The sequence below is a fragment of the Capra hircus genome, chromosome 10, assembly GCF_001704415.2.
Source record: "Capra hircus breed San Clemente chromosome 10, ASM170441v1, whole genome shotgun sequence".
In the NCBI taxonomy this organism is placed as follows: Eukaryota; Metazoa; Chordata; class Mammalia; order Artiodactyla; family Bovidae; genus Capra; species Capra hircus.
This window is the reverse complement of record NC_030817.1, coordinates 75118548-75190636: the sequence shown is the minus strand read 5'-3', so window position 1 is coordinate 75190636 and position 72089 is coordinate 75118548. Positions and strand designations below refer to the sequence as shown.

The window sequence follows — 72089 nt, the reverse complement described above, 5'->3', positions numbered from 1 at the left end:
ATTTATTTTAATTGGAGGCTAATTACTTTACAATATTGTATTGGTTCCACCACACATCAACACAAATCCGCCATGGGCACACCCGTGTTCTCCATCCTGAACCCCCCTCCCACCTCCCTTCCCGCACCATCCGGGTCATCCCAGTGCACCAGCCCCAAGCATCCTGTATCAAACCTGGACTGGCGATTCGTTTCCCATATGACACCACACATGTTTCAATGCCATTCCCCCAAATCATCCCACCCTCTCCCCCTCCCACAGAGTCCAAAAGACTGTTCTATACATCTGTGTCTCCCCTGCTGTCTCACATACAGGGTTATTGTTACCATCTTTCTAAATTCCGTATATATGCATTAGTATACTCTATTGGTGTTTTTCTTTCTAGCTTACATCACTCTGTATAATAGGCTCCAGTTTCATCCACCTCATTAGAACTGATTCAAATGTATTCTTTTTAATGGCTGAGTAATTTCATTTCATTTTAAACTTCATTTTCCATTGTGCAAAACAGACTTCTGGACTCACATATTCCTGAGGACCAAATTCTGTTTTAAAACAAAAGGAAATCTCAATCCTCAGCCTCCAGGATTCTAGTGTGATTCCCTCTCCTTCACTATTACTTTCCTCTGAATTTGAAGGCTCCAGCCAATGCCTAGACTGAGAGCATATCCTCAGATTCAAAGAAGATTCTGGTGTTGTGCCAGAGGATGGTACAGAGGAGATGCTGGCTGAAAATTCTGAAAGAGAACTGTTCGAGCACTGACCAGGTTGTTTGAAGAAATAGGAGAGGGGGTGAGGATGAGCAATACCCAATGGGGGAAAACAAGTAGTCTTTCAGAAAGGAACGGCTCATTTTATTTTAAAAGGAAAGAGAACTCAGGGATGACTAGGACTCTTCCAATTTGGTGTGATACTATCAAATATAAACAGTCTAGCTCTTTAATGACTTTTTCTACAAGCAGGTGTAGATCTTAAGTGAGGAAGGTCATTGGACTGAGTTAGGCTGACTTCTAGTGCTGGCTCTGTGAATGTAACGCTGCAAATACACTGGGCATTTAACCTCACTGGGTTGTTTTCCGTCTGTAGAATGAAATAACTGGGCAAGGTAATCTCAAAGTTCTATATTGCTAATAATAGCCAGGACATGGAAGCAACCTAGATGTCCATTAGCAGATGAATGGATAAGAAAGCTGTGGTACGTATACACAATGGAGTATTACTCAGCCATTAAAAAGAATACATTTAAATCAGTTCTAATGAGGTGGATGAAACTGGAGCCGATTATACAGAGTGAAGTAAGCCAGAAAGAAAAACACCAGTACAGTATACTAACACATCTGTATGGAATTTAGAAAGATGGTAACAATAACGCTGTATGCAAGACAGCAAAAGAGACACAGATGTATAGAACAGTCTTTTGGACTCTGTGGGAGAGGGCGAGGGTGGGATGGTTTGGGAGAATGGCATTGAAACATGTATAATATCATATAAGAAATGAATCACCAGTCTAGGTTCAATGCAGGGTGCAGGATGCTTGGGGCTGGTGCACTGGGATGATCCGGAGGGATGGTGTGGGCGGGGGGGGGGGGAGGTGGGAGGGGGGTTTGGGATTGGGAACATGTGTACACCTGTGGTGGATTCATGTTGATGTGTGTCAAAACCAATGCAATATTGTAAAGCAAAAAAATAATAATAAAATTTTTTTAAATGAACTTTTAAAAAATATTATGAAGATATCAATCTTTTGTCTGTCTATGGTACTTCAAATTAATGTAAGATTTTTAAAGTAGATTGTTTTTAAGTACATGTAGGAAATAGCCTTCAGAGGTATCTTAACAGTTATTATGCATGTCTATGCTCATTTCTAATATGTGTGGTGTATCAGATGGTAAAGAATCTGCCTGCAATACAGGAGATCCAGGTCCAATCCCTGGATCAGGAAGATCCCCTGGAGAAGGAAATGTCAACCCACTCCAGTATTCTTGCCTAGGGAATTTCATGCACAGAGGAGCCTGGTGGGCTACAAAGGTCGCCAAGAGTTGAACATAACTGAGTGACTAATACTTTTCATATTCATTTCTAACTTCTATTTAACTTTATTATGATTATTTTTTAAAAGTTATCTATTTTTTAATCAGTTTATGTGCTTTTATACCCTCTTCCAATTTTCTGGGATTCAGTATTTTTGTTTTTAACTTGTATTATTTTACTTCATCTGTATTCCTTGAGTTTATGTTATACATTCTTTCCTAACACCATAAATTGTCTGATTGCTCACATATTTAAATAAATAGGATCATTTAAAGTGAAAGATTGTCTCTGAGTGAAGCTTTGTTGTATTCAATATTTTATACCCTGGTTCCCATTATTTTGTAAGTTGTCTATAATCAATTAAGTTAAAGGACCAACTTTAAATTATCAACATTTAACACAACTGTTAAGTTGTATTAAGTTGATCCCTCCTTTCTTTTGTTGCAGGTCACTTGACAGTCTTGTCTTCTTTATGATTCAATGGACCAAGTAAATGGCTCTGTGGTAACTGAATTTGTGTTACTGGGACTTACACAATCCTCAGGGATGCAGTTTTTACTTTTTCTCTTCTTCTCTGTATTGTATTTGGGGATTATCCTGGGAAACCTCTTCATTGTGGTCACAGTGATTTTCGATTCCCACTTACATACCCCCATGTATGTTCTATTGGCCAACCTATCACTAATTGACCTAGCCCTTTCATCCACCACAGTTCCCAGGATGATCTCTGATCTTTTCAGTGACTGTCAAATCATTTCTTTCCACAATTGCATGCTACAAATGTTCTTTATCCATGTCACAGGAGGAGTGGAGATGATGCTGCTCATAGCCATGGCATATGACAGGTACACAGCAATCTGCAAGCCTCTCCATTATCTAACTATCATGAATCCCAAAATGTGTATGTTTTTAGTAGTTGCTGCTTGGATAATTGGAGTGACTCATGCTGTGTCTCAGTTTGTCTTTGTCATAAATTTACCCTTCTGTGGACCCAATAATGTGGGGAGCTTTTATTGTGATTTTCCTCGGGTTATTAAACTTGCATGCATAGATACTTACAAACTAGAATTTGTAGTCACTGTCAACAGTGGTTTCATATCTATGGGCACCTTCTTTCTCTTAATTATATCATACATCTTTATTCTGATCACTGTCCGACGACATTCTTCAAAACATTTATCCAAAGCGTTCTTCACTCTATCAGCTCACATCACTGTAGTGCTTTTGTTTTTCCTTCCATGCATGTTTCTCTATGTATGGCCTTTCCCTACGAAGTCACTGGATATATTTTTTGCCATTGTGGACTTTGTTGTCACCCCCATCCTAAATCCTGCCATATATACTTTAAGGAACAGAGATATGAAGGTGGCAATGACAAGGCTAAGTCACCAGCTTGTAAATTCTAGGGAAGTGACATGAGAGATTTCATTGATGAGAGCACAAGATGAATGTCATGAATCATCAAGACCCTCGTGGTCACCATGAACACTATAGAATGTGTTCATTTTCATTATTGCTTTTAAAAACTGAGAAATTGCCCATGTAAGAATTGAATCGCCAGTCCATGTCTGACGTAGGGTGCAGCTTGCTTGGGGCTGGTGCATGGGGATGACCCAGAGAGATGTTGTGGGGAGGGAGGTGGGAGGGGGGTTCATGTTTGGGAACACATGTAAGAATTAAAGATTTTAAAATTTAAAAAATAAAAAAAAATAAATAAAAATTTAAAAAAAAAACTGAGAAATTGGTGCTTCCCTAGTGGTTCAATGGTAAACAGTCCACCTGCCAATGCAGGGGACATGGGTTTGATTCCTGATCCTGGAGGATCCCACATGCCGCAGAGCAACTAAGCTCATTGACCACAACTGCTGAGGCTGTGCTCTAGAGCCCAGCCACTGAGCCCACCTGCTGCAACTACTGAAGCCTGCATGCCTTAGAGCCTATGCTCTGCAACAAGAGAAGCCACAGCAATGAGAAGCTCATGAACCACAACTAGAGAGTAGCCCTGGATTGCCTCAACTAGAGGAACGTCCACACAGCAACAAAGACCAAGCACAACCAAAAATAAATAAATAAAATTATAAAAGAACAACCGGAAAAAAAAAAAAAACTGAGAAGCCTACAAAAAAAAGGTATTGAGTCAAGGAATTTCATTTACATAGAGTTGCAGCTTATATTTCTATCTAACCTCCAAACCTAAACTGTAGTTACCACTAATGGCTGCATTCAATATTCATGTGGATATTTTACATCTACAGATAGATATGTACACATGTATATGTATGTGTGTGTATACACACACACACACACACACACACACACACACACACACATATGGAGAAGGCAATGGCAACCCACTCCAATACTCTTGCCTGACAAATCCCATGGAAGGAGGAGCCTGGTGGGCTGCAGTCCATGGGGTCGCTACACATCAGACACGACTGAGCAACTTCACTTTCACTTTTCACTTCCATGCATTGGAGAAGAAAACGGCAACTCACTCCAGTGTTCTTGCCTGGAGAATCCCAGAGATGGGGGAGCCTGGTGGGCTGCCATCTATGAGGTCACACAGAGTTGGACACAACTGAAGCAACTTAGCAGCAACACACATATACATGTAATTTAACTTCATCAGTATCTTCCATTTGATAACAAGCATCATTGGAAATCAATTAATATTTCTTATGGAAATTATGTAGATCCAAAGATAAAATATGGCTTTATGTAAACCAATAGACATTAAAATTGAGGAAGAAGCAATTCTAATTATATTTGTATTTTAATTAGATAAATAGGAAGGTCAACACTATGACACTATGTTAAGAATTAAAATTGCTTTTAGACTTTGATAATGTATTTTGTACAATATTGTTTTAAAAATAGACTCTAGTATTTTCTATTATGTACAAATTTTGCCTATTTTCCAATTTTTTTCAATATTTGTGTTCAAAGCATATCTTGATTCATTCTTTAAAAGTATCTACAATTCTATAAGTATTTGAAAGGACTTATTTACTAGAGGAGGATACTCCATTGAGATCTCAGCATCTTTAATGTGTTCATTTTTAAGTAAGGGCACTTAGAACAAAGAAGATGATTGGCCTGTTTCAGGTAAAATCTGGAAAGTCTGCTGGTCATGGAGCACAGCTGAGAGATTATTTGGGTTCTTTCTATGACTGATTTAAGGGACATTAACTGTGATAAGTCAGTTCAGTTTTAACCACTGTATGCTAATTAAAGCTACTCAATAAAAATGATAAATAATAAGAACTTAGACTTATTATTTGTCAAGGCATTTTTCCTATATTTTCTCCACAAATTCTAAGCTATCTGCTTCCTATAAAATCTAAAACATTATTATTTGCTTTCTTCTTAACACATCTGAATTTTAATTGCACAATTTTTTCAATTGTTTTACTATGATTCTTTAAAAATTTACCTTTAAATTCAGTGAAGGTCATAGAAGTACCTGAGTTAGCCAAGAAACTGTGACATTACCCTTAAATCAAGAAGATGTTGTGTATTTCCTCAGGGGAAAGCTTGTGAGACTATAAGAGTTAGTCTCAATACCCAAAGTTCAGGATGACTATTTTCAGATCTCTTCATCTGCCTCTGGTCATTTCCATAAATGGTTCTTAATTCTAATGAAGCCATTTGCTAAGGAGGATAGTTTATATCAATTTTCTTCTCTTGGAAATTGTATACTTCATGAGAAAGTGCAAATAAAAGAAAAGTCTACACACTATGCTCTGAAAATTGCTGTAGTGTCTTCCAGTTATGAAGGAGGTAGGTAGAATGTGAAAGTGAAATATATCAGCAGAACTAACCAAACTGTAGCATTTGTATTGATAATAAAATGCTTCTGTTAGTAATAACCCATTCTACAGAATTAAATTTTATGAGTATTTTTCAGGAAAAATAGAAGAATCCTGAGGTTGGTGAAAAAAAATTCATTTTGCTGAAGAATAGTATATTTGAATTCTTACTTGTTAACATAGAAAATCTTTTCACTGCAAATGAGAACACTTTGGTAAACCTATCCTGACATAACTATCAAGTTTGTCCTCTTCTCTCAGTGAAATGATTTCACATCAGTAAACATCCAAAGAAAATACTAAATCACATTCCTTGACTTTAAAGAAACATCCAAATCATCCAGTCATGTCAGAAATGATCTCACGATAGAATCCCATCCTCTTTATTGTCAATGACAAGTATCATTATATTTGTGCTAAGCAGAAGGGGACTAAAATGACTATTTATGACTTGTTTTACTACTAGACTTCACTTTATACTTGGAAATAAGTTAGAATTGCTAAGAGTCAGGCATGACTGAGTGACTTCACTTCAAATATTTATAGGATTTTAAAAACAGTAATATGGAGCTTTAGGATAGGGCTATGGAATGGATAATGAAGAAAAGTGTAATTTCCAAGGACCTTGGAATAACTGATTAAATAGAGAAAACATAATACTACTCCCCCAAGAAATTTGACGAGCCATAATCTATCCTTTCATGACTCCTTGAGACCAGTCAATTTCCTCTCCTCTCTTTCATAGCTTTCCCTTCAAGCTACCATTCCATTTTCTACTTCACTTACTGCAAAACTTCTGGACTCCCCAATACATATATGAAACGACTTTTGCAACTTACATCCAACGACCACTTTTCAGGCTGTTAACTTTCAGGTAGCAACTTACAAAGATATTCCAACAATACCTCTACATTTTATTATCATCATCCTTTACTTCCTTCCAAATGGATTGCTTCTTCTAAAAATGATCTTTATGTTATATATTGCTATGCTAACTCTTTTATAGTTATTTTCATAATTAAAGTTGTGACAGTGTTCACAATTACTCACAATAAAAAATTGGCATCATTTTTTTAATCTTATACATGTATTGACACATGTCCTGTTACTACTACCTTTTATAATTAGGTATTATAAAGCTATTAGTAACTGCTTGCCATTTGTTAGAAATTTATTAAACAATTGCTCATAATTCTACAACAGTTCATGTCAACATAATAAAACAAGAATCCTATAGTAGGCATTCTAGAATCCTTTTCCAATTTCATTTCCTATTAAAATTTCTTCACATTTTATCTCAGAAAGTATTTTCCTCACTTTTAAGTTTTTATTTTTTAGATTTTATTTTGTTTTTTAAACTTTTTTGACCACCCCACACAGCATGTGAAATGTTAATTTCCCCCATCAGGGATCAAACTCACATCCTCTGTAGTGGCATTCTCTTGCTTTTAACTTCTTTCTCTCATTTTTAAACCTTATTTTTGTGTTGTCATTCCTTTCTTCTATTTTTCACCTTTAATTTTATTTTGGCTTAACTCTTTCTTCTAAGCATTTTCATAGTACCAAATGTTAAGTATCAATTCTATCCTCCATAAATTCTTATAATTCCTAGTTTCTGTTTCAGAATTCTCATAAATGTAAAGTTCCCATAAGACTGAATCTCTACATCTGTCTTAGTTTTCATATTGCTATCCAAGCTCCTGAGAGATTATGAAAATTATTTTTAAATTATGTCCCTCCCTCAATCCTGATAGAGTATTGGATTAGTGAGGATTTAGAAAATTTTTGATCCAATGCAGTAATTTAAAAGATAGGGAAACTAAATCTTGCTATGATAATTATTTTTAGAATACAAGTATACTTTTAAACGATTATTGAGGAGCCAGGGTTTTTCTATGAATCAGAGGTGATAACTCTCACTACTAATAATCTTCTAAATCTATTGCGTAATTACCAAATACAAAAGTTGAAATTCATAATAACCATAAGAAGGAATATAATTAGTATTTGCATTTACAAAATGGCAAAAGAAGTCTTAAAGAGGATGAATTCAAGATCCACAGATGCACACAAAACCCACTATGATTGCTTCCCAATTAAATTTTGAATGAGAATTTGTTTTAGTTTAATAGAGAAGTTTCCAATAACTGTATACAAGATTGTTGTGATGAACTATTAGGCTATTAAAAATACCTTCTCAAAAATGCATGTCATGAAAACCCTTTTTAGATGTGACAATCATAGAGTTTTGTATGTATTTAAGAGATACAATATGGTCCACAGAATATGACCTGTTTTGGAGTTCAGCGAAAAAGGACATAAATGCAGGGTGAGGGTATAAATTTAATCTGGCAGAGAGGGTAACATGAAAAAAGCATTTTATTAGGAATAAGCCTAGCATACATGGAAACACTAAAGCTTGGACAACTGGACTATAAGCATATCCAGGCAAAGAGTGTGGGATAAAATTGAGTTTAGATTGTAGGCATTTTTAATTCCTTTATGTAACAAAGCACAGAATGTCATCATGAGTGTGAACATAATGACACAAAATGGGGCTCTGAATTTGAACATAATATTTCTGACTTTCTTCTCACTCCATTCAAGGTAACTACAGAGGATATTTCCTGGAATGAATCAATAAGTGAAACAAATCACTCCACGGTGACTGAGTTCATTTTTCTAGGACTCTCCAATTCTCAGGAACTCCAGATTTTCCTAGTTGTGTTCTTTTTTGTATTCTATGTAGGAATTGTGTTCGGGAACCTTCTTATTGTCATAACTGTGGCTTCTGACTCCCACCTTCACTCCCCCATGTACTTCCTGCTGGCCAACCTCTCACTCATTGACCTGTGTCTGTCTTCAGTCACAGCCCCCAAGATGATTGCTGATTTTTTCAGTAAATGTAAGGTCATCTCGTTCAAGGGCTGCCTTGCTCAGATATTTCTCCTTCATTTCTTTGGTGGGAGTGAGTTGGTGATCCTTATAGCCATGGCCTTTGACAGATATGTAGCAATCTGTAAACCCCTTCGCTACACTACAGTTATGCGTGGCAATGTATGCGCTGGCTTTGTGGCTGCTGCATGGGGAACTGGCTTCCTCCACTCAGTGAGCCAGTTGGCCTTTGCAGTGAACTTACCTTTCTGTGGTCCCAATGAGGTAGATAGCTTTTACTGTGACCTTCCTAGGGTCATCAAACTTGCCTGCACAGATACCTATAGGTTGGATATCATGGTCGTTGCTAACAGTGGTGTGCTCACTGTGTGTTCTTTTTTTCTGCTAATCATCTCATACACTGTCATCTTAGTGACCATCCAGCATCTCCCTTCAGAGAGGTCATCCAAGGCTCTGTCTACTTTAACGGCTCATATCACAGTAGTTCTTCTGTTCTTCGGACCATGTATCTTCATTTATGCCTGGCCATTCCCCATCAAGTCATTAGATAAATTCCTTGCTGTCTTTTATTCTGTAGTCACTCCTTTATTGAACCCAATGATATACACACTGAGGAACAAAGACATGAAGACTGCAATGAGACGGCTGAGAAAATGGAATATCAATTCTAGGATAAAGTCTTAGATCTCATAAAATTAATCCATAAGATTAATCTGAGATAATGACATATTATATAGCATCAGTAAGTTATTTAGAAAATCTAATGAAAAATGATATCTTCCATTTCATATTCTGTATCAACTGTCAAAGAATATTTACACACACAACCTCATTTTATTCTTTGACAATCTTGTTATATTTTTTAATACAGAGGCAAACTTAACATTTTACTTTGAAAATATGATCTCACTAATTCTCCTAACAATTAAAGGCATAAATATGTTAGCATCTGTACACTCTTGTGCCTTCTTGGATGGTCCTAAGGGTAAAACAGAGAAAGATAGAAACTAGGTTGACTTAAGATTTTTTTAAAATTTCTGTTTGGCTCATTTTACCTAAAAACATCAAGAAGCAAATGCTATACACCTAATTCAAAAAAAAATATATATATATATGCTTAGTGATAATAATATATATGTCAACTTTTAAGAGGTTTAAAAAAGAAACTCCTCCCATTATAACAGTTTAACTACTACCATTGTAACATCCCATAATCCATGAGTGTATTATTAAGAAAGGCAGGAAGAGGGGTTTCCTTAGTACATCAATGGTGAAGAGTCCATCTGTCAATGCAGAGGACATGGGTTCTATTCTTGATCCAGGAGGATCCTATATGCCATGGGACAGCTAAGCCCATGTGCCACAGCTACTGAGCCTGTGCTTTACAGCCCACTGACATGCAACTACTGAGCCCACGGGCTACAAGTACTGAAGCCTGTGCCTCAAGTCCATGCTCCACTACAAGAGAAACCATTGCAATGAGAAGCCTGCTCACAGCAGGGTCTGGAGAGTAGCCCCTGCTCACCACAACTAGAGAAAACCCAGATGCCACAACAAAGACCCAGCACAGTCATAAATGAATAAATAAATCTTATTAAAAAAAAAAAAAGAATGACAGCAAAGCGAGTCTGCCAATATAAAATTTGTCTTGTAGGCACATGACATCTTGTGGTATACAACAGCCCATAGAATAAAAGCATCTCTCAACATGTTGGCACACTGTGTATCATTTGGATTCATCCTTGTCACTTTTCATGGTTAGCTTTCACAAGCACAGGCTTTGAAGTCAAAAAGAGATGGGTTCGACTTTACCTACCCCATACTGATCATGACTTTAAGTATTAGCCCAATTGGTAAATAATCCACCTGCAATTCAGGAGACCCTGGTTCGATTCCTTGGTCAGGAAGATCTGCTGGAGAAGGGATAGGCTACCCACTCCAGTATTCTTGGGCTTCCCTTGTGGCTCAGATGGTAAACAATCGCCTGCAATGCAGGAGACCTGGGTTCAATCCCTGAATCAGGAAGATCCCCTGGAGAAGGGAATGGCTACCCACTCCAGTATTCTGGCCTAGAGAATCCCATGAACTATACCCATGGGATCACGAAAGAGTTGGACATGACTGAGTGACTTTCACTTTCAAGCTTGTTTCCCATGGATTAATATCCAGAAGAATTGCTGGGTCATATGTTAGCTAAATGTTTAATTTTGGAAAAACTCCATGCTATTTTCTATAATGTCTATGCCAACTTACATACCCATCAACAGTGTAACAGGATTTCCTTTTCTTCACAACTTCACACTTTCTTCACTAATCATACACCTGCTGGCTATTTGTAGATCTGCTTTGGAGAAATATCTATTCAGGTCTTTGCCTGATTTTAATCAGTTTGGTTTTTTTGTTTGTTTGTTTGTTTTGCTGTTTTATTTTTAGCTATTGAGTTGAATGATTTTAACTCCTTATCAGAAATATGCTATAAAAATATTTTCTCCCATCCTGTAGCTGCCTTTCACTCTTTGCCTGTTTTCCTTTTTATGCATAAGCTTTTTAGTTTTATGTGCTGTTGATTTCAGTTAGCTAATTTTTGCTGAGAATTTTTGCATTTATATGTCTTCAGTAATATTGTTCTGTGGTTTTAGTTTCTTGCAGTATCCTTATCCAGCTTTAGTATCAGGGTAATTCTGGATCTATAAGATTAGGAGCATTCATTCCCTCCTCTTCATTTTTTTGAAAGAGTTTAAGAAGATTGGCATTAACTCTAAATTTGGGTAGAATTTACCAATGAAAACAATCTAGCCCTGGAGTTTTTACAAAAATGCACTAAAACTGGAAGCTGGAAATAAAATTAAGAAATTAAGAAAAATTTGAAATTTAGAAACTTGCACTTAAAAAATACTAAATGAAAGTGGAAATACAGAGAAAAAAGCAAATTTTTTAAATAGTAATAATAAAACAGTATATACAAAGATAAATGGGACATAGTTAAAGCAGTGATAAGAGAAAACACATACATAGGCAAAAACTCATATGTACATGAGAAAAACTCATATACATGTATCATATATATGATGAGTCATATACACACACATTGATTAAAAATGAAAGAATTAAAGAAATGAGTTAAATTGCCACCTCAAATTTAAAAAAAAATCAAAAGGGAAACAAAAAGAAAATAAACAAAAGTAAAAATCAATAAAGAACTAAAAAAGGTATCGAATTTGTAAATCAAAAATCTTGTTTTAAACAAATATGCAAATTAGACTGTCCAGTCCATTAGATAGTTTCATAAAAGATAAGAAGAGATAAAGCACAAAAGTAGTTAATAAACAATAAGAGAAAATAATGATTAAAAATCAGCAAATAAAGGTCACTAAAAACAATGTTGTACACATCTATATATAAATTTGAACGTTTTATGAAATGGATAAATATTTCAGGATAATACATTTACTATTGACTGCAGTACAAATATAATATTTTAAAATGCTAATTTCCATAGAAATAATACAGAAATTTATCAGGGAATTATAACACACAAAAATCACATACATACACACACATACATACACACACACACACCAGGTTTAAATGGCTCCATAGATAATTCTACAAAACATTTAGATCAGATATGCTGTGTGTTATGCTTAGTCACTCAGTCGTGTCCAACTCTTTGTGATCCCATGGGCTGTAGCTTACCAGGCTTTTCTGTCCATGGGAATTCTCCAGGCAAGAATACTGGAGTGGGTTGCCATGCCCTCCTCCAGGGGATCTTCCCAACAAAGGGATCAAACCCACGTCTCCCACATTACAAGCAGATTCTTTACCATCTGAGCCACCAGGGAAGCCCATGAATTCTGGAACGGGTAGTCTATCCCTTCTCCAGGTGATGTTTCTAACCCAGGAATCAAACTAGGGTCTCCTGGGTTGCAGGCAGATTCAGACAGTCGCACTGAAAAAAAAATTGTTCCAAAGAATAGAAAAATGAAAACTGCTTCCAATTCTTTCATGAAACAGCAAACGTTATACCTAAATTAAATAAAAATAGTACAAGAGCAAACATTAGCAACCAGTTTCAGTTCAGTTCAGTCACTCAGTCGTGTCTGACTCTTTGCGACCCCATGAATCTCAGTACGCCAGGCCCCTCTGTCCATCACCAACTCCCAGAGTTCACTCAGACTCGTGTTCATCGAGTCAGTGATGCCATCCAGGCATCTCATCCTCCGTCGTCCTCTTCTCCTCCTGCTCCCAATCCCTCCCAGCATCAAAGTCTTTTCCAATGAGTCAACTCTTCGCATGCGGTGGCCAAAGTATTGGAGTTTCAGCTTTAGCATCATTCCTTCCAAAGAAATCCCAGGGCTGATCTCCTTCAGAATGGACTGGTTGGATCTCCTTGCAGTCCAAGGGACTCTCAAGAGTCTTCTCCAACACCACACTTCAAAAGCATCAATTCTTCAGCGCTCAGCCTTCTTCACAGTCCAACTCTCACATCCATACATGACCACTGGAAAAACCATAGCCTTGACTAGACAGACCTTAGTCGGCAAAGTAATGTCTCTGCTTTTGAATATGCTATCTAGGTTGGTCATAAATTTTCTTCCAAGGAGTAAGTGTCTTTTCATTTCATGGCTGCAATCACCATCTGCAGTGATTTTGGAGCCCCCCAAAATAAAGTCTGACACTGTTTCCACTGTTTCCCCATCTATTTCCCATGGAGTGATGGAAGCAGATGTCATGATCTTCGTTTTCTGAATGTTGAGTTTTAAGCCAACTTTTTCACTCTCCTCTTTCACTTTCATCAAGAGGCTTTTTAGTTCCTCTTCACTTTCTGCCATAAGGGTGGTGTCATCTGCATATCTGAGGTTATTGATATTTCTCCCAGAAATCATGATTCCAGCTTCTGTTTCTTCCAATCCAGCATTTCTCATGATGTACTCTGCATAGAAGATAAATAAGCAGGGTGACAATATACAGCCTTGATGTACTCCTTTTCCTATTTGGAACCAATCTGTTGTTCTATGTCCAGTTCTAACTGTTGCTTCTTGACCTGCATATAGATTTCTCAAGAGGCAGGTCAGGTGGTCTGGTATTCCCATCTCTTTCAGAATGTTCCACAGTTTATTGTGATCCACACAGTCAAAGGCTTTGGCATAGTCAATAAAGCAGAAATAGATGTTTTTCTGGAACTCTCTTGCTTTTTCGATGATCCAGCAGATGTTGGCAATTTGATCTCTGGTTCCTCTGCCTTTTCTAAAACTAGCTTGAACATCAGGAAGTTCATGGTTCACGTATTGCTGAAGCCTGGCTTGGAGAATTTTAAGCATTACTTTACTAGCATGTGAGATGAGTGCAATTGTGTGATGGTTTGAGCATTCTTTGGCATTGCCTTTCTTAGGGATTGGAATGAAAACTGACCTTTTCCAGTCCTGTGGCCACTGCTGAGTTTTCCACATTTGCTGACATATTGAGTGCAGCACTTTCACAGCATCATCTTTTAGGATTTGAAATAGCTCTACTGGAATTCCATCACCTCCACTAGCTTTGTTCACAGTGATGCTTTCTAAGGCCCACTTGACTTCACATTCCAGGATGTCTGGCTCTAGATGAGTGATCACACCATTGTGATTTTTCGGGTCGTAAAGATCTTTTTTGTACAATTCTTCTGTATATTCTTGCCACTTCTTCTTAGTATCTTCTGCTTCTGTTAGGTCCATACCATTTCTGTCCTTTATGGCCGCTATCCCATCTTTGCATGAAATGTTCCCTTGGTATCTCTAATTTTACTGAAGAGATCTCTAGTCTTTCCCATTCTGTTCTTTTCCTCTATTTCTTTGCATTGATCACTGAAGAAGGCTTTCTTTTCGCTTCTTGCTATTCTTTGGAACTCTGCATTCAGATGCTTATATCTTTCCTTTTCTCCTTGGCTTTTCGTTTCTCTTCTTTTCAAAGCTATTTGTAAGGCTTCCCCAGAAAGCCATTTTGCTTTTTTACATTTCTTTTCCATGGGGATGGTCTTGATCCCTGTCTCCTGTACAATGTCACGAACCGCCATCCATAGTTCATCAGGCACTCTATCTATCAGATCTAGGCCCTTAAACCTATTTCTCACTTTCACTGTATAATCATAAGGGATTTGATTTAGGTCATACTTGAATGGTATAACGGTTTTCCCTGCTTTCTTCAGTTTAAGTCTGAATTTGGTAATAAGGAGTTCATGATCTGAGCCACAGTCAGCTCCTGGTCTTGTTTTTGTTGACTCTATAGAGCTTCTCCATCTTTTGCTGCAGAGAATATAATCAATCTGATTTCGGTGTTGACCATCTGGTGATGTCGATGTGTAGAGTCTTCTCTTGTGTTGTTGGAAGAGGGTGTTTGCTATGACCAGTGCATTTTCTTGGCAAAACTCTATTAGTCTTTGCCCTGCTTCATTCCATATTCCAAGGCCAAATTTGCCTGTTACTCCAGGTGTTTCTTGACTTCCTACTTTTGCATTCCAGTCCCCTATAATGAAAAGGACATCTTCTTTGGGTGTTAGTTCTAAAAGGTCTTGTAGGTCTTCATAGAACCATTCAACTTCAGCTTCTTCAATGTTACTGGTTGGGGCATAGACTTGGATTACTGTGATATTGAATGGTTTGCCTTGGAAACGAACAGAGATCATTCTGTTGTTTTTGAGATTGCATCCAAGTACTGCATTTCGGACTCTTCTGTTGACCATGATGGCTACTCCATTTCTTCTGAGGGATTCCTGCCCGCAGTAGTAGATATAATGTTCATCTGAGTTAAATTCACCCATTCCAGTCCATTTTAGTTCGCTGATTCCTAGAATGTCGACGTTCACTCTTGCCATCTCCTGTTTGACCACTTCCAAATTACCTTGAGTGACTTCCCTTTCACTTTCACTTTCATGCATTGGAGAAGGAAATGGCAACCCACTCCAGTGTTCTTGCCTGGAGAATCCCAGGGACGGGGGAGCCTGGTGGGCTGCTGTCTATGGGGTCACACAGAGTTGGAGACGACTGAAGTGACAGCAGTAGCAGCAATATGCCTTGATTCATGGACTTGACATTCCAGGTTCCTATGCAATATTGCTCTTTACAGGTTGGGACCTTGCTTCTATCACCAGTCACATCCACAGCTGGGTACTGTTTTTGCTTTGGCTCTATCCCTTCCTTCTATCTGGAGTTATTTCTCCACTGACCTCCAGTAGCATACTGGGCACCTATTGACCTGGGGAGTGCCTCTTTCAGTATCCTATCATTTTGCCTTTTCATACTGTTCATGGGGTTCTCAAGGCAAGAATACTGAAGTGGTTTGCCATTCCCTTCTCCACTGGACCACATTCTGTCAGACCTCTCCACCACGACCCGCCCATCCTGGGTTGCCCCGCAGGCATGGCTTAGTTTCATTGAGTTAGACAAGGATGTGGTCCTAGTGTGATTAGATTGACTAGATTTCTGTGAATATGGTTTCAGTGTGTCTGCCCTCTGATGCCCTCTTGCAACACCTACCATCTTACTTGGTTTTCTCTTACCTTGTGTGTGGTGTATCTCTTCATGGCTGCTCCAGCAAAGCACAGCCGCTGCTCCCTGCCTTGGATGAGGGGTATCTCTCCCACCGCCCTTCCTGACCTTCAACGTGGGATGGTTCCTCTAGGCCCTCCTGTGCCTGCACAGCCACCACTCCTTGGGCGTGCAGTTGCTCCTCTCAGCCGTCGCCCTTGACCTTGGACACAGGGTGGCTCCTCCTGGCCTCCATCCCTGGCCTCGGACGTGGGGTATCTCCTCCCAGCCGTCGCCCCTGGCCTCGGACATGGGGTAGCTCCTCTCAGCTGTTCCTGTGCCATCGCAGCCTGGCAATGTAGGCTGCTGCCCCTGACCTCGGACGTGGGGTAGCTCTCGGCCATGCTTAGTGCACTGGCTGCCGTCACCACCGCCTGCACTTAGTGCGCAAAGATCATCAACCAGTTTAGTCATGAATATTGCAGTCAAAATTCTATATATAATAGTACAGTAGATTTCCTTTCTCATACCATTCACAAGAGATAGCTCCAGGAACCTATTACTCTATAGAAACACTGAAATTTTAAGCAAAAATCATTAGAATCAAATTTAATAAAAACAATACAAGAGCAAACATTATCAACCAGTTTAGTCATGAATATTGCAGTCAAAATTCTATATATAATATTAGTACAGTAGACTTCCTTTCTCATACCATTCACAAAAATAAACTGTTAATAGATCTGAGATACAAATGCAAAACATGAAGATATACAAACACAAGTACAAAATATGAGTAAATTCCTCAAAATCCTAAATATAATGGAAATCTTTCTATGACACTAAATACAGATGTGACTTTTAATGATAAATTATAATAACAAAGTCTGCAACCCAAATTTTTTTTAAAAACAAATGCAAATTCAGAATACGGAAGACAAACTGGGAGTAAACATTACAACATATATCACAGATAATATACTAATATTACTAAATACAGAAAGAACTCTTAAAATTGAAAGAGGAAGACCAGACATCTGATAGATTTAAAAAAGTGTGTGTGTGCGGGGTGGGGTGGGGGGTGGGAGGGGGTGGGGGAGGTGAGTTCAGAATTAATGGCAGAAGAGATAGCTCCAGGGACCTATTACTTTATAGAAACACTGAAATTTTAAGCAAAAATTATTAGAATCAACATTTTCAGAATTCTGGAAAGTAATCAGAAGCTCACAGCCAATAAGCAAACATTGAATAAAGAAAATGGCAACTTAAAAATGATGGAATAAATTTGTGGCATTTTTATTTGCCCTTTCATCATACCCTTTCCTAGCTTAGCATTTTTTGTGAAGATAATGGCCCATAGCTGAATGAGATTACAGTCTTTGACTCCAGAGGGAGCAGAGCAGACCTTAATTTCAAAGAACTGTGTTTCTTTTTTCTGACCTGTCTGAAAGCCACCTAAAAAAAATATGTAAACCTTTTACATTTGTTTCACCTAGTTCATCAGTCACTCAAGGTGGAAGAAGGGCAAGAATTCTTCAAAAACATTGTAAGGCAAATGAAAATCCCATAGCCATCTGGGACAATTGAGCCCATTCCTAAAAAGCTGGAAGAAAAAAGTAGGAGCTGGGTTTTTTGGAAATGAAGGTAGTCCAAACAACACCTTTATATTGGAGAATTCATAAAGCCTGATGGCTCAGATGGTTAAGAATCCGCCTGCAACGCAGGAGACCTAGGTTTGATCCTGGGTTGGGAAGATCCCCTGGAGAAGGGAAGTCTACCCACCCAAGTATTTTTGCCTGGAGAATTCCATGGATATAGGAGCCTGGTGGGATACAACCTATAGAGCCACAAAGAGTCAGACATGACTGAATGACTAACACTTTATACATGTTGGAGCGAAATACATATTCAGAAAATACCTGAGAAGATTCTCAAGTTTTAGCTCTGGCTATTTTCTAATGCAAACAGAAAACGAAGGGTAAGGGAGAGTTTTATATAACCCAAATATTGACGGACTGTCTCAGCAAACAATCAACCTGGAAAGACTGAAAGTGTTTTCATTTTTCTTACTTTTCTTATTTTCTGTTGCTTTTTCTTATTTTTTTCTTGGCTCTTGGTGTTCAAAATATCATTAGCTGAACACACGCTAAAGACACTTCAGAGAACAAACCTAACAAAGAATACAGAAGGTACAAAAATAGTCTAGTAGTCACTAAACAACAAACAAATAAACCCAGCTGAATCCTACAGAAATTAACAAAAATAAACCTTGAAGAGGGGAAAAAATCTGATTTCCAAGTTACTGAATTATAATATCCAGAAGACCTAGTTTAAAAAATAAGAAGCCTACAAATAAAAAAAAACTATGTTCCATGCATGATAAAATAAACAGATATTGTCAGTGAGAAAGCAAAACGTTTGACTTACCAGATTAATAATTTAAACAAATGGTTTTAAATGAAAACTGGGGTTTCCCTGGTGGCTCAGAGGATAAAGCATCTGCCTGCAATGCAGGAAAACCGGGTTCAATCCCTGGGTTGGGAAGATCCCCTGGAGAAGGAAATGGCAACCCACTCCAGTATTCTTGCCTGGAGAATCCCATGGACAGAGGAGCCTGGCAGGCTACAGTCCATGGGGTCGCAAAGAGTCAGACATGACTGAGCAACTTCACTTTCACTTTCACTTTCAAGAGAATAATAGATCACATCAAGATTATCAGTAAAGGTATAGAAATTATAAAAGGGAGCCAAAAAGTATAATGGAGCTTCCCAGGTGGCACTAGTGGTAAAGAATCTGCCTGCCAATGCAGGAGATGCAAGAGACACAAGTTTGATCCTTGGGTTGGGAAGATTCTCTAGAGTAGGGAACGGCTGTCCATTCCAGTATCCTTGCCTGGAGAATTTCATGGACAGAGGAGCCTGGCGGGCTACAGTCCATGGAGCCACAAAAAGTCGGACATGACTGAGCACACACACAGAAAGTACAATACCTGAAACAAAAGGTGCTGGGACAACTGATATTCAATTGCCAAGAAAAATGAGGTTGAATGCCTACCTCACACCATATACAAAACTTAATTCAAATTGTATCAGTGGCTTAAATATAAGACTAAAATCATACAACTCCTAGAAGAGAATATAGGAATAAATCATGGTCTTGTACAGGCAATGACTCCCTAGATATGAAAAGAAAAGCAAAAGATAAAAAAAGGAAAGCAAAGAAAAAAGAGATTTGACTTCAAAATTATAAACTTTTTATAACAAGAACGTTATCAAATAAATCAACAACCTAGAGAAAAGGAAAAGTCCTTATCTCTGATAAAGCTCTGGTATCCAAAATATATAAAAGAACTTACAATGCAGCAACAGAAAGACAAAAACTAGAATATTGACCAAGAACTTGAATAGGCATTTCTCCAGAGGAGATAAACAATGGCCAAGAAACACATGAAAAGATGTTCAACATCAATAGTTATCAGGAAAATTCACATTAAAACCACAGATGTTGCTTTACACCCACAATGAGTCCATAATCCAAAAAAAGGAGAGGTAAGAACAGCCAGAAAATATGAAGTAACTGGAAGCTTCATACACTACTTGTGAAGATGTAAAGTGGTGAAGCCACTTTGAAAAGTATTTTGCAGTTTCTCAAATGTTAAGAATAGAGTTAGCATATGACCCAGTAATTCCACTCAAAGTTATATACCCATAAGAAATGAAAACAGATACTCAAACAAAAATTCACACACAAACACACACATACTCATAGCAGCACTATTAGCAATAGCCAAAAGATAGAAATTATCTAAACATCCCTTAGCAGATGAATAGATAAATAGTGATATACCCATACAACAGAATATTACTCAACCATAAAAAGGAATAAAGTAGTGATAAGTGCTACATGTGAATGAACCTCAAATATATGTTGAGTGAAAGAAGCCATATATGAAAGATTACATACTGAAGGAAGATGGCCAAGATGGCAGAATAGGAAGACCCTGAGCTTACCCTGTCCTAGGAGCACACCAAAAGTACAACTATTTACAGGATACCTATTGATGAGAATGATCTGAAGACTAGCAGAAAATATTTTTTCCACATCTAAATAAAGATTAAACCACAATGAGACAGGATGGGCAGAGATATGGTAGAATTAAGACCCACACATCCAGGTAGGCAGCCTATAAATGAAAGGGTAACCATAACTACAGAGGTTCTCCCAAATAATGAGATATCTGAGCCTCATATCAAACTCCCTATTCAGGGGGTACTACATCACAAAGATGAGCTACCAGAAGGTAGGCAGGGTTTACACATGGGAAAGCCAAAGGGCTGTGGGAAACTGAGATCCAGTTCTTTAAGGACACATGCAAAATATCACATGCTCTGAGCAGAAGCAATGATTGAAAAGCAGCCTGAGTCAGATTCCACTGACTGATCTTGTAGAAGTCTCCCAGAGGGGCAGAAAACTGATGGGACTCCCCATAGATGCACAGATGCTGGTGACAGCCATTTCTGGGAGCTTGTTTTATCACAAGGACACTGGTGCTGGGAAGCACTATCTTGGAGCCCTCCATCTAGACTACCGGCCCACCAGCACATTAGCACACCAGCACCAGCCCCAGGACACTCCAGGTAGTAAATTGTGCCAGGAAGCCACCTTTTCCCCCAAGTCCCTGCACAAGGCAGAATCAAGTAACCATCCCAGGGGCAAGTCCTGCCCACCAGTGCACCCACCATACCAGCCCCACAACAGTAAGGCCTGCTTACTCAGCACACATAGTTGAGATTATATGACTCTGGTGACCAGAAGGGTACTATGAGCACCATAGGATATCTCCTACACAGGGCCACTTCTCCAAGATGCTACCCAATATATACAAATAAGCACAGAGGATTAGGTAAAATGAGGTGACAAAAAATATGTCCCAAATGAAAGAACAAGATAAAACTACAGAGGAAAACTAATTGAAGTAGAGATAAGCAATCTCTCAATAAAGATTACAAGGTAAAGACCAAAAGATATTCAACAAAAATGGTTGAAGAATGCATAAACACAGGGAAAAGGTTAACAAAGAATTAGAATATATAAAGAATCCAAAAGAGCTAAAGAATAGAATAACCCAAGTTAAAAACAAAACAGAACAGACACACACTAGAAGGAATAAACTGTGGATTAGGTAATACAGGGGAACAGAACTGAAAGACAGAATAGTGAAAAAAACTCAGCCTAAAGAGGGAAAACCAGTCCATTCTGAAGGAGATCAGCCCTGGGATTTCTTTGGAAGGAATGATGCTAAAGCTGAAACTCCAATACTTTGGCCACCTCATGAGAAGAGTTGACTCATTGGAAAAGACTCTGATGCTGGGAGGGATTGGGGGCAGGAGGAGAAGGGGACGACCGAGGATGAGATGGCTGGAGGGCATCACGGACTTGATGGACATGAGTCTGGGTGAACTCTGGGAGTTGGTGATGGACAGGGAGGCCTGGCATGCTGCGATTCATGGGGTCGCAAAGACTTGGACACGACTGAGCAACTGAACTGAACTGAACTGAAACAGGGAAAAAACCTTTTTTAAAATTGGAGACAGTTTAAGACACTTCTGGGACAACATCAGGAATACTAACATTTGCATTAAAGAGGTCCTAAAAGGAGAAGAGAAAGAGAAAGAAAGGGACAGGGAACTTATTTGATACCTGAAAACTTCCCTAACATGAGAAATGAAGAAGTCATCCAAATTCAGAGAGTCCCAAGCAAGAACAACCCAAAATGAACCAAATCAATACACGTTGTAATTTAAATGGTAAATTATAAAGTTGAAGGAAGAATAGTAAAAACAGTAAGGAAAATACAACTCTTTATATATTCAATACAACAGAACTCTCGTAAGACTGTCAGCTGACTTTTCAGCAGAAACTTTGCAGTTCAGGAGGAAATGTAGAATACATTTGAAGTGATAAAAGGAAATAATCTGCAATCTATAGTCTACATAGCAAGGCTATCATTTGGATTTGAAGGATAGTTTTACAGACAGGCAGAAGCCAAAAGAGGTAACTATCACTAAACCAACTTCACAAGGTTAAAGGGACTTCTTTAAGTGGAAGATAACACAACTAGAAATATGAAAATTTAGAAAGGAAAAAGCTCATTGGTAAAAGCAAATATACAGAAAAAGTAGTAGATCAAACACTTATAAAGTAGTATGAAAGTTAAAAAATAAGTAGAAAAAGCACTTTCATCCACAACAAGAAGTTAGAGAACACACCAAACAAAAAGATGTAAAATACAGTATCAAAAACATTAAATGTCAGAGTTAGAATGCTTTTGAACTTCAGTGGTCAGGAACTTTACTATATAAAGTTTTATATAAAATATGCATATTTATATATATATAAACATATAACTACTTAAAGTTATATATACTTTCTGGTAACAATTAGCCAAAAATCTGTAATACATATACAGGTAAAAAAGCAGAAGGGAATCCAAATATATTAAAGATAGTAATCAAAGCACAAGAGGAAAAAGCAAAAGAAGAAAAGAACATAAAAGAAGTTAAAATCAACCCCAAAAGAATTAACAAAATGGCAGTAAATACATACCTAACAGTAATTCTATAAATGTATACAGACTAGATGCGCCAATCAAAAGATAGTGGCTGAATGGATAAAAAAAATCAAGACACATACGTAATGCCCACAAGGGGTTCATTTCAAATCTCAAGACACACACAACCTGAAAGTGAGGTGACGGAAAAAGGTATTCCATGCAAATGGAAATGAAAAAAAACCTGGGATAGCAACACTTAATCAGATAAAATACACTTTAAAACAGGAAACAAAGAAAGACATTATATAATGATGGGGGTCAATCTAACTAGTTAAAAAACAAAGGGACTTCCTTGGCAATCCAGTGGTTAAGACTTTGCCTCACAATGCAGGGGGGGCCTGTTCAATCTCTGGTCAAGGAGGTAAGATCCCACATGCCTCTCAGCCAAAAACCAAAACATAAAACAGAAGCAATATTGTAACAAACTCAATAAAGACTTCTAAAATAGTCCATATCAAAAAAACCTTAAATTAAAAAAATTAAGTTTAATAATAATAATAATCATAAATATATATGCACCCAACATAGGCACACCTAACTGCATAAAGCAAATGTTAAAAAACATGAAGATAGAAACTGATAGTAACAAAATAGTAAGAGACGTCAGTGTCCCATTCACATCATTGGACAGATCATCCAGACAGAAAATCAATAAGGAAACACTAATCCTAAAAGACAAATTTGATCAGTTGAATTTAACAGATATATAGAGAGCATCCCTATATACCAGTTCAGTCCAGTTCAGTCACTCAGTTGTGTCTGACTGTCTGTGACCCCATGACCCACAGCACGCCAGGCCTTCCTGTCCATCACCAACTCCCAGAGTCCACCCAAACCCATGTCCATTGAGTTGGTGATGCCATCCAACCATCTCATCCTCCATCGTCCCCTTCTCCTCCTGCCCTCAATCTTTCCCAGGGTCTTTTCAAATGAGTCAGCTCTTCACATCAGGTGGTGGTATTGGTGTTTCAGCATCTGTATCAGCCTTCCAATGAACAGCCAGGACTGATCTCCTTTAGGATGAACTGGTTGGATCTCCTTGCAGAAAAAGGGACTCTCAAGAGTCTTCTCCAACACCACTAATGTTATATATCAACTGAATATATATTATTTTCAAGGACATAGGGAACATTCTTCAGGACAGATCACATGCTAGGCCACAAAACAAGTTTCAGTAAATTTAAGAAGTTAAAATCATATCAAGCATCTTTTTCATCACATTGCCATAAGAATAGAAATCAACAAGAGAAAAACTTCAAAAAATATACAAACTCATGGAGGCTAAACAATATGCTACTAAACAACCAATAGGTCACTAAAGATATCAGAGATGAAATAAGAAAATATTTTGAGCAAATTAAAAATGGTTAAAACAATGATCCAAAATCTATGGGACACAGCAAAATCAGTTCAAAGAAGGAAGTTTATATTAATACAAACCTACTTCAGGAGACAAATAATAACAATAATAATAATAATCAGCCCAACTTTAAACCTAAAGGGCCTAAAAAAAGAAAACAAAGCAGAAAGTTGGTAGAAGAAAGAAAATAAAGATCAGAGTGGAAATAAACAGAGACTGAAAAAAAAAAACAATAAAAATATCAATGAAGTTAAGACCACGTTTCTTTTTAAAGACAGTAAAATTGATAAGCCTTTAGCTAGACTAATCCAGAAACAAAAGAGAGAAATAAAAGAGAAGTTACAATTGATACCACAAAATACAAAGTTTCATATGAAGTACTGTAAGCAACTATATTCCAATTAAATGGACAACCTAGAATAAACTGGCAAATTACTAGAAATGTACAATTTCACAGTACTGAATTCAGGAAGAAATACAAAATATGAATGTATCAGTTGCCAGTAATGAAATTGGTTCAGTTAAAAACAAAAAACCAAAACTAACAAAAGTCCATGATGAGATCTTCACAGGTAAATTCTACCTGACATTTAAAGAAGAAATAATACCTATCCTCCTTTAGCCATTCCAAAACATTGAATATGAAAGAATGTTTTGGAACTCAATCTAAGGGGTCAGCATCACTCTGATACCAAAACCAGGCAAAGATAATATATGAAAAGAAAATGCAACCAATATCTCTCATGAAAATAGATGCAAAAATCCTCAGCAAACTGAGAATATTAGCAAACTGAATTCTATATAAATTAAAAGGATCATATACCATAGCCATGTGGGTTTACTCCACAGATGCAAGAATGAATCATTACTTACAAATTAGTATGACACACCACTTTAAGAAACTGAAGAATAAAAATCATATGAATATCCCAATAGAGGCAGACAAAAAATTTTGACAAAATTCAACATCCATTATAATAAAAATCTCTCAATGAAGTGTGTAATGAGGCAACACATTTCAACATAATAAAGGCCACATATGACAAACCATGGGCTTCCCTGGTAGCTCAGCTAGTAAAGAATCCACTTGCAATGCAGGAGACACTGCTTCAATTCCTGGGTCAGGAATACACCCTGGAGAAGGTATAGACTACCCACTCCAGTATTCTTGGGCTTCCCTGGTGGCTCAGATGGTAAAGAATCTGCCTGCAATGTGGGAGACCTGCATTCTATCCCTCGGTTGGAAAGATCCCCTGGAGGAGGGCACCCACCCACTTCAATATTCTTGCCTGGAGAATCCCCATGGACAGAGAAGTCTGGCAGGCTACAGTCCATGGGGTCGCAATGAGTTGGACACAACTGAGCAACTATGCACAGTACAGCACATGACAAACCTACAGCCAACATCATACTCACTGATAAAAACCTGAAAGCATTTCCTCTAAGATCAGGATCTAGGCAAGAATACCAATTCTCACCACTTTTGTTCAATATAATATTGGAAGTCCTAGCCATGGCAATTAGAAAGCAAATAAGAGGTGTCCAAATTGGAAAGGGAGAAGTTAAACTGTCACTCTTTGCAGATAACATGATACTATATATATAAAACCCAAAGTCTCCACCAAAAACCTATTAGACCTAATAAATAAATTCAGAAAGTTTGCAGGATACAAGATTTATATACAGAAATCTGTTGCTTTCCTATATGCAAATAATGAACTAACAGAAAGAGAAAACAAAAATAATCCCATTTTATATTGCATCAAAAAGAACAACATACCTAGAAATAAACTTAACCAAGGCAGTGAAAGAACTATGCTCTGAAAACTATGAAACACTAGTGAAGGATATTGAAGATGATACCAAAAAACAAACAAAAAAGAAAAGATACCCCATGCTCTTGGACTGAAAGAATAAGATTGTTAAAAGTCCATACTATGAAAAGAAATACAGATTTAATGCAACCCCTATCAAAACACCCAAGACATTTTTCATAGAATTAGAAAAAATAATTCTTAAATTTATATGGAATCACAAAATATCCCAATTGCCAAAGCAATCTTGAGGGAAAAAGAAAAACTGGAGGTATCACACTTCTGACTTCAAGCTATGCTACAAATTTAGTAATCAAAATAGCATGGTTATCAGTACAAAAACAGACACATAAATCAATGAAATAGCATAGAGGGCTCAGAAATAAACCCATGTGCCTATGATCAACTAATTGATAACAAATGAGGCACAGAATGTAGTAAATTAAGTGTCGAAAGGTCAAGTATTTCATCAAATAAAACATAAAGAAGAGGAAAAGATTGGTGGGAAATCTCTCTAGTAGAAGATATTAGAAAGACATGTCAAGTGACATGTCAAGTGAAAACACCTAGGCAAAACAAATAGAATGTGAGCACATTTCAAAAATAAAGCTATAAAAAATGTAAGGGAGTCTAACAGAACCATGGTTACTTTTGAGGGGAAAGATGGTTGTAATTTTTATGAGTCATAGAGAAGATTTCTGAGATGGGATAGCTGGGAGTTCTATATTCTGACTTGAGTGGTAATTACTTTATAAAAGTTGATTAAGCAATAAACTTGTGCCATTTTGAAACTCAAAGATAGTAAATAAAATTAAAAAATGAAGCAAGGTGAATGAGTGATAGCACAAAACCTAACCAGCTTTGTCTGGAGACCTATCTTCAACTACCATTGACTCTAGTGAGTTCACGCATATTTTTAATACTGAAACACAATAAGCACAGGAAATTTTGTTCTGCTTTTGCAGCATAAAGCAACTTTATCTTCAGGGAGTCAGAACTACTCAGAAAGTTATTGCATAATTCTCCCTTGTGCAAAGAATGACAAAAATGCTACTATGATAAAGGCAGTTAATTAACAGCACTAATTGTGCTTGGGAAGTGACCAAGTAGAACTTCAGAGATTTGGTATTGCCATCCAGAAATCAGTCCATTATGAGAACTGTTTCCTAGAATCATTTTGGTTTTCCCAGGGTAATTAAGGAGAAACGTGGTTAATGGGTCACTTGGGATTGACATCTCTTTCTGTAAATTACTATTTCCTTCCCTTACTAGGATTTTTTTTTTTTTTCTGGTCATGGAGACAAAGACAGCCCTTGAACAGTAATTGAATAAAAACAACAGGGAAGGAAAATTGCATTAACAATCACAGCACTAATCCTAAACCTTGGGATGCCTTTGTTTACAGTAAGCTAAGGACATTTTGGCAGATCAACCTCATTTTGCGAGATTTGAGTGTGTGGTCAATCAAATAAACTATTACAGTGATCTTCAGCCATCTGAACTAACTCTTTGAATGCAGAATCATTATATAGTGCAATAATATCACTAAATGTAACCTGATTCAAAATTATATTACTTTCATCCTGTTCCAACACCCTTAGGATCCATTCCCATACATATGATCCAGGTTTCTATTGATAGGCGTATGGTAAAGACTGGGAGAACTTGAGGATGCAGGTTTCCTAATTTATTGGGATTTACCAATATTTCCCATCTTGATTTTCAAGACTTTACCTCTTCCCAGTCGACTCCACACTTTAATAAGAGACAGTATGAGGTTGTGAATTCATTTGCCTTTAAGTCAGCAACCCACATATTAGAATTTTTCCCTTAGATGACATGAAAATGCATCTACAAAAGACACTTTTATTTTAGAACAGTCATAGAGACTTTCTGGGACTTCCCAGGTGGCTCGGGGTAAAGAATCTGCTGTTAATGCAGAAGATGCAGATTTGATCCCTAGGTCAGAAAGATCCTCTGAAGGAGGAAATGGCAACCCACCCCATGCTGTTGCCAGGATAATCCCATGGACAGAAGAGCCTGGTGAGCTACAATCCAGGGGGCTGCAAAAAGTCAGACATGACTGAAGTGACTGAGCAGAGGCTTTCTGGTTCTTTACTTGGTCTTGAGATGGGAATTTAAAGCCTTAAACTCATTATTTTCTTTCCCCAAGATATTCAGTGCACTTACAAATTCATTATACTTCTTATTTTTACTAAACTATTCTGCAACAGCAATTAGTTGATCATCCAAAGCCTTGTTCTCAATGCACACCTGACTGCAAGTGTCTACACATGAAAACTGATGTAATTGTTTTGCCACTGTATGCTAAGGACTATCAGTATCCCCTTTAACTGCTGACAACAGGTTCAGTAATACTTTTAAATCTAATCTAATCAGAAAACTAATTTCAGATAACACAAAACCAATATAGATAATACATTGTTTTTTAAGATATAATGGACATATAACATTCTATTAGGCTCAGGTATAGAACATGATGATTCCATATTTGGATATACTGCAAAATTATCACCACAATACATTTTAACATCCACCACTACATATTTTTTTTCTTTTTTTAAAATTTTATTTATTTATTTACAGCTGCACTGGGCTTATGGCACCCCACTCCAGTACTCTAGCCTGGAAAATCCCATGAACGGAGGAGCCTGGTGGGCTACAGTCCATGGGGTTGCAAAGAGTCAGACACGACTGAGCAACTTCACCTTCACCTTTACCTGGGCTTTCGTTGCTGCACAAAGGCTTTCTCTAGCAGTGGCGTGGGCTTCTCACTACACTGGGTTTTCTTCACTGCTCTGCAGTGGCAGAGCAGGAACTCTAGGGCGTGATTCTGTTGCTATGACACGCAGGCTCAGTGGTTGCATGGGCTCTAGAGTGAGTAGGTTTCAGTAGTTGCGGCTCAGTAGCACAGGCTTAGTTGCTCTGCAGCATGTGAAATTCTCCCAGACCAGGGATCGAACCCATGCCCTCAACCACTGGACCACCAGGGAAGTCCACAATTTTTTTCTTCTGAGGAGAACTTTTGAGATCTACTCTCTTAGCAACTTAACAATTATACAGTATTATTAACTATAGTCACCATGCTATTCGTTATATCCCAGAAGTTATTTTATAACTGAAAGTTCATATTTTTTTTATTTTATGCATTTACTCTGGAGGTAACATAACGATACAAACACAGATGACATTCTAAGACCTTTTGTCAGACCTGTTCAAGTACAGCATCGTTAGAGATGGTGGAAGGTGATTTAGAAACACCTCCTGGGTTGAGAACTTCTATCCATGCCTTAAATCCTAAAAACCTTGAAGTTTTTATAGTCCTTTGGGGGAAAGACAGGAACTACTTTAACACTTGTTAGTGTATCAGTTAATGCATTTCTGAGAAAGACTTTGTAAAAATTTTGAAAATTAGAAAGTTCATATTTTTGATGACCATCACCCATTTTGCCTACTCTCTGCCTCTGGGAGTCAGCAATTTGTTTTCTGTATTTATAAGTTTGTTCTGGGTTTAGATTTTGTTCTTGTTGTTGTTTGGGGTTTTGTTTGGGGGTGTTGTTTTTAGATTCTACATATAATTGCGATTATATTGTCTTTCACTGTCTTAGTTCTTTCATTCTCTTTCATTGTCTTAGTTCACCTAGCATAATGTCCTCAAGGTCCATCCAAGTTATCACAAATGGCAAGATTTCCTTTTTATAGCTGAATAACTTTCCATTGTGTGTGTGTAGGCCATATTTTCTTTATCCAGCCATCTATCAATGGATACTTAGGTTGCTTTAATATCTTAGCTACTGTAAATTGTGCACATATCTTCTTAAATTATTTTAAAGTTTTTATTTCCTTTGGATAAATACCCAGAAGTAGAATTGCTGGATTACATGATAGTTTTATTTTAAAGCTTTTAAGGAACCTCCACACTGCTTTCTACAGTGGCTGAACCAATTTACTTTCCCACCAAAAATACACAAATGTTCCCATTTCTCCATATTTCCTCCATCTCTTGACTTTTTGATGATAGCTATTCTAAAAGATGTAAGGTAATCTCATTATGGGTTTGATTTGCTTTTCCCTGATTACCGATGCTAACTGCATTTTCAAGTATTTATTAGCCATCTGGGTGTCTGCTTTGGAAAAATGTCTGTTCAGATCCTCTGCTCAGTTTTAATTAGGTTGTTTCGGTTTTGCTACTGAATTCTGTGAGTTCCTTACATATTTAAGACATTAACATCTTGTCAGTTATATAAATTACAAACATTTTCTCCCATTCTAGAGTTTTTTTTAATGTTTTTCTTTCCATGTAAAGAAGATTTTTAGTTTGATGTAGTTCCATTTATTTTTTTTATTTTTAGTTTTTTTATTTTTTTAATTTTAAAATCTTTAATTCTTATAGGCATTCCCAATTTTGCTTTTGATGCTTGTATTGTTTGTGTCATATCCAGAAAACTACTGCCAAGACCGATGTCAGGAATATTCTACTCTTTGTTCTCTTCTAATAATTTTATAGTTTAAGTCTTTAATTTTGAGTTAATTTCAGTAAGTGGTATAAGACAGGGGTCCAATATCACATTTCTGCATGTTTTTGAATGGTTCTCCAGTTTTTCCAGTACCATTTGTTAAAGAGATTTTAAATAGTTTGCTTTATTTAGCTTACCCGAAGCTACCATATACAGAATAGGGCTGATCAGCCAGAAACATTTTAGTTTACTATAGAAGAAGGTATTCAGAGTCTGACAGAGATTACAATGATGCTCACTTCATCTCCAACCATGTTCCCCATAAGAACCCACAGGAAACGCCCTTTATCAAGGCTGTAAGAAATAAATTTGTGAAAGGAGTCCTAGCATTTTGGAAAAGCTCTATGACTGCTATTTGCTGTGGGCTAGGAAGGATAATGCTGCCTTTGAATGTCAGTCCCTGAATTCAATGTGGATGATGAGGTACTATAGGGACAGTGGCTAAGTGGCAGCATTCATAAATGCCATATGTAAAGTGTGTATAGGGACTGTAATAGGCAACAGAATAAAAGCAGAAATTAAAATAGTATGACTGAAAAAACCTTTGGCACTGGATAATTAACCATGCTGTCTACAGAGCTTAAATAGGTTAAGTAGCCTATTAAAGCGGAGAAGGCAATGGCAACCCTACTCTTGCCTGGCAAATCCCATGGACAGAGGAGCCTGGTAGGCTGCAGTCCATGGGGTCACTAAGAGTCAGACACAACTGCGCGACTTCTCTCACTTTTCACTTTCATGCATTGGAAAAGGAAATGGCAACCCACTCCAGTGTTCTTGCCTGGAGAATCCCAGGGACGGGGGAGCCTGGTGGGCTGCCATCTCTGGGTTCGCACAGAGTCGGACACGGCTGAAGCGACTTAGCAGCAGCAGCCTATTGAAGTCTTACTTGATTTGTATGAGCAGAAAAATCTCTAAGTCTGATGAACATAAATTTGACTTAACTGAGAACAACAGAGACAGAGATTCACAGCATTTCAACAAGTTTTCAGACAAGCCAGTTACAAAAACAAAGCCCACTGAATAGAGAACAGACTGGGTCTCCTTAAACAAGAAGCTTAGTACTAGGGGTAGGGGGGAAAGTTTACTATAAATATTTCTCATAGCTTTCTTTGAAGTTACAATCATTTACCAAGATGATTGTACACTGAGGAAGGAAAAATAACCAGACTTTTAGAGAATTACTGGATACTGGCTTTGGATTTACACTAATTCCTGAAGACTACTACTATGGTCCACCAGTCAGAGAAGGGCCTGATAGAGATCAAATGGTGAACAAAAGCCTCTTTGGATCTGTCTAAGAATTGACCCAGTGGTTTCCACCTCATTCTGTGGTTATTTCCAGAGCTCAAGAGTTCATCATTGAAAGAACATACTTAACAAATGGAAGAATCTCTATGTTGGTTCTCCACTACATGGGATATGAGCTTTTATAGTGTCAGTGGCCTAATATAAGCCACTAGAACTATCTCTACATACCAAAAGATTAAACTAGAAACATTACCAAGTTCCTGAAGCGAATTTGGAGATGACACCATAACAGACTTGAAAGATGGCAGAGATGGTGATTTCTACAATATTCTTATTCAGATCACCCATTTGCCTTGGAAGAAGACAAGAGGATCTTGGAGAAAGACATAAATCAAGCGATGACTTAATTATAGCTTCTGTTCCAATTGCATTTAACTGCCTTGATACCTAGTATGCAGCCATTAATACAGCAATTTTTTATACCTTTTTAGCAAGGATCATCATAATAAATTTGCTTTCAACAGCCAGAGCCAAAATAAATCTTCACTATCCTATTTCCAGGTATACCAACAGTCCAAGTCCTATGTTATTAGCTAGTCCACAAGGAACTTCTTTGCTTTTCTATTCCAAAGACCATCACAATACCTCACGATATTGTTAATATGTCAATTGAACTTGCTAAGCAGGAAGTTTCAACAGTAACTACTCTAGATACCTTGGTAAGAAATATATGAAAATCATAGTGAAGTGAAAGTCGCTCAGTCGTGTCTGATTCTTTGCAACCCCATAGGCTATACAGTCCATGGAATTCTCCAGTCCAGAATACTGGAGTGGGTAGCCTTTCCCTTCTCCAGGGGATCTTCCCAACCCAGGGATTGAACCCAGGTCTCCTGCATTGCAGGCAAATTCTTTACCAACTGAGCTATCAGGGAAGCCCGTAAGTGATAGGGTGGAAATGAAATCTCAAAAATATTCAGGGAGCTGACACTTCAGGAAAGTTTCTAAAGGTAGAGTAGTCTGGGCAGGTGAAGATACAGGAAGTGGACAATTTGCCACATTTTGTACCATTGTGTCTACCACTAAGAACTAGACAAAATTTTCTGTGTCACTTAATATTTTGGAGGTAACATATACCTCATTTTGGCATGATATTCCATTCTAAGAATCAAGTAACCCAAAATATTTCCAGCTTGAATAACGCCTAGATCACAGATGGTTCTACAAGTGCTCCAGCTTGCCATAAAAGCTCCTCTGATGATGATCCAGAAAATAGTATAAACCATCTATTATATATAGGAACACAAAAATGATACATTTGATAGGTCCTTATAGGTGAAATCACAATCCCTTATCTTTAGACTTTGGGAACACACATATGCTATATTCTGTAGATACTAAATCTATTTTCAAGTAAGAACTTCTGGCTTGCTTCTGGGCCTCAGTAGAGACTGCACACTTGAACAAGTGTAACCAAGCTGCTATGTAATCTGAGCTTCCCATCATGAATTTGGCATTGCAACCCACCAAGCTATAGAGCTGGATGTGCACAGCAACATCCATTCAAGACTACAGCTGAACACATCTTGAAAATATAGGTTCCTGAGAAAATTATCTAAATGCCCAGGACACAAACTCCTGCCACATTACTTTCTCTCTGTACCCACACCTAAAACTTTACAGAGAGTTTTATCTGAAGCAGCTGATAGAGAAAGAAAAAATAAATGGGACTTTTTTGTAGATGGTTCATCATAATTAGTAAGTACTTTGGCATTTACTTCACAATTACTTCTTGTTTCATTGAACTGTCCCTTTTATACATCATCAAAATATCTAACATCTCTGGGTCTCAGTACAAATCCCAGTAGTATTTGTTGGTTGTCATTCTTACAACTTCACATCTTCACAACTGAAAACAAATTTAAGAAATATTATATCTTAATAAAATAATATTAGCTCTTTCACTAACCATAATTGTTAATGTCCCACTAACTTTTTTTTTCCCATCAGGCAAAGTCTAATAGAGGTTATGTACTCTCACAAAGCACTCTCTACATACAACTGAAAGATACTGGCACTGGCGTTATCCTACAAGATTCCAGTCCTAGCCAGGACTCTTGCCTGGCAAATCCCACGGACGGAGGAGCCTGGTAGGCTGCAGTCCATGGAGTCGCTAGGAGTTGGACACGACTGAGCGACTTCACTTTCACTTTTCACTTTCATGCGTTGGAGAAGGAAATGGCAACCCACTCCAGTGTTTTTGCCTGGAGAATCTCAGGGATGGGGGAGCCTGGTGGGCTGCCGTCTATGGGATCACACAGAGTCAGACGACTGAAGCGACTTAGCAGCAGCAGCAACAGGTGTTAAAATAATCAAGCACCCATAAATCACCACCAGGGGGCAGACTACCCTTCTCAGAGTTAACCAGTCAAGTTATTTAGGTTTGCTTAGGGTCATTGGGGGATTCCCTGGTACCTCAGCTGGTAAGGAATCTGCCCGCAATGCGGGAGACCCCGGATCAATTCCCGGGTCAGGAAGATCCAGGAGAAGGGATAGGCTACCCACTCCAGTATTCTTGGGCTTCTCTGGTGGCTCAGGTGGTAAAGAATCCGCCCACAATGCGGGAGACCTGGGTTTGATTTGTGCGTTGGGAAGATCCTCTTGGGAAGGGAAAGGCTGCCCACTCCGGTATTCTGGCCTGGAGAGTTCCATGGACTGTATAGTCACAGGGTCGGACACAACTGAGCGATTTTCACTTAATGGTCATTGGAAGGACTGATGCTGATACTGAAGCTGAAGCTCCAATACTTTGGCTACCTAGTATGAAGAGGCGACTCATTAGAAAAGACCCTAATGCTGGGAAAGAAGGCGGGAGGAGAAGGGGACGACAGAGATCAAGATGGTTGGAGGGCATCACTGACTCAATGCACATGAGTTTGAACATGCTCCGGAAGATGGTGAAGGACAGGGAAGCCTCGAATGCTGCAGTCCATGGGGTTGCAAAGAGTCAGACGTGACTGAAAGGCTGAACAACAAATGGTCATAAGCGTGCGTGCTCGGTAGCTTAGTCATGTTTGCCTCTTTCCCTGGTGGCTCAGTGGTAAAGAACCGGCCTGCCAATGCAGAAGATGCGAGTCCAGTGCCTTGGTCAGGACGATCCCCTGGAGGAGGAAATGGAAACTCACTCCAATATTCCTGCCTGGGAAATTCCATGAAAAGAAGAGTCTGGTAGGCTTCAGTCCACGGGGTCACAAAGAGTAGGAAATGACTAAACTACTGAGCAATGGTAACAAGCAAATATATGCATATATTTTTAATATATATATTTAAGTACTATCTCTAAATAAATATTACTTCTAGTGAAATATGGCTAAATTCTGGACCATCTTATTTTGAAACCTAACCAGAAAGTTCTTTTCATTGGTTACCTGTAGAATAAGAACAACTCAAGACCCAGTTTAGGTCATGCTTGAACTGCCTCTGTGTATCTGTTCAAACATCTAAAGATACTTCCTACCATGAACTTGAGCATTGATTACCAACTGAGTTACTGGTTTCTATTTTTTTAATTAATACTTTTTTTTTTACAACACTTTTAGATCACAGCAAAAGTGGGAAGAACATACAGTTTCCACATAACTCCTAAATATACACACACACACACACACACACACACACACACACAAACTTGGCAAGCATTCACATCTTTGTGCTATGTTTTGTTGCACTCAATGAAGAACAGTGACACCATTATGAACCAAAGTGCATAGTTTATATTCAGGTTTACTCCTGGGGTTGTACATTCTATGGGCTTTAACATGTATTAATATAATGATGTGTATAAATCTTTATAGTATCATACAGAATAGTTTCACTGCCTTAAAAATCCCCAGTACCTATACCTAACTTGTTGAGAGTTTTTATCAAGAAAGGATATTATATTATGTCAAATGCTTTTTGTTTCTAACGTGAGCATATTGTTTTTATCCTTCATTGTTATTGTAATATATCACATTTTTTAACTGTGTATTGAATCACCCATCCATTAACACCCAGTAACACTGCCCTCATAAAATAATTCTAGGAGTGTTTACCCATCTTCAATTTTTTGGAAAAGTTTGAGAAAGGTTGATATTAATCCTTCTTTATTATTTTTAATTTTTAATGCTTCTAGCTACTAGTATTTCTAATTCTCCCACATCTTTCTTTATAATCATCTACCTAGGATGCTCTTCATTTCTTTTTTCATGTTAATCCTTTATTAAATGTTTAGTATAATTGAATGACTCAGGAAGTTTTCAATCCTGGGTTTTTCTTTATTCAAAAAATTTTAATTGTTGATTTAATCTTCTGACTCATTATTAATCTGTTCAGATTTTTTGTTTTTTATTTCACGAGAATTGTTGTTGCTGCTATTGCCATTTGTTTTTTACTATAAATTTATTTTAATTGGAGGTTAATTACTTTACAATATCGTATTGGTTTTGCCATACATCAACATGAATCTGCCACAGGTATACATGTGTTCCCCATCCTGAACCCTCCTCCTTCCTCCCTCCCATCACTCTGGGTCGTCTCAGTGCACCAGGCCCAAGCATCCAGTATCATGCATCGAACCTTTATTTCTTCATGATTCATTCTTGATAGGTCATATGTTTCTAGGAATTTATCCATTTTTTGTAGGTTATGCAATTTTTTGGCATCTATTTTATCATAGTAATAATTAAGATCCTTTGTGTTTCTGTGGTATCATTTGTAATGTCTATTTTTCATTTACAATTTCATTTGTTTGAGCCCCCTCTCTTTTTCTTGGTAATTCTAGCTAAGGGCTTGTCAATTTTGTTAATCTTTTTTGAAAAACAACTAGCTCTTAATTTGTTTGATTTTTTCTATTATTTTTCTGTTCTCTAATTCATTTATTTCCATTCATCTTTGTTATTTCCTTCTTTGTGCTAACTTTGCACTTAGTTTGTTCTTTTTTTATAATTCTCAAGGTGTAAAGTTGAATTGTGATTTGAGATCTTTCTTTTTTCGAGGTAGGCGTTTATCATATAAATTCCTTCTTAGAACTGCTTATGTTGCAATTTCTAAGTTTTGGCATGTTGAATGTCTTTTTCCTTTTTCTTTGGCCCCAGCTTATGACTTTATTTCCCTTTTGATTATTTCTTTGACCTATTGGTTCTTTAGGAATGTGTTGTTTAATTGCCCTATATTTGTGGGTATTTCCCTTCTTTTATTGAAAGTTTCATACTATTTTTGTCAGAAAGCATACTTGAAGCAAATTCAATACTATTAAAATTTCTAAAAATTGTTTTGAAGGCTGATATATGATCTGTCCTGGAGAATGTCCTGTTTGCACTTAAGAAGAATGTATACTCTGCTACTGTTGAATGAAATTCTCTGTATATGTCTGTTAAGTCCATTTGTTCTATGGTATTGTGCAACTCCTTTATTTCCTTATTGATTTATATCTGAATGATCCATCCATTGTTGAGAGTGGGATATTGAAGACCCCTACTATTATTCTATTGCTATTTTCCCCTTCAGATCTTTCTATATATGCCATATACTTCTAGGTTTTCTGATATAAGATACTTATAGAACTATATTTGTTATAGCCTCTTAATGAACTGACTCCTTAATTATAATATAACAGCCTTCTTTATTGTGACAGTTCTTTTTTAAATTTTAAGTCTATTTTGTCTGATATAAGATTAGCCCCCTCCTGTGATGTTTTGGTTATACTTTTAAGGATTCTGTTTTTCCACTCCTCCCTTTCAACCTATGTTGTGTCCTCAAAGCTCAAATCAGTTACCTATAGCAGCACAGAATTGTATCTTGTTTTATATTCATTCAGTCACTCTATATCTTTTAATTGAAGAACTTAACCCATTTACATATAAAGTAGTTGTAGCTAAGTGAGGGTTTATCAGGGCTTCCCTGGTGGCCCAGTAGTAAAGAATCTGCCAGCAATGCAGGAGATACAGGAGACTCAGGTAAAATCTGTGGGTCAGGAAGATCTCCTGGAGGGGGAAATGGCAACCCACTCCAGAATTCTTGCCTGGAGAATCCCATAGACAGCGGAGGCTGGTGGGCTATGGTCCATAGGGTTGCAAAGGGTCAGACACGACCAAAGTGAATGAGTATGCATGCACAAGGACTTATTATTACCTTTTTTTTCCCCATTTTTTCTGACTGTTTTGCAGTTCCTTTGCTTCCTCTTCTACTATGTTCCTTTGTGGTTTGATCTCTTTTGTAGCAGTGTGGTTTGATTCTTTTCTCTTCATCTTTGTGTGTCCACTACAGTTTTTTTTTTTTTTTCAATCTCTGTTTACTATGAGGCTTTGGAGAAAGAAATGGCAACCCACTCCAATATTCTTGCCTGGAAAATCCCATAGACAGAGGAGCCTAGTAGGCTACAATCCATGGGGTCACAAAGAATTGGACACAACTGAGCAACTAAACCACCACTATGAGGCTTTCAAAACACATCTTACAGTCGTAACAGTCTATTTTAAGTTGATGACAACTTTGATTACATACAAAAGTTCTTCATTTTTACTTCCACCTTCCATCTGACACACTTTATGTTATCAGTTTCACAAATCTTTTTATATTAAGAGGATCCATTAAGTTACTATGGTTAGTTATACTTATTGCTTTCACCTTTTAATTTTTATGATAGAGTTGAAAATTATTTATGCATCACCATTACAGTATTAGCATATTCTGTACTTAACTATATATTTACTTTTACCAGTGAGTTTTACACTTTCACATTTTTCATCTTGAGTTATTCCTTTGTTTTACCTTAAAGAACTCTCTTTAGCGTTTCTTGTAAGGCAAATCTAGTGATGATGAACTCTCTCTACTTTGTTTTATCTGAGATAGTCTATCTCTTCATTCTTGAAGGACAGCTTTCAAAGTTCTCTTTTTGTCCTTGACATTTAACGAGATGCTTCTCATGTAAACCTTAGTTAAATCTTTTTTACTTTTAAGCTATTTGTATCCCTTTGGGTCCCATGATTCTGGATGTCCATTTTCTTCCACACATTTGGGAAGTTTTCAGCCATTATTTATCTAAATATGCTTTCTGCTCCTTCTTCTTTCTCCTCCTGCTGGGTATCTCACAATGTTATGTTGCTTCTTCCGGTGTAGTCTCATCGTCCATTTGGCCTTCTTCACTCTTTTTATTCTTTTAATTTTTGTTTCTCTGTCAGAATAAGTTCAAATGACCTATTTTCAAATTTACTGATTCTTTTCTCTGCTTGATCAAATCTGTGTTTGAACCTCTCTAGGAATTTTTCCACTTAGTTACTGTATTCTTTAGCATTTCTGTTTGGTCCTTTTCTCTATTACATCTGTCTCTGTTGATATTCTATTTAGGTATTGCTTTCTCAATTTCACTTGGTTGTCCACCATGTTCTCTTGGGGTTCACTGAGTTTATTCAGGATGATTATTTTGAATTATTTGTCAGCGATTCACAAATATCCATTTCTTTTAAATGAGTTAGAGTTTGTTTTCTTCCTTGAATCATGATTCTTTATGTTTCCTTGTAGATTCACTTTGTTATTTAATCATTTGAAGAAGCAGCTTTCTCTCCCAGGCTTTATGGGCTTGTTTCAACTAGCCCATAGAGTCAGAAGCACTCAGTATGAAGATAGAGACCAATTCCTTGGAGTGTGTGCTTTAAGCTTGACAACAATGTTCCCATTATTTCCTGCCTAGTCCCCATGGAAGAAAAGCCACAGTTTTCTGTTTTTTCCCAATTTCACAGAACAATGCCAGCTGTTGGAGGACATTCACCCCTTTTCTTTCTTATTAGCTGGTCCACAAGACTGAGCTCTTCCAGTATCTTAGCACTTAGTGTGAGCAAAATAGATATTCAGTTCAGTTTAGTTACTCAGTCATGTTCAACTCTTTGCGACCCCATGGACTGCAGCATGCCAGGCCTTCCTGTCCATCACCAACTCCTGGAGTTCACTCAATGTCCATTGAGTTGGTGATGCCATCCACCTCATCCTCTGTTGTTTGCTTCACCCAGAACACAATCTGAATTTCGAAGAATTAGGCTCCCTTTTCTTCCTTTCCTCCTCCCTGGAGTAAAAATTTTAGTTCTGTGTTTATCCCCAGTTTCAAAGTGCAGCACTAGCGGTAACTGAATGTCCTCCCCTTTCTTAGGTTGTGAGCTGTCCCAAAAGACCAGGCTCTGTAGGTTGTTCAGCACTCAATATGAGGAAAGATAGGAACCTGCGGTCCTATGCACCATAAGACAAGTCTGCACCAATTTAAAAATATTCAAAGCATGCAAACTAGGTTACTGACTAAAAGGCAAATAAATTAAACTCAATAATGGAATGATATCTGGAAATTTTCCATGGAAAATGTGTTTCAAATTAAAAATTAGAAAGTATTTTGAACTGAATGACAGGAAACAAGATATGTAAAAAATTATGTGAAACAGTGGCCTAGAGGGAAATTAAAATAATTAAAATCTTGTATTAGGAAAGAAGAAAGGTCTCATTATGAATGACTATGGTTTCCCCCTAAACTAGAAAAATAAAGGAGAATATAAACAATAAAAATGAAAATTAATAAAAGAGAAAATGAAACAATAGAGAAAAATCAATGAAATGAAAATGGGAGAACATCAAGAAAGCTGAAAAACTTCTAGCCATGCTGATAAGATAAAAAAGATGAAAGACAATTTAGAAAACATTTTTAAAAAAAGAATAAAGATACAAGCTACCAATATATACAGTGAGAGAAAAAAACATTGCAAATCTTAACAGATATTTTAATTAGATAGTAAGGAAATATTACAAAGAACTTATTCCAAAAGAAATCTGAAAACACAGATGAATGTAAAAGTTTCTGAGAGGACACAAATTACCAAAAGTCAAATTTCTAGTTGAAAACATTTCTGCAGAGAAAACTCCTAGCCCAAATGACTTCATTGGGTAAATTCTATAAAATATTTTTAAGAAAAAAATCATATCAACAAGGCATCTAAAAAACCTACAACTGGCATCATATTTAATGATGAAAGACTGAAGGCTTTTTTCAAAAGAGTAAGAACAAATCAATGATGTCCAATGCAATCACTTTTATTTAACACTGTACCATTTGACTTTTCTAAGTGTAATAAGACAACAAAAATGAATAAATTAAATCCACACCAGAATAAAAGATGAAAAATGTCTTTATTTGCTAACAAAATGATCATCTATGAAGAAAATCCTGCTTAATCTGTAAAAAACTAATAGAAGTAATGTTTTGCAAATGTGCAGGACATAATGCTAATAAACAAAAGTCTGTTGTATTTCTATATATTAACCACAAATAATTCTACATTAAACCCCAAAAGTACAATTTATAACCATATCAAAAATATGGAAATTTTAGGATGATTCTCAAAATAAGATATGCAAGTTTTACTCACCAAAATCTGAAAACACTGCTGAAAGTATTAAATGGGACTTACATAGATACAGAGGTATAGTATTTAATGGCTACTAGGAATAAATACATTTATTTATTTATTTACAGATCTGACAACACTCAAAGCAAAATTTGATGCTGTAATTTCCTGATCTGAAATACCAAAGACAGAAGCATAAAGCTGCTTTATGGTTAGTGAGAAGACTATCACATCATTTATGAAATTGTCCTATAAATCACTAGCTGTTTGCATACTCTCTTCATTGCTGCTTTCATCTCTTTATTCCTGAATGTATAAATAACTGGATTCAAGAAAGGAGTGACGACCGCGTCAAAAATAGCAAGAAACTTGTCCATTTGGGAATTGGGGTGCGGCCATGTATAGACAAACATGGTTGGACCAAAGAACAAAATAACCACAGTGATGTGAGCTGACAAAGTGGAGAGGGCCTTGGATGAACCGCCCGAGGAGCGTTTCCAAACAGTTAACAGGATGAAGATATAGGAGATGAGGAGTATAAAGAAGGAACTAACACAGATAAACCCACTATTCACAGTGACCATGAACTGAAGTCTGTAAGTATCTGTACAGGCCAGTCTGAGGAGCCGAGGAAGATCACAGTAAAAGCTGTCCAGTACATTAGGACCGCAGAAGGGCAAATTCACAATAAATGCTAGCTGGAACAGGGAGTGGCTGACACCAAGGGCCCAGGCAGCAGCCAGAAACAAAATGCACATCCTTGGGCTCATGATGCTCAGATAGTGGAGAGGCTTACATATGGCAACATATCTGTCAAAGGCCATGGCTATGAGCAGCACCATCTCCACCCCACCGATGACATGGATGAAGATCTGAGCAATGCAGCCTCCAAAGGAAATGACTTTACGCTTTCTGAAAAGGTCATAGATCATCTTGGGAGAAGTGACAGAGCAGGCTCCCAAGTCAATGAAGGAGAGGCTGGCCAGTAGGAAGTACATGGGGGAATGTAAGTGAGGATCAGTGGTCACAGAAAACACGATGAGGATGTTTCCAGTCATGCTTGCCACATAGAGCACAGAGGAGAACACCAGGAGGAGCAGCTGGAACTCCCATGAATGAGTGAGTCCTAGAAACACAAACTCAGACACCACCGAGTGATTCCCTCCATCCATCGATCCAGCCAACAGGGCTGCTGCTGAAATATTGATAAATATGAAAATGAGGAGGAAAGTCTGATTATGGAGATGATAATTTCTGATTTTTCAATGTCCTCATATTGAATGTAAAGTATGTAATTATCCAGTTCATCAAATATACAAAAAATAATAATAATAATTAACATTATATCATCACAAAGTGTGGGCTGCAACATACTTCACACATCATCAATACTCACACTTCAATGCTCTGCTCTCAAATTAACACATTAAACAAGAACAAAAGTGTCCATGACTTCATCAGCTATTTAAATCTCTTCTGATACTGATTATTCCACATTTCCAAAATATCCCATCATGCTTTTATGTATATCTCATAATCCACTTTTCTCACAATTTACAAAAAGTAGTGATGAGAGGAAAACATTGACTGGTCAGTTGTCACCTGGAGTGAACGGGACATGAGACATGAATAGATACTGAATTAGGTTAGACTGTAGATTAGAATAGAGTGTAGATTAAGAAAATACTAGGGTATGTAAAACTGGAGGCCCTGCAAGTACAACAGGACAGGAGAAGTACGCAGATTCTAGTAAATAAAACAAACACAGCTTTCCATCACATTTTATCATATTCATGGCTATACAGGGTGCCTCTAGTTTCCACATGATTTTTCATGTCTACAAATATCTAAACTGCACTCAATACTCAGTAAGGCTTTCATAATGGAACCTACAGTAGCTAAGTGTGAAAGGCTTTCTCTAGGTCTAATAAATGTGTATCTGAGGGATTTCTGCACTTTCTGCTAAGGTATATTCCTAAAGTCACAGATGATGTAAAAAATCTCTGAAAGCATTTGCTTTCTCTCCATACATGTGAAGGTACTGAGGTCAGCACTTGAAATAGTTGCAATATTAAGTTGTAATTCATCAGTGCCTCAGTTTTTTGTTACCTTTAAGTCCACTGAGATCCCTCTATCCTTAGAAGTACTCAGTACCGCCTGCACGGTTACCTCTTTTAAGGTTTGATATTATCCTGCTTACTTGGCTTGGAAATCTGTTCAGATATTTAATCTTAAAGGCAATTCGTATCTCATACTTTTGATTTACAATTATAAAATAGAAATATCAAATATAAGTCACATTTTAGGAGGGCAAATAAGATTTCTTTTTGATCTGAAATCATACTATACATAAGGAGAAGGAAATGGCAACCCACTCCAGTTCTTGCCTGGAGAATCCCAGGGACAGAGGAGCCTGGTGGGCTGCTGTCTATGGGGTCGCACAGGGTCTGACACGACTGAAGCGACTTAGCAGCAGCAGCAGCAGCATACTATATAAAACATGACACAGAATTTAGTTCTTTAATACACACAGTATTTATATGTGAGGTGGAGACTGAGCAGACAATAGTGTTGTGTTTCTCTGTCCAGACACCCATCTCAATCACTCCCTGTAGTAGAAGGTATTCCCTGAAAACACCTACTAGAGGTTAATTATTTTCAGACCTAATGAAAAGCAATAGAACAGCTATACTGATATCCATTTTTTGAGGTACAATTCCAGACCTTCTCATTCAAAGGGCCATCTGACTGATGCCCTCATTCACCCAGTCTGCAAACCTGACAGAAGCTGTCACTATGTCTGGGTCACCACCACTGGCATGAATGTCTTTCTACTCTCATCTGCATGCATTGACTGTGCTATCACATCCCAGTCCGATGGTCCACAGTCTCAAGGTGCACAGTGTTACCATAAACCTGAGGATTGGAGTAGTAGGCAGGGAATAACCACTGTCTCCTACTTATCAGGGCAGAGAGAATCAGCAAGGGAGAGGACTGATGGGATGGATGTACATGGGAAAGTAATGGAGGCATGGTGGGGGCAGGATGGGGGCAAGAAGCTTAGTAATTGTTGAAAAACCTTCAAAGCTTTGGTGAGGAAAAGAATCTGTGCTCAGCGTGGATGGAAAGTTTTCATGGAATTATTTACGGGCCATTTTGTCCAAGGTGATTATCAATCACATGAAAAACCCCCAACCAGGTTCACACAACTAGAAGAATTGGGGGCCAGAACCTAGAGCTCTTGACTCTTATTACGGAGAAAATAATCAAGCAAAATAAAAATCCACAAAACACTATTTCCATATAATGTCCATTATTAACACTAAATTATATAATTAGTGTAATAATAAATAAAATATATAAAGTGAGTGTGTAGTTAAAGATTATTTGACTAGTAAAATAGAAAATTATATTTGGGAAAGTGGTTATTCACTGCGAATATATTTCTGTACTGATGTGTCCTTTTCACTGGTTATGCAACTGGTCATTACAACTGTAAAACACTTAAGTTGTTGTCTCTAAGGAGACCTTTCTTTTGCTCATCCTAAATTTTATTATCCTTAAACAAGGTCAGTTAAACTCACTAGCTATAATGTAAACATACCAGCTATTATTGACAATTTTGTTCACAAGAACTTTAAAAAAAAAAAAAAAACTCCTGTAAATCAAAGAGCTGGGAAAACAGTTGAAAAAACATGAATTGAACACATAACAAATACTGTCTAATGTGGATATAACACATGTCAAGTGAATAGCAAGATAAATATTTGGAATGTGTTTTAGACATTCAATAATAGAAGATTACTAGTGTCAGCAATAGCAGGTGGGGAAGGCCACTCCCAGGGTAGAGATATTGCTTTGACTCTATAAGAATTAGTGAAAGCTAAATAGAAAGAGAAAGAAATACCTTGAATTACATAATATCAAGGTGACTTTTAATATTACCTACCATTATTCATGTGTATATAGCTCATATTATATACCCAGATTCATACAGAAGTCAACAAATAGTTCTCAACTGTGAGGTTATATTAAAACAGCCTCATTAAAGCCATGACTACAGGTCAGTGATCTTTATTATTCTTTTTGGTTTGTTCTTGATTCTCTCCACCATCTTTTTCAATAGTTTCAACATGCTTAAGGGAAAGTTTCTCATTTTAAAACTTATAGGAGCATGATGAATAGTCTCCCAGTGAGAAGGCACCTACGGCTTCACAACGTATTTCTCATTGGGGTTAGCTAACATTTCATCTCCATACCTACAGTCAGCACTCGGCTTATTTTCAGGAAGTACATGGAATAATCTGAGATGTATAGAAAAGTAAAATAGAGAGAAAGGAGAACAAATAAATTTAAAATATTTAAAATATCTTAAAGATTGGATAGAGGGGAAATTCGAAAAGATGTGCAAAATGACAAAAAAGAAGCAAGAGGAGAAAACAGAAAGAGCACGTCAGAGTTCAGAGAGTACAACATACCATAGCCTGTATTTCTGAGAACCCAGGTCAGTTAAGGAGAATATCACCCTCTCACCTTTAATTCACTGATTCAGGGCTGCTCCTGACTTTGAAACATTGGATTGCATTTAAGGAAGGCAGATGCTTCTATCACCTGCCCTGTCAGGCTCACAAAGTTTCTATGAAAATCACACTTGATAATGAATGGACAGGTTGCCTTTTATGCTGCACAATGATACACACATGTAATTCACAGTAAAAATTCAACTCTTATTATGACTTGAGGAGTCTAGCATATACTAAGCAGAAAAAGGTATACAGGACAATACACAGCAGATATATGACATTCTCCCCCATGTACATTTTCTGTACATTCTACTATCCCAGAAGGGCTCTCTTCCCTGTCAGCTTCTACTACTGCAGGTTAGAATACAGTTATTTTCAATGTTTGGTTCTTCTATATCGTGGATTTATCACATGGGTATACGCTCATATCAAAAGTCCAGAAATAATTCCCAAATTTTCATCTCCATCTTCTTCAGTCCTACAAATACAAAATGTCACATATCTCCTTTCATGCCTTACAGTAAAAGAGTTAATAGTTTGGGCTCTGATGTCAACCAGGATTTTTTTTTTCTTTCATTGAGGCTCAGTTGCTCACTTGCTGTGTGAGAATGACGAAATTATCTGACCTCTCTGAGCTTCAGTTTTGTCATTATTAGCAAGGAGATAATAATACCTCCTTTGCAGGGTGTTGTGGGAAATAAATGATATATGTATGTAAACATACCTGCCTCAGTACCTAGCACACGGTATGACACAATAAATAGTACTTATTATATAGTAAGGACTATTTACATCGTGGCTTTCAAAGATTGACAATATTCCCGAATATCTGAATCATTCATTATTCTAATGTATTGAACCTAGACCTTGTTTTATAAATTTTTATGTCTACACTTGTATCCAATCACTTAAGTATATTTCCCAAATAACTGTACTCTTCAGGAGAGATATTAACCTAAGACTGCCTGAGGGATGCAGGAAGAAGCTTAGTGCTCTGCTTAGGCTGTGACCCTTTCACTACTGCCATCCCTATAATCCAAATCATAAAGTTCAATTCCTCACCTTAAAAAAGTTAAGTTTTTCCTGACCACTTCAGACAATACTGGATATTTCTTTAATGTTTAAGGATAAAAGTGAGTCAAGAAGGAAAAAAGGAGAAGGGCAGGTGTTTTGAGGGATTTCTAAAGGCTGTGTCCATCCAGGAGCAGATAAGTATTGAGCTGAGGCAAGGAAGCCAAACTATACAGTACCAGTTGTTCAGGAAAATACAATATTCTCCAAACTGCCTTTTTCAGTTCAGTTCAGTTCAGTCGCTCAGTTGTGTCCAACTCTTTGCATCCCCATGAACTGCAGCACACCAGGCCTCCCTGTCCATCACCAACTCCCGGAGTTAGGCATATTGAATTCTTTAGTTTTGACCTCCAATTTAACTATGCAATTTGAGAAAACAGAGGTTGTTTAGGCTCATTATAAAGTCAGATGTTTACTTAAGACCAAAGTCTTATGTTTTATTCTCATTCTTAATTTCTCACTTATTTATTTGCTAATTTAAATGGATTTGCTTTCTATGAATGTTGTACAAGTTTAATCCTTATCTAACATGTATATAAATATACATCACTGTGTGATGAGGTCACAGACATGGAACAGATTCTCTAATATATGAGAAGAGTGGGGAAAGTAACTATAGTGATGACAAAAGGCAGCACAGCAAATGTGACATCTGTGTATAGCTTTAGAGATGGTAAATATCATAATACACAAACATAGGAACTAAAATTTCATTTAAAGAAGATGGTCCCTTGGATTGCAAGATCAAACCAGTCAATCCTAAAGGAAATAAGCCCTGAATATTCATTGGAAGGACTGATGCTGAAGCTGAAGCTCCAATACTTTGATCACCTGATTCGAAGAGGTGACTCACTGAAAAAGACCTCAATGCTGAAAGATTTACGTCAAAAGGAGAAGAGGGTGGCAGACAATGAGATGGTTAGATAGCATCACCAACTCAATGGACATGGATTTCAGCAAATTCCGGGAGATAGTAAAGGACAGGGAAGCTGGTGTACTGCAGTACGTAGGGTGGCAAGAGTCAAACACAACTTAGCAACTGAACAACAACAACAAAACATTAAAAGTAGGTAAGTTTGGTATTCATTAACAGTGAAGCATGCAGTTTGTCTACAACACAAATGTTGCTTTGGAGAAGAGGAGAAAACTGGTAAAGATTAGTTTCTGCCCGACACTGAGAACTAACCTATTTAAGAATAATTACATAAGTGTAGAGAGACAATGAAGGATTGGGAGCAAGGAACTGATGATTAGGTCAGTCATTAGGGAAAATACTCCAACCATAACTGGAATAGGTCAATCAAAGGTTAAAAAAAACAATGGAGGTAGGGAATCCCTTAAGAAAATGATGAAATAGACAGATCAGGAAGGCCATGGAGAAGCATCAGGACTACAGAGTTTTATCTATAAGAATATAAATATAGCAGACAGAAATACTGGGAAGTAAAAACCCAGAGGAATCGGTGACTGATTAAAGTTGATGTGAACATGAAAGAGAGAGAAGTCAAAGATGACACCAAGATGTATGCATGAATAGAATAGTCACGGATTCATTTTTAAAAAGAAGACAGCTGGACATGGAATTTGTGATGATGGAGAAAAGAGATTATCACACTTACATTAAGCAAGTGACAGTTTCACATGGCACGCTGACAGTGTGAAAGGAAGCAAAGGAGCCAATGAGTTAGACAGAACAGTCATGGAGATAGGAGGACAATCGGCTGTGAGCCAGAGAAGCCAAAACACAAGAGTAAATCAAGAACAAAGGATGAAAGCAGAACAAAAAAGGAGGCAGTCGAGAAATGCTATCAGTGAGATGTCCAGATTGGAATATCAGACAGGATACATGGAAAGAAGCATAGTTTCAAGATATAACTGTATAGTAATCCATGTAACTGTAATAAATGAATGTGTAAGTGAGTAAGTTTTCTGAGGGAAAGAGTATAGAGGGAAAAAAGTAAAAAGGAAATAAAGCAAAGATCCCACCATGTAGAACATCACACTGACAGGGTGAAGGAAGCAAAGGAGCCAATGAGCTATGCAGAACAGTCATGGAGATAGGAGGACAACTGGCTGTGAACCAGAGAAGCCAAAACACAAGAGTGAATCAAGAACGAAGGATGAAAACAGAACAAAAGGAGGGAGTCGAGAAATGCTATGACAGCGAAGAAAGAGGGGAGTGATAAAAGGAGAAGAAATATAAGAAAACTGAGGCACCATCTGACATAAGTTTCTACTTTGCAACTGGATGATTTCAGCCTAGTATTTCATAGGTACACATTATAAACATCAAATAGGTTCATTAATAAATAATATAATAGATCGTAAATAATAGATTATAAATAATATAATAGACGTGATAGAGTTGTTTAAGATAGAGTTAATGAAAGGTGCCCATTAGGGGCTGGATAAAAAAGATTGCAGAGAACTTACAAGCTACTCTGTTGTAACACACACCAGCAATGCTCAGCAGCTTGAAATCAACCAAAAAAAACACTTTAACTATTAGGGTGAAAAGGACTGAAAAGTGAAATGGCAAGTGAAGAAGGAGGTTACAAAGGTGTAAAAGGTTTCTGGTCATTGGACAGTACAACCAGACAGTCAAGACTGACCATAAGCCACAGGCCAGACAGAAAAGCACATGAGACCAAAACACTAAATATTTTAAAATGAGGACAATCACTTGGGAAACTTGTAGTCATACAATAAATTGAGTCTTCCGTGGTATTCTTCTACGACTTTATTATCATTCTTTGAAGTGTTGGTGTGTACTTCCTCTTACTCATACCCTAACTGTGCATACATGTGAGTCTTCTTCATGAGCCTAATTCTTGATCCATTCTCCTTCTCTCGTGCCAGCCAAAAACTGCCACAGAGAAGTTTAACATCACCACACGCTGAGGAAAACTCAGTTTTTGCATTCCTGGAACAAGAACCTTGGCTCAGTAATTTTCTCACTATGGATTTTACTTTTGTCCTTCCCACCTACCTGTTTTGTCAAGGGAACTAAGAGAACAGCATCATTAAGAATTCACATACATGTGTTCCCCATCTGGAAAAAAATACAATATTGTAAAGTAATTAACCTCCAATTAAAATAAATAAATTTATATTTTTTAAAAAAGATGGACATAAAAAAATAAAATAATAAAGCAGAAGTTTAAAACAGTGGGGGGAAAAAAGAATTCACATAGATAATAGTTCTCCCAAAATCAACCAGATCCTATGCAGTATCATTACAGACACACAAAAATATAAACAGTCAGAGCAACAGCTAATTATAACCCCAGGGGTTAGTGACCAAGTGGTGCTGCAGAGATCTGGGAATTATCACCTACAGTCATTTTGGTTTCCCACTGCAGCCAAGCAGAGAAGCTGTTAATGACAAGAAATGAGACATTTAGGTTTCTTATGATAAACAAGTACTGACCATCTTTTAAAGCTACTTTAAATATTTACTTTATGATGATTAAAGTTGAATTCCAGAGTAACATTTTAAATTGTCCTTTAAAATGCTGATTATCACAATAATATTCAACTTAAACACAGAATATATTAAGAAGTATGAAGAATATTACACAGAAATAAAACCACACAATATTCCATGAAAAAGAAAGTGAAGAGAATATATAAGGAAATGAGATTTAAATTGACTTTAAAAAATACTTTAATATATTTCTATTAAAGCCCCAGAACCATATTGTGAAGTAGATATAATTGTCACCACATAATCTCAGAAAAATTATTGATATTATACAGATATTATAAGGTTGAGCTATATATGAATTTAGGACTTTCTCAATTTTTTCTTCTCTTTCTTTCTTAAATTACGGAAAAGTCAATATTACCCAACACATTCATGAAGCACAGGATCTTGAATCCAAATTTCAGGCATGCATAACAGACAAAACTGTAGGTCAACCTCAATTATGTAAATAAATTCGGAGTTTCAGTCTAAGATTCCAGTCTTGAGATGCTTCTCCCTAACTTTCTTTAAATAATGAGATGAAATATAAATGTGAACTCCATTCTTACAAAAAACAGGAAATCTACCTACAATTCCAAGGCATGACATGTAAAGTAAAACTACATGCCATAAAAATTGAAATAGGACAAGAATGAACACCAAAAGAAAATGCATGCCTCTAAAGATCTTGAATCAGTCAGGAAGTTCAGTAATCTCAAAAAGAGGTAGCTATGTTGAGAATAAAACCAGTGATCTTCATTTTGAACAGCAACATCAGAATGTGTGAACCCTCACATTAGAAAGTGATGGGGTAATGGAACTTAAAGAGAAAGATACAGATAAAGCACCTTTGAAATAGTTAGGCCATGTGTATAGCATGGCAAGGAGTGGGGGAAAGCATCCAGAATGCTGACAATTGCCATTGCATAATGAGAAGAAACAGACAAATCATAAGATATATGATATTTATTAACAAATATGACTCCGCTCTGAGTCAGTAGTTAGACCAGCAGCCCAGGCTTGAGTCATACTAACAAATGAGATGTATTTTCTTTTCCATCTTTATTTTTTTATTTTTTTTTATTTTTTATTTTTTTATTTTATTTTTCTGTGCTCTTTATTTTTTATTAATTATTTTTATTTTTTATTTTACAATACTGTATTGGTTTTGCCATACATTGACATGAATCTGCCGCGGGTGTACATGAGTTCCCAATCCTGAACCCCCCTCCCATATCATCTCTCTGGTCATCCCAGTGCACCAACCCCAAGCATCCTGTATCCTGTATCGAACCTAGACAGCCAATTCGTTTCTTACATGATAGTATACATGTTTCAATGCCATTCTCCCAAATCATCCCACCCTCTCCCTCTCCCATAGAGTCCAAAAGTCCGCTCTATACATCTGTGTCTCTTTTGCTGTCTCGCATACAGGGTTATCATTACCATCTTTCTAAATTCCATATATATGTGTTAGTATACTGTATTGGTGTTTTTCTTTCTGGCTCACTTCACTCTGTATAACCAGCTCCAGTTTCATCCATCTCATTAGAACTGATTCCAATGTATTCTTTTTAATGGCTGAGTAATACTCCATTGTGTATATGTACCACAGCTTTCTTATCCCTTCATCTGCTGATGGACATCTAGGTTGTTTCCATGTCCTAGCTATTATAAACAGTGCTGCAATGAACACTGGGGTACACGCGTCTACTTCAATTCTGGTTTCCTCGGCGTGTATGCCCAGCAGTGCGATTGCTGGGTCATAAGGCAGTTCTATTTCCAGGTTTTTAAGGACTCTCCACGCTGTTCTCCACAGTGGCTGTACTAGTTTGCATTCCCACCAACAGTGTAGGAGGGTTCCCTTTTCTCCACACCCTCTCCAGCATTTATTGCTTGCAGACTTTTGGATTGCAGCCATTCTGACTGGTGTGAAATGGTACCTCATTGTGGTCTTGATTTGCATTTCTCTGATAATGAGTGATGTTGAACACCTTTTCATGTGTTTGTTAGCCATCCGTATGTCTTCTTTGGAGAAATGTCTATTTAGTTCTTTGGCCCATTTCTTGATTGGGTCATTTAGTTTCCTGGAATTGAGCTGCATAAGTTGCTTGTATATTTTTGAGATTAGTTGTTTGTCAGTTTCTTCATTTGCTATTATTTTCTCCCATTCCAAAGGCTGTCTTTTCACCTTGCTTATAGTTTCCTTTGTTGTGCAGAAGCTTTTAATTTTAATTAGATCCCATTTGTTTATTTTTGCTTTTATTTCCAGTATTCTGGGAGGTGGATCATAGAGGATTCTGCTGTGATTTATGTTGGAGAGTGTTTTGCCTATGTTCTTCTCTAGAAGTTTTATAGTTTCTGCTCTTATGTTTAGATCTTTAATCCATTTTGAGTTTATTTTTGTGTATGGTGTTAGAAAATGTTCTAGTTTCATTCTTTTACAAGGGGTTGACCAGTTTTCCCACACCACTTGTCAAAGAGATTGTCTTTAATCCATTGAATGTTCTTGCCTCCTTTGTCGAAGATAAGGTGTCCATAGGTGTGTGGATTTATCTTGAGAGATATTTTTTGAAAACAACATTCCAAAATTCAATTGCCTTCTATCATATATCACAATCACCCGTACCTCCTCCTCCTTCATGATATCCTTGCAAATATCTAGTGTATTAATAGATTAATGATGATAAAATTATATTTCATAGCATAATGATTCTATTATAAAATAATGATGACCTGTGTGAATATACTTCAATAAGAAAGAAAAGGGAAAATGACATAAGATAAACAGCAGACACATAATAGAAGATTATGCCATGAAGTAGTGAAAATTATAAGCAAATTATCAGTGAAAATGTAAAGATATCTTCTTTCTGAAATGACATTTAGAAAATATGAGTCAAATTACATAAACGACAGAAAATATGAAATGACAAAAAATAAACTGGAAATTTCAAGAAGTAAATAACAAAATGAAAGTGTGACAGAAATGAGGATCACTAAAGACTCACTGGAAAAGACCCTGATGCTGGGAGAGACTGGGGGCAGCAGGAGAAGGGAAGACAGAGGATGAGATGGCTGGATGGCATCACCGACTCGATGGACGTGAGTTTGAGTGAACTCCGGGAGTTGGTGATGGACAGGGAGGCCTGGCGTGCTGCAGTTCATGGGGTGGCAAAGAGTCGGACATGACTAAGCGACTGAACTGAACTGAACAGAAGGAAAATGTAGAAGCTTAAATATTCTAAAAAGAAGAATGGAGTTTAAAAGATTAAAGAAAAATATAGATTAAAATAATATCCAAGAAATTAAAAATAAGCGTTTCTTAAAAAGAGTTCATAATGTTTAGTATAGAAATTATTCAAAATAAAGCAAAAGAAAACTTCCCCAAAACAAAAGATGCATTGAATTTACAGACTAAAGGGCTTCTCAGAAACCAGGGGGGAAAAATATAGCATGGGTCACATCAAGGCAAATCCAACTGGTTATCAAACTTCGTGTGCACAAAATAAAGAAACTTCAAAAAAAAATAAAGCTTAGGAAACAGAGTTCTCATGAGGCCTTACTGAAGAAAATAGAGAATAAACTTCACTATTCAAAAAATGAACAGATATAACACGGTAATAGTAAATTATGAAGTTTAATATTAAACAGTCCTGGGAATCCTGAAGACTATGGTTAAAGAACAGAATACAAATGTTAAAAACTATGACACTATAAAGAGTAATTAGTTACATGTCAGTTATATATCAATAAACCTAGAAAGTATATTTTAAAAAAAGAATAATTATATTAGTAAAAAAAATTAAAAACAAAAATATTTCTACTGAAATATTCTGATTTCTTTATCTTTCACAGTAGAAGGGATTCAAAATTACTTTAAAGGTGAATAATTATTATTTTAAAGTATAGAGGCAATGATTAAAAGAACTAAGAATTAAGAAATCAAATAAAATTGAGTGATGAAGTGGAAAAGGATAGGGGGGTGGGTAAAACATAAAAAGCATGTATACTAATTTCTACTATAGTGAGGAGCCATTTCCTTCTCCATTTCCTTCTTTCCAACCCAGTGATTGAACCTGGGTCTCCGGCATTGCAGGTAGATTCTTTACAATCTGAGCTACAAAAGCCCGCAGTAAGGAGTCAATGGGTACTATCTTTGAGGTAACACAAAATTACAGCATTACCTATGTTATATACAATGAGTAATTAAAACTAAGTATAAACCTTCAAAGTTATTAAAAGAAAACACACACACAAAGAAATAAAACATCATATAGAAAGAAATTTTAATTCACTAAAAGTATTCAAAAGGATGCATAAAATTAATTCATTTACTTATCCTAATATTTATTGACTACCCCATTGCCAGGACTGTGCCCAGTGCAAATGACTGATAGTTCCCCCATCTTGAGGTTTTATATACTAAAGCCAGAAGCAGATATTAGTTAAACAACCACAGAAACAAATGCAAAGTTGCAAACATGAAAATTACACTGTCATATTGTAATAGAAGGATTTGATGTAAGCAACAAAGTCAGTAAAGATTTCCTGAAGAAGCAACTGGAGCTAAAATCTAAATGATAAATAGATGTTGACTAAGAATGGAAGACGAAAGATTCCCCGAAAGGGGAACAATCTGTGCTTCCCCTTGAGGCCAGAGAGGGCACTGGGAGAGAAACCTGGAACTACACTGAGAGAAAATGAGGGGAGATTTATACAGGATAAGGCTGAGATAAGTAGTGGGATACTGTTTCTAGGAAAATGAAAAGACAAGAAAAATTTAAAATCTTCCTCCAAGGAGGGTGATATGAAGAGACTAGATATTTATGACTATCACTTGGATCCCTGTGTACAGAGTAGGTTTGAAGAAATCTGGACTGGATGTTGGGGCTTCCCATGTGGTTCTAGTGGTAAAGAACCTGTCTGCCAACGCAGGAGACTTAAGAAACGTGGGTTCGAACCCTGGGTCAGGAAGATCCCCTGGAGGAGGGCATGGAAATCCACTCCAGTATTCTTGCCTGAAGAATCCCATGGACAGAGGAGCCTGGCAGGCTAAACAGTCCATGGGGTCACAAAGAATTGGGCACAACTGAGTGACTTAGCACACAGCACACAAATGGAAAAAATAGGCTATACTGGACTTATGACATTTGGCAAGCACTGGAAACTCATGTTGGATTTTTACAGTGCACTACAAAAAGTTCCATACATTTGCATTGAGAATATTTGAATCATATCTCTCTCTAATTATATCTCCTCCAGGCCACACATCTTGGGGTGCTTCAATGTAGTCTTAGAAACAATTCCAGATACAGAATAAATACAATGCCATATATAAAGAGAAATAAATAGTTTTAGGAGACAGATAAAAGAATGAATAATTGGTTCATGAATATACCTATATGTGAAAAGCAGGAAACCAGTAGTGTCATTTGTTTAGGCTTTCAAAAATCTTCCCAACAGGGTTTACGTCACCAATAAAAAATATTGGTAATTAAGAGAGAGTAGTGAGAAAAGAGGCAGAAGACAAGGAGGCCAGAGAGACTGATATTTCCTTAGTCTGAAATCAGATACTTTGAAAAAGACCCATTCTTGGTAAATGTGGAGATTATCAATGGAATAATTAGCATCTTGGTTACTTCAAGATGCAGATTATGAGTAAATATATGGACAAATTGAAACAATTATCAGTTTAAAATCTAGAAAGAAAAGAGAAGTAAAGAAACTAGCTAGAAAGAAATGATTATAATTAGAACATATGTGTGTAATCCCATATAAATAAACAAATTTTTAATTAAGGTTTTATTTGTCTAAATGTTTATTCTCTTTAGGGAAGACAAGCAATCTTATAGAGTGTGGTAACACTCTATTTATGAGCTAATGAACTAGAAAGAGCTAATTTCATAATACCAGATACAGGCAACATAATGATCAGGATAAAATAATTTCAATATCATTTATGAAATCTTCTTAAAAATCACAAATGGTCTGAAAGCTCTCTTCATTGCTACCTTCATCTCTTTGTTCCTGAATGTGTAGATGACTGGATTTAAAAAAGGAGTGAGAACAGCATCAGAAAGAGCAAGAAACTTGTCCATTTGGGAACTGGGGTGCGGCCATGTATAGATAAACATGGTTGGACCAAAGAACAAAATAACCACAGTGATATGAGCTGACAAAGTGGAGAGGGCCTTGGATGAACTGCCCAAAGAGCGTTTCCAAACAGTTAACAGGATGAAGATATAGGAGATGAGGAGTATAAAGAAGGAACTAACACAGATAAACCCACTATTCACAGTGACCATGAACTGAAGTCTGTAAGTATCTGTACAGGCCAGTCTGAGGAGCCGAGGAAGATCACAGTAAAAGCTGTCCAGTACATTAGGACCACAGAAGGGCAAATTCACAATAAATGCTAGCTGGAACAGGGAGTGGCTGACACCAAGGGCCCAGGCAGCAGCCAGAAACAAAATGCACATCCTTGGGCTCATGATGCTCAGATAGTGGAGAGGCTTACATATGGCAACATATCTGTCAAAGGCCATGGCTATGAGCAGCACCATCTCCACCCCACCGATGACATGGATGAAGAAGATCTGAGTAATACAGCCTCCAAAGGAAATGACCTTACGCTTTCTGAAAAGGTCATAGATCATCTTGGGAGAAGTGACAGAGCAGGTTCCCAAGTCAATGAAGGAGAGGCTGGCCAGTAGGAAGTACATGGGGGAATGTAAGTGAGGATCAGTGGTCACAGAAAACACAATGAGGATGTTTCCAGTCATGCTTGCCACATAGAGCACAGAGGAGAACACCAGGAGGAGCAGCTGGAACTCCCATGAATGAGTGAGTCCCAGAAACACAAACTCAGACACCACCGAGTGATTCCCTCCATCCATCGATCCAGCCAACAGGGCTGCTGCTGAAATAATGATAAATATGAAAATGAAGAGGAAAGTGTGATTATGGAGATGATAATTTCTGATTTCAGTATTCTCATAATGAATGAAAAGTATATAACTATCCAATTCCTCAAATATATAAACAAAAAGACAATAACACAGTATCATCACAATGTTTGAGCTGCATGTACTTCAAACCTATCATCACAAATACTCTCACTTCAACATTCTGTTCTTAAATTAACAGAGTCGGCAAATACAAAAGATTCCAACGTGTCCATGACATTCATCAGCTGTTTATATCACTTCTGGGGACTTCCCTGGTGGTCCTCTGGTTAGAAGTACACCATGCCATGCAGGGAACAGGGGTTTGACCCCTGCTTGGGGAACTAAGATCCCACAAACCTTGGAGCAACTGAGCCAATGCTCTGCAGTCACAGCTATAGAGTCCATGCACCTCAACAAAAGATCCCACATAATGCATCAAAGTACCCACGTGCTGGAACTAAGATCTGACATAGCCAACAAGTAAAGATTATTTTTTAAATATTTTTTTAAGTTCACTCTGATATTGACTAGTTCTCATTTCCAAAATATTCCATCATGTTTTTATATATATTGTCATAATCCAATTTTCTCACAATTCACTGACAAAAAGTAGTGATGAGAGGAAAGCATGATTGACTGGTCGATTGTCACCTGGCTTGAAAGTTACATGAGACATGAATTGATAGTCTCCTGTCTTTTATCCTTATCTCAGGATAAGCTGTAGATTGAGACAAAATAAAGAGAATGTGGTATGTAAAACTGGAGATCCCACAAGTACAGTAAAACAGGGGAAGCATGTGGACTTCAATAAGAAATAAAACAACCACTGTTTCCATCACATTTTATCCTGGCCATGGCTATTCTGGGTGCCTCTAGTTTCCACACAATTTTTCATGACTACAAAATCCCTAAACTGGATTCAAACCTAGTAAGACTTTCATAATGGAGCTTACAGCAGCTAGGTGTGAAAGGCTTTCTCTAGACCTAATAAATGGGTATTTGGGGAATTTCTGAAATTTCTGCTAAGGTATATATCTAAAGCAGCCACAGATGATGTAAAATATATCTGAAAGCATTTTTCTGTTCATACATGTGAAGGTATTGAAGTCAGCACTTGGAATAGTTGAGATGTTAAGTCTCAGCTTTCCCTTAATGTCATCTCTTATGTTCACTGATACCCCCTTACACTTAGAAGTATTCAGTATCACTTGTATGATAACCTATTCCAATAGCTGATATTATCCTGCTTAATTGTACTTTGAAATCTAGTCATGTATTTTATCTTCAAGGCAATTTGTATATTATTGATTTATAATTATAAAATATGAGGAATATCAAACACTAATAAGTCCCATTATAGGAGGGCAGATGAGATTCCTTCTTGATCTTAAATCATAATATACAAAGTTAGTTCTTTAATACATATAGTAATTATATGTGAGGTGGAGGGTAAGCAAACAATGGTGTTGTGTTTCTCTGTGTGCAGACTCCCATCTCAATCACTCCTTCTAGAATAGAGCAGTCCCTGAAAACATCTGCTAGAGGTTAATTTATTTAGGACTTAATGAAATGCAGTAGAACAGGTATACTGACATCTTTCATTTTTTGAGGTACAACTCCAGACCTTCTCACTCAAAGGGCCATCTGACTGGTGCCCTCATTCATCATAGACTGCACAACTGACTGAGGCTGTCACTATATTCTGACTCCAATTCTGGGTCAGCATCATTGGCATGAATGTCTTTCTATTCTCATCTACATATATTGACTACACTATCATCTCCAAATCCAATGGTCCATAGTCTCAAGGTGCACACTTTCTGTTACCAGAAACCTGAGGCTTGGAGTAGGGTGCAGGGAACAACCAATTTCTGCTGCTCATCAAGTTGGAGAGAGTCACCAGGGGATAAGATGGATGGGATAGACATACAGAGGAAGGTAGTGGAGGCACAGGATGGGGGGAAGACAAGAAACTCAGTAAGTATTGAAAAAGGTCCAAGGTTTTGGTGACAAAAAGCACATGTTCTCAGTGCGATGAAATGAAAAGCTGTCGTGGAATTATACGTGGGCCATTTTGTCCAAGATGGTTATCATTCACATGAAAAACACAAGGCCACATCCAGTTTCACATAACTGGGGGAACTGGAAACCAAAAGCTGTGTCTCTTGATTCTTATTCTAGAAAGACAGACTCTAGAGAAAATGATCAAATAAACAACAACAACAACAAAAAAAAACAAACATAATTCTTGGTGAAAATCAAAACTAACCAAAGGTACTCATACATTACACATTATTAACATTAAATTATGTATCTGCTGCTGCTGCTAAGTCACGTCAGTCATGTCCGACTCTGTGCGACCCCATGTATCTACCTAATAATAAATAAATATTACCTAAAAACAATTAAAGATTATTTGACTAATACAATGGTAAATTATATTTGGGAAAGTGGTTATTGAGTCCTGTTATGTTTGTGGTCCGGGTTCTTCATCTTTTTCTGGTTATGCAACTGGTCATTACAACTGTAAAACAATCAAGATGGTGTTTCCAAGGAGGCTATTCTTTTGGTCTTCCTAAATTTTATTATCTTCAAAGGATAACTAAAGTGAAGTCTCTCAGTCATGTCCACCTCTTTGTGACCCCATGGACTGTAGCCTACCAGGCTCCTCCGTCCCTGGGATTTTCCAGGCAAGAGTACTGGAGTGGGTTGTGATTTTCTTCTTCAGGGGATCTTCCTGACCCAGGGATTGAACCTGGGTCTCCTGCATTGTAGGCAGATGCTTTCCCCTCTGAACCACCAGGGAAATCCATTAAAATCCCAATTATTACAGATTTTATTGACTTTTACCCTCATAGTCGCAGCGGCTGCCATGGCACACAGGCGCGGCTGAAAGGAGCTACCCCACGTCCTAGGTAAGGAGCAGTGGCTGTGTTTTGCTGGAGCAGCCGTGAAGAGATACCCCACACACAAGGTAAGGGAAATCCAAGTAAAAAGGTAGGCACTGAGAGAGGGCATCAGAGGGCAGACAGACCGAAAACACAACCACAGACAACAGGCCAATCTGTGACAGGGACCACAGCCTTGTCTAACTCAATGAAACTAAGCCATGCTGTGTGGGTCCACCCAAGATGGATGGGTCATGGTGGAGAGGTCTGAAAGAATGTGGTCCACTGGACAAGGGAATGGCAAGCCACTTCAGAAATCTTGCCTTGAGAACCCCACGAACAGTATGAAAAGGCAAAAAGAGAGGACACTGAAAGAGGAACTCCCCAGGTCAGTAGGTGCCCAATATGTTATTGGAGATCAGTGGAGAAATAACTCCAGAAAGAATGAAGGGGTGGAGCCAAAGCAAAAACAACACCCAGTTGCAGATGGGACTGGTGATAGAAGCAAGGTTCGATGCCTTACTAGATAGAAGCAAGGTTCGATGCTCTTAATAAAGAGCAATATTGCATAGGAACCTGGAATGTTAGGTCCATGAATCAAGGCAAATTGGAAGTAGTCAAACAGGAGATGACAAGAGTGGACATCAACATTCTAGGAATCATCGAACTAAGATGGACTGGAATGGGTGAATTTAACTCAGATGAGCATTATATCTACTACTGTGGGCAGGAATCCCTTAGAAGAAATGTAGTAGCCATAATAGTCAAAAAAAGAGTCCGAAATGCAGTACTTGGATGCAGTCTCAAAAATGACAGAATAATCTGTTCATTTCCAAGGCAAACCATTCAATATCACGGTAATCCAAATCTATGCCCCGACCAGTAACACTGAAGAAGCTGAAGCTGAACAGTTCTAATAAGACCTACAAGACCTTCTATAAATAACACCAAAAAAAGATGCCCTTTTCATTATAGAGGACTGGAATGCAAAAGTAGGAAGTCAAGAAACACCTGAAGTAACAAGCAAATTTGGCCTTGGAGTACAGAATGAAGCAGGGCAAAGGATAATACAGATCTGCCAAGAAAACGCACTGGTCATAGCAAACACCCTTTTCCAACAACACAAGAGAAGACTCTACACATGGACATCACCAGATGGTCAACACCAAAATCAGACTGATTATACTCTTTGCAGCTAAATATGGAGAAGCTCTATACAGTCAGCAAAAACAAGACCGGGAACTGACTGTGGCTCAGAATATGAACTTCTTATTGCCAGATTCAACTGATTGAAGAAAGTGGAGAAAAACACTAGACCATTCAGGTATGACCTAAATCAAATCCCTATGACTATACAGTGGAAGTGAGAAACAGACTTGGGAATAGATTGGATAGACAGAGTGCCTGGTGAACTATGGGCGGAGGTTTGTGACATTATTCAGGAGACAGGGAGCAAGATCATCCCCAAGAAAAATAAATGTGAAAAAGCAAAATGGTTGTCTAAGGAGGCCTTACAAATAACTGTGGAAAGAAGGGAAGTGAAAAGCAATGGAGAAAAGGAAAGATATACCCATTTAAATGCAGAGTTCCAAAGAATAGCAGGGAGAAATAAGAAAGCCTTCCTCAGCGATCAATGCAAAGAAATAGAGGAAAACAATAGAATGGGAAAGACTAGAGAACTCTTCAAGAAAAGTAGAGATACCAAGGGAACATTTCATGCAAAGATGGGCTAAATGAAGGACAGTTATGGTAGGGACCTAACAGAAGCAGTAGATATTAAGAAGTGGTGGCAAGAATACACAGAAGAACTGTACAAAAAGAGCTTCACAACCGAGATAAGCATGATGGTGTGATCACTCACCGAGAGCCAGACATCCTGGAATGTGAAGTCAAGTGGGCCTTCAGAAGCATCACTATGAACAAAGCTAGTGGAGGTGATAGAATTCCAGTTGAGCTATTTCAAACCCTGAAAGATGATGCTGTGAAAGTGCTGCACTCAATATGCGGGCGAATTTGGAAAACTCAGCAGTGTCCACAGGACTGGAAAAGGTCAGTTTTCATCCCAACCCCAAAGAAAGGCAATGCCAAAGAATGCTCAAACTACCGCACAATTGCACTCATCTCACACGCTAGTTACGTGATGCTTAAAATTCTCCAAGACAGGCTGCAGAACTACATGAACCATGAACTTCCAGATGTTCAGGCTGAATCTAGAAAAGGCAGAGGATCCAGAGATCAAATTGCCAACATCCGCTGGATCATCGAAAAAGCAAGAGAGTTGCAGAAAAACATCTATTTCGGCTTTATTGACTATGCCAAAGCCTTTGACTGTGTGGATCACAATAAACTGTGGAAAATTCTGAAAGATATGGAAATACAAGACAATCTGAACTGCCTCTTGAGAAACCTATATGCAGGTCAGGAAGCAACAGTTAGAACTGGACTTGGAACAACAGACTGGTTCCAAATAGGAAAAGGAGTATGTCCAGGCTGTATATTGTCACCCTGCTTGTTTAACTTATATGCAGAGTACATCATGAGAAATGCTGGGCTGGAAGAAGCACAAGTTGAATCAAGAATGCAGGGAGAATTATCAATAACTTCAGATATGCAGATGACACCACCCTTATGGCAGAAAGTAAAGAGGAACTAAAGAGCCTCTCGAAGAAAATGAAAGAGGAGAGTGAAAAAGTTGGCTTAAAGCTCAACATTCAGAAAACTAAGATCACCGCATCTGGTCCCATCACTTCATGGCAAATAGATGAGGAAACAGTGGCTGACTTTGTTTTTCTGGGCTCCAAAATCACTGCAGATGGTGACTGCAGCCATGAAATTATAAGACGCTTACTCTTTGGAAGGAAAGTTATGACCAACCTAGACAGCATATTAAAAAAGAGAGACATTACTTTGCGGACGAAGGTCCGTCTATTCAAGGCTATGGTCTTTCCGGTGGTCATGTATGGATGTGAGAGTTGGACTGTGAAGAAAGCTGAGTGCCAAAAAATTGATGCTTTTGAACTGTGGTGTTGGAGAAGACTCTTGAGAGTCCCTTGGACTGCAAGGAGATCCAACCAGTCCATTCTAAAGGAGATCAGTCCTGAGTGTTCATTGGAAGTTCTGATGTTGGAGCTGAAACCCCAATACTTTGGCCACCTGATGCGAAGAGCTGACTCATTGGAAAAGACCCTGATGCTGGGAAAGATTGAGGGCAGAAGGAGAAGGGGACAACAGAGGATAAGACGGTTGGATGGCATCACCACCTCAATGGACATGGGTTTGGGTGGACTCTGGGAGTTGATGATAGACAGGGAGGCCTGGCGTGCTGCGGTTCATGGGGTCACAACGAGTCGGACATGACTGAGCGACTGAACTGATCTGAACTTTCATAGTGAGTCTTTTGCTAACTCTTGTAAATCAAATACCTGAGAAAACAGTTGGAAAAAAAAAACTATGAACTATGAACATAATAAATACTGTCTAATGCAGAATACAATATGTCAATTGAATAGTGATATTTTGATGATTGGGGGGTAGCAGGGGAGATGTGTTCTAGAGATTCAAGTATAGAAGATAACTACTGTCAGCAATACCTGGTGGGTAAGCTGCTCCAAGGGCAATGATACTTACCTGGCTCTAGGAGAATTACTGAAATAGAGAAGAAAGATCTATACAAATTTGGGGAAATATCTAGAATTACATAATATGAAAATGCTCTTTAATATTAACTACCATTATTCACAGGCTACCCAGGTGGCTCAGTGGGTAGAGTCTGCCTGCAGTGCAGGAGAAACAAGACACAAGTTCAATTCCTGGCTCAAGAATATCCCCTGGAAGAGGGCAGGGCAATCCACTCCAGTATTTTTGTCTGGAGAATCCCATGGACAAAGGGGCATGGCATGCTACAGTCCACAGGGTTGCAAAGAGTTGGACAAGACTGAAGTGATTCAGCACACAAACAAGCACCATTATTCACATGTATATAGTTCATGGTACATACCCAGACACATAGAAAGTCAAAAGACGGTTCTCGATTGAAAGGTTACGGGTGGTTCAGCAGTAGAGTATCTGCCTGCCAGTGCAGGAGATGCAGGCGACCCGGGTTTGATCTTGGGTTGGGGAGATCCACTGGAAGAGGAAATGGCAACCCACTTTAGCATTCTTGCCCGGGAAATCCCAGGAATAGAGAAGTCTGGCAGGCAAAAGTGCATAGGGTCACAAAGAGTCAGACACGACTGAGCAACTGATCACACAGGCATTAATAGTCCAAGGCTGTATTAAAGTCGTGCCATCTATATTATTCTTGATTCTCCCCATCAATTTTTTCAATAGTTTAAATACACTTAAGGGAAAGTGTCTTACTTAAAAACTTAGAGTAGACAAGACCATTAGACTTCCAGTGAGAAGGCACTTATGGCTTTACAACACATTTCTCATTGGGGATTAGCTAGCATTCATCTCCAAACCAACAGCCAGCACTCAACCTGTTTTCCAAAAGTTTATGGGTGCATAGAAACATAAAATATAGAGAAAGAATGAATTTAAAATATGTAAAATATCTTAAAGATTGGATAGAGGAGAAATTAGAAAAGATATGCACAATGACAAAAAAAAATAAGCAAGAGAACACATCAGGGTTCAGAGAGTGTGAAATACCACAACTTCTATTTCTGAGAACCCAGGTCAGTTGAGGAGAACATCACCCTCTCACATTTAATTCACTGATTCAGGGCTGCTCCTGACTTTGCAACATTGGGTTGCATTTAAGGAAGGCAGATAGTTCTATTACTTGCCCAGTCAGGCTCACAGAGTTTCTGTGAAAACCACACTTGATAATGAATGGCAGGTTGCCTTCACACTGCACAATGATATATACATTTAATTCACAGTAAAAAAATTCAACTCTTACGACTTGAGGAGTCTGTCATATACTAAGCAGAAAAAGGTATACAGGACAATAGACAACAAGCACGTAAAATTCTCCCTCATGTATGTTTTCTTTATATTCTACCATCCCAGGAGGGCTCTCTGTCTGGGCAGCATCTGCTATTAGGGTCACAGTATTGTTATTTTCAAAGGTGTGGTTCTTCTATGTGGTGGATTTATCACATGGCTCTATGTTCATATTCAAAAGTCCAGAAATCATTTTCAAACATTCATCTCTTAATTTCTTCAGTCCAAAAATGCAAAAATTCACAGATTTCTTTTCATGCATTATAGTGGAATGATTAATAGCTTGGGCTTTGTCATTAATCTTTTCTATTTTAGTTGAAGCTCAGCTGCAAATTTGCTGTGTGAGCATGGCAAAGTTACTTTATCTGAGATTCAGTTTTCTCACTATTTCTTATTGAGATAATAATACCTCCCTTGTAGGTTGTTGTGAGAAATATATGATATGTATGTAAACATACCTACCTCATAACCTAGTATATAGGCATGCGTGATCAGTTGCTTCTGTTGGTTCTGACTCTGCAATCTTATGGACTGTAGCACTCCAGACTCCTCTGTCCATGGGATTCTCCAGGTAAGAATACTGGAATGGGTTGCCATGCCCTCCTCCAAGGGATCTTCCCCACCCAGGGACTGAACCCAAATTTCTTATGTCTCCTGCATTGACAGATGGGTTCTTTACCACTAGCACCACCTGGGAAGCCCTAAGTGGCTATTAAGTATAGATAATTATTCCTGATATTCTGAATCCTCATTATTCTAAGTTATTAATATTTAAACTAGACCTTATTTATGCCTACACTTGCACCCAGTCAATTAAGAATATTTCCCAAATACTTTTATTTCTGAAGGGCGGTATTAACCAGAGAGCCTAAGGTTGCAGGAAGAAGCTTAGTGCTCTCATCAGGTTGTACCCCTTTCACTACTGCCATCCCAATAATCCAAAGGCATAAATTTCAATTTCTCATATTAAAAAAGTTAAATTTTCCCTAACACTGGATATTTATCTTGTCTTTATGGTTAAAAGTGAGGCAAGTAGGAAGAAAGGGCAAGAGCAGGTGCTTCAAGGGATTTCTGAAGGCTGAGCCCATCCAGGAGCAAATATGTATTGATCTGCTGAGACAAGGAAGACAAACTATGAAATATCAGCTGCTAAGGAAAATATAATTTTCTCCAAACTGTCTTTTTCATTTGGCATATTAAATTCTTTAGTTATGACTTCCACTTTGACTGTACAAATTTAAAAAAGAGACAGTTTAGGCATATAATAAAGTCAAATGGTTATTCAAGACTGAAGTCTTAATAATGTTCTATTCCCATTCTTATCTCACTTATTCATTTTGTTAATTTAAAATGAATTTGCTTTCTAAATACTGGGTCTCATGAAAGACCAATGTTGTACAAAGTCAATCTTTATCAAACACATATATAAATATACATCAGGCATTGTGTGATGTAGGTCACAGAAGTGGACTAGACCCTCTAAAACATGAGAAGAGTGGGAAAAGGTAATTCCAATGATTAGAAAAGACAGCATAGCAAATGTAACACTGTGTATACTTTTAAGACATAATAAATATTATATGAACATGGTATCTAAAATGTCATTTCAATCAAATGGTAAAATATTAAAAATACACAACTTTGGTATTCACTAGGTTAATGGTGAAGTATGCAGACTGTCTATTTCATAGACATTGTTTTGGAAAAGAGAAGAAAGACTGGTACAGATTAGGCTCTGCCTGACATTGAGAACTAATCTCAGATATTTAAGACATTAAATTATTACAGGAAGTCAATGACAGAGAGTGTGCAAGGAATTGATGATGAGGCTAGTTATTAAGGAAGATACTCTATCCATTACTGTGATAGGGCAGTTGGAGGAAAGAAGCAATGGAAGCAGGGAATCTTCTTAAGTGAATGATGAAATAAAGCAGATCTGGGAGGCCATGCTGCTGACAAGGACTACCTAGTTTATCTGCAACAGTATTGATACAAAACACAGAAATATTGAGAAGTAAAAACCCAAAGAAACTGGTGACGGATTAAAGATGATGTGAAGATGAAAGACGGAAGTCAAAGGTGACACCAAGATATGTGCATGAATAGGTCAATTGTGGATTCATTTTTTAAAAGAGGGTAGTTGGACATGGAATTTACAAAGGTGGAGAAAATAGAGTTTAAGATATTAGTGAGATACCACGTGGAAATATGGGACAGGATATATGGAAAGAAGTATAAATTCAAGACATAATTATATCATAACCCATGTAAAAGTGATAATATATAAGACTGAATTCGTTCTTTGAGAGCAAGAGTACAGAGGGAAAAAACAAGATAAAGGAAATAAAGCAAAGAGCCCACCATGGAGAACACTACACTGACAGTGTGAAAGGAAGCAAAGGAGCCAATGACTTGGGGAGAACAATCTAGGAGACAGGACAACTTGCTGTGAGCCAGAGAAGCCAAAAAGTGAATCAAGAACCAAGCATGAAAACTGAGAACTAAGGCAGGGAGTAGAGAAATATCATGACAGTGAAGAGAGTGGGATGATAGAGTAAAGAGAAGAAATAAAAGAAATGGAGATACCAGTTGACATATGTTTTCTACTTTGGAAACAAGTAGTTTAGGGCCAGAGTATCATAGGCACACATTATAAATATCAAATGGGTTCATTAAGGAATGAATCATATAATAAATGTGATGAGTTGTCAAATAATAAATGAATGAATAAAAGGGCTCCATTAGGGGCTAGAAGACAAAGTTTTCAGAGACTCTACATGCCACTCTGTTGTAACACATACCAGCAATGCTCAGCAGCGTGAAATCAACCAAAAAGAACTTTAACTATTAGGATGATAAGACAGAGAAATAAAATGGAAACAGGAGGTTACAAAGGGCTGAAACATTTCTACTTATTATATACTAGAACCAGTGGGAACTTATGTACACCCATGGTGGATTGGATTCATGTTGATGTATGGCAAAACCAATACAGTATTGTAAAGTAAAAAAATTTAAAAATAAAAAAATTTAAAAAATGATATGTGGCATGATTAAAAAAAAAGATAGACTGACCATAAATCACAGGCCAGAAAGAAAAGCACATAATACCAAAAAAATAAAAATTTTAACATGAGGACAAACACTTGAGATACTTAGAAAAGAAGATGAGTGTTCCCTGATATTCGCTTACAGATTTATGCTCATTATTTGAAGGCCTGTTGTGCACTTCCCCTTATTCATACCCTCAACTGTCCATATACATGACTCTTCATGGGCCTGATTCCTGCTCTATCCTCCTTCTCCAGTGCCGGCAGAAAACTTCCACAGAAAGTTAACATCACAGCGAGCTGCAGAAAAACTCAGTTTTTGCATTCCTGGAATACAGAAAACTTGGCTAGTAGTAATTTATTCACTACTGATTTTATTTTTTTCCCACCTACCTGTTTTGTCAAGGGAACTAAGAGAACACCATCATTAAAGATTCAGACAGATATAGTTCTCCCAAAATCAACCAGATCCTATGCAGGATCATTACAGACACACACAAATAGTTGTATAAAACAGTCAGAGCAGCAGCTAATTACAACCCCAGGGGGTAGTGACCAAGTGATGCTGTGGAGATCTGGGACTGCTAAAGTGAAGTCAGTTGGCCTGCCTGAGGGATTATCACCTATGGTCGTTTTGGTTTTCCCACTGTAACCAGGCAAAGAGCTGTTAATGAGGAAAAATGAGAAACATTCAGGTTTCTATGACAAAGGTACCGCTGAATGTTTTAGAGCTATTTTAATCTTTATGAGGATTAAAGGTAAGTGCCACAGCAGCATTTTTAAATTGTCCTTTAAAATGTATAACTGACTTTTGGACTCAGAGGGAGAGGGAGAGGGTGGGATGATTTGGGAGAATGGCATTCTAACATGTATACTATCATGTAAGAATTGAATCGCCAGTCTATGTCTGACGCAGGATACAGCATGCTTGGGGCTGGTGCATGGGGATGACCCAGAGAGATGTTATGGGGAGGGAGGTGGGAGGGGGGTTCATGTTTGGGAACGCATGTAAGAATTAAGGATTTAAAATTTAAAAAATAAATTAATTAATTATTTTAAAAAATAAAATAAAATGTTTAATCATCTAATCATTTCTATGTTGATACTACAATAATATTCAACTTAAACACAAAATATATAGTAATATAAGAATAACAGTGAAAGCGTTAGTCACTCAGTCCTGTCCAACTCTTTGTGACCCCATGGACTGTGACTACCAGGCTCCTCTGTCAATGGAATTTCCCAGGCAAGAATACTGGGGTGGGTAGCCATTCCCTTCTCCAGGGGATCTTCTCAATCCAGGGATTGAACTCAGATCTCCTGCATTGCAGGCAGATTCTTTAACATCTGAGCCACCCGGGAAGCCCAATACATGGAGAAAAAACCATACAATAGTCCATGAAAAAAGGTGGAGAGAATATATAAGGAATTGAGGTTAAATTGAGTTCAAAAATAACACTTTCATGCACAGTCTATTAAATCTCCACAACCACACTATGAAGTAGATGTGGTTACTGCCACATATTCTCAGACAGATTATCTAAATTACACAAATATTAAAAGGTTAGCCTATATATGAATTTAGAACTTTATCCAATTTTATTCTTTCTTCCTTGAATTACAGATTTTGTTTGGTAAAGTATCTGTTCAAACCTTTTATTAATTTAAATTGCATCTTTTTTTTATTACTGAGAGTTCCCTATAGATTCAAAATACAAGTCATTTTTCAGATATATGATATGCAAATATACTCATCGCACTTATATGGGTTGTCATTTCATTAACAGAGCAACTGCTACTGCTGCTAAGTCGCTTCAGTCGTGTCCGACTCTGTGCGAGCCCATAGACGGCAGCCCACCAGGCTCTGCGGTCCCTGGGATTCTCCAGGCAAGAATACTGGAGTAGGTTGCCATTTCCTCCTCCAATGCATGTAAGTGAAAAGAGAAAGTGAAGTCGCTTAGTCCTGTCCGACTTTTCGCGACCCCATGGACTGCAGCCTACCAGGCTTCTCCATCCATGGGATTTTCCAGGCAAGAGTACTGGAGTGGGTTGCCACTGCCTTCTCTGCATTAACAGAGCAGACATTTTCAATTTTGCTGAAGAACAATTTACTAACTTTTTATATTTTATGTTTTTGGTTTCATATCTTAGAAATCTTTACTAGCTTCAGGTGACTAAATTTTCTCTAATACTTTCTTCTAGAGGTTTTATTGTTTTAGATTTTACATTTAGGTCTATGACCATTTTGAGTTAATACGGTGTCAGATATAGGTTGAGCTTTAATTTTCATTATAAATGTTTGTGTGTGTATGCGCGATGTCTGACTCTTTGCAACTCCATAACCAGCCAGGCTTATCGATCCATGGAATTTTCCAGGCAAGAATACTGGAGCAGGTTGCCATTTCTTACCCCAGGGGATCTTCCCAACCCTGGGATCAAACCCACATCTCTTGCATCTCCTGCATTGGCAGGTAGATTTTTCACCACTGTGCCACATGGGAAGCCCTTATAAATGCTTATTTCAGCACAACTTGTTGAAACAACTCCCTGTTCTCCATTGAACTGTGTTTGAATGTATTTGTGGATTTATTTCTTGATTCTTCTTTCTGTTATTTGATCTATGTAGCTCAGTCGGTAAAGAATTTGCCTGCGGTGCAGGAGACCTGGGTTCGATCCCTGGGTTGGGAAGATCCCCTGGAGAAGGAAATGGCAACCCACTCCAGTATCCTTGCCTGGAAAATATCATGGACAGAGGAACCTGGTGGATTGCAGTCCATGGGGTCACAAAGAGTCGGGCACGACTCAGCGACTAACACACATACATTTTAAAATTCAACTTTACTTTTGTTTATTATAGTTCCTTTGCATTTCCATAAAGATTTTAAAATCTGTTTGTTGATATCTCTAAAAATCTGATGGTGTTTTGACTGGGACTTTGTTGAATCTATGAATGACTTTGGCAAGAATTGACATATGAATAACACCAAAGTGTTCCAATTTATGATTTGTGATGTGCTTAGTCACTCAGTTGTGTCTAACTCTTTGTGACCCCATGGACTGCAGCCAGGCTCCTCTGTCCATGGAGATTCTCCAGGCAACAACACTGGAGTGGGTTGCCATGCCCTCCTCCAGAGAATCTTCGCAACCCAGGGATTGAACCCAGGTCTCCTGCATTGAATGCAGATTCTTTACCATCTGAGCCACCTTGTATCTTTTTTGATTTATTGCCTCAGTGTTTTGTAATTATCAACATATACTTGTTATATCTGTAGTTAGGTATTCCAAGTTTATAAGTGCTATCATAAATGGAATCTTTAAAATAAATATTTTGGTTTCCAACTGTTCATCCTCAGTATGTAGAAATACAATTGAATTTTATATATTGACATGAATCATGTGGCCTTATTGAACTCACTTTAGTTTTTGAAGTTCGTTTTACACATTCATTAGAATTTACTATATAGAAAATCTAATCTTTAGTGCATGGAGATAATTTTATTTCTTCCTTTCTAAACCATGTCTCTTTTTCTCTTGCCTTATTCCACTGGCTGGGATATCTAGTGTGATTATAAGTAGGAATGGTAAGGATTCCTTTGCCTTGTTCCCAGTCTTAGAATGAAAACGTTCAGTCTTTCACCAATGAATATAATGTTAGCTGTAAGATTTTGTTGATGTTCTTAATCAGATTAAGGAAATTCCTTTTTTTCCTTTGTTGAGAATTTTTATCATGTATAGTGGTTTAGTTGCTAAGTCGTGTCTGACTCTTGAGACCCCATGGACTGTAGCCCACCAGGTTCCTCTGTCCATGGGATTTCCCAGGCAAGAATACTCGTGTGGATTGCCATTTCCTTCTCCAAGGGATATTCCTGACCCAGGGAGTGAACTCAGGTCTCCTGCATTGCAGGTGGATTCTTTACTGACTGAGCCAACAGGGAAGCCCGTGGGTATTTAATTTTGTCATG

At 37.6% G+C, this 72089-nt stretch overlaps 4 protein-coding genes across 4 annotated transcripts; 2 read left to right on the top strand and 2 right to left on the bottom strand.

The window, feature by feature from the left end:
* Window positions 2512-3450, top strand: LOC102187594 (olfactory receptor 4F6-like). Its single transcript, XM_005685437.2, has one exon. The coding sequence runs from the start codon at window positions 2512-2514 to the stop codon at window positions 3448-3450; it is 939 nt and encodes a 312-aa protein (XP_005685494.1).
* On the top strand, window positions 8475-9517 carry LOC102187321 (olfactory receptor 4F4). The gene has a single exon (XM_005685436.2). The coding sequence runs from the start codon at window positions 8658-8660 to the stop codon at window positions 9420-9422; it is 765 nt and encodes a 254-aa protein (XP_005685493.1). The 5' UTR covers window positions 8475-8657; the 3' UTR covers window positions 9423-9517.
* Window positions 41444-42414, bottom strand: LOC102187866 (olfactory receptor 4F3/4F16/4F29). The gene has a single exon (XM_005685438.2). The coding sequence runs from the start codon at window positions 42399-42401 to the stop codon at window positions 41466-41468; it is 936 nt and encodes a 311-aa protein (XP_005685495.2). The 5' UTR covers window positions 42402-42414; the 3' UTR covers window positions 41444-41465.
* On the bottom strand, window positions 56250-57188 carry LOC102188140 (olfactory receptor 4F3/4F16/4F29-like). Its single transcript, XM_005685439.2, has one exon. It carries the CDS (start codon window positions 57186-57188, stop codon window positions 56250-56252), a length of 939 nt encoding a protein of 312 aa, XP_005685496.2.

Excerpts from the sequence above, each read along its gene's own strand:
- LOC102187321 (XM_005685436.2), top strand. The coding sequence starts at position 8,658 with ATGTACTTCCTGCTGGCCAACCTCTCACTCATTGACCTGTGTCTGTCT.
- LOC102187594 (XM_005685437.2), top strand. The coding sequence starts at position 2,512 with ATGGACCAAGTAAATGGCTCTGTGGTAACTGAATTTGTGTTACTGGGA.
- LOC102187866 (XM_005685438.2), bottom strand. The coding sequence starts at position 42,401 with ATGGATGGAGGGAATCACTCGGTGGTGTCTGAGTTTGTGTTTCTAGGA.
- LOC102188140 (XM_005685439.2), bottom strand. The coding sequence starts at position 57,188 with ATGGATGGAGGGAATCACTCGGTGGTGTCTGAGTTTGTGTTTCTGGGA.